This window comes from Lygodium microphyllum, chromosome 8, assembly GCF_053477565.2.
Source record: "Lygodium microphyllum isolate KBCC chromosome 8, Lygodium_microphyllum_v1.1.10, whole genome shotgun sequence".
In the NCBI taxonomy this organism is placed as follows: domain Eukaryota; kingdom Viridiplantae; phylum Streptophyta; class Polypodiopsida; order Schizaeales; family Lygodiaceae; genus Lygodium; species Lygodium microphyllum.
Window position 1 is genome coordinate 23,859,477 of NC_141142.1, and position 72,089 is coordinate 23,931,565.

A 72,089-nucleotide genomic window follows, 5' to 3' on the forward strand; every position below is an offset into this window, starting at 1 on the left:
GCACCACTCTATCACCCTTCTTAAACCTCGTGAAGCGTCTGGGGAGGTCTTGCGACTTCTTTTGCCTCTCTTCTTTTAAGTCTTTAGTTTGCTTCCTGGTCTCCTCCCTTAACCATCTGCGCCTTAGGTGGACTGGCAAGTCCCCTTTGGTGTGTCTGACCATAGAGGGTTGGGGTATTTCAGGATCACTCTCTGTACTGACTTCAGACTCCAAGTTAAACTCGCATCCCTCGCTTGAGAAAGGAGTTTCGCCAGGGGGTCGTAGTTCAGTAGGTGAATCCGTCTTCACTACTAGAGCTACCAGTGACTGCGCCACCCCTGCCTGCTCGTAATCCATGGCTCCCATGTGCTCCAGCCAGGTCCTATCACACTCCATCAGCATGACTTCTTTTTCATTCTATCCTGCCCTTTCCCTTCTAGGCCTAGAGTCTGCCTTGATCTGTTCAATTGCTCTCCCTTCAGTGTCATATTCTATCATGTCTAACTCCTCTTCACTCTCATCCCCCTCAGAGTGACAGTGCTTGTACCTCTCATCATCGGAATCTTGTCCCTCTGACTGCTCGTCATCCCCCAGGTTTTCCTCTCCAATCTCCTCTTTGTCGGTGACTAAAGCCCAATTGTATAATAGGTTAAGATCGTGAGTTTTGGTCCATTTCCACTCAGGCCCAGCCAAGAGATCACTTAGGGGTTTTAGATTAGCAGCCTTGTTGCCCTTCAATTTATCGGTCAGGCACTCTACGATTTCCTGAAGCTCGAGCTTGTTGGTGGGGATATGGAATGAGACTGGTCTCCCTAGGTCACGTGAGTTTTCTGCCATCATGCAGAGTGGCACGGTGGGCTCCTTTGCTGGCATGCTTAGTGATTTAGCAGCTTGCTTATACAACTCATCCTCATCTAAGAACGGTAGGTCAACGGTTGCCATGACATGCATCCAATCCCGCTCGTCCTCACGGCAAGGGATGTACTTGGTCAATGACCCATAGGGTTTGCTTGCCTAGGCATCACCTTTTAGCATGGTCGAGATAGCATTGATCCGGGTTTTTTACAACCCGGATTATTACCACAAAATTTGGCCAAAGCCCCTATCAAGAGCTTACCATATCACTTTAGGTTTACTCTTCAAGCACTAGGTATGCTACTTTGCTTCTCGATTATGATAACTCTAGCAAATGGGGGGAACAAGTTCTTAGAAGGCATGTCAATGTAAAGGGTAAATGGGATGGTTATCTTAGTGAAGATGAAAATGGATTACACCTAGGAGTTGAGTGAATGCATAGATTTTTCAAAGGACTAGCCTCCAACTACACATGGGCTCCGTCTGCATCACTAAGATTTGAAATCTATCACCATCATTAGAGGACACCTCACCCTTGCACAAAAGTCAATATCCACATCATGGTGTCATTTGGATCTTGCACAAAAGCTTACAAGCATGGACCCCTTTTGTCACATGCTTATATGTATTTATATACATATGGGATACTAAAGTCAAAGCAGCTTTTGGAAGCCCTTTTTTATAATCTCAATAACTCCCAAGAAAAAGCGAATTTCAAGAAAATTCTTGCGAAGGCCGATCGGTTTCGATCTGGTCTACAAAGTTGCAGAAGAAACTTTTTCCAAATTCCTCACGGATTTGAAGTTACGAAGGCGCAGACTGCTGGCTATATGCAATTTTCTTCTCTCTTTCACCACACCAACTTTCCACTCTATCCTTCTTGTAAATATATTATAATAATGTGCTTTGGGCACCCACCTCTTGTAATCTAGCTCCATTTCTCTATTTGTTCTACCACCACCCTTGGCTTCTTGCATGATGACCAAGGTGGGGACTTGTCCCATCCACTACTCTCCATATTTTCAAAGATGCCATACATCATCTAGGATTATGTTAATCAAGAAGATTAGCTTAATCTAATCCCTCATGAAGGCTATATAAAGAGCCCATGGAGAATGAAGAAGGGGGGGGGAGGGAGAATGACAAGTCCATGAGAGCACTCTACAATACCCTCATCTCTTTGAGGTAAGCTATGAGTGAGTTCTTTTATTATGTAGTATAATGGCAAGCTTCCTCTACCTCTTCTCCTATTATCTCCATCTCTTCGCATCTTCTCATTCCATGTAGCATAATGGCGAGCTTCTTCTACCTCTTCTCCTCTTGTCTCCCTCTCCTCTCATCTCTCTCTCTTATATTCCAATGTGGTGTCTAGCACATATATTCTCTCTTGTAAATGTGTGTCTTGGCTCTCTTGATTCTCTTTGAGCATAGGGATGTCCTAGCCCATCCTCTCTTTGGCTAGGTGGTGTCCCTCTTTAGTTCTCTTAGTGAGGATTGGAGGTTGGATGGGTAAGAGGCAACCCGTTCATCATTTCAGCCCTCAGCATCAAGGTTGGCTGGGGTAGTCTTCCAGGTGTCCGTCTCAACCCTTACCGCCTCCTTCCTATTCCCCAAGAAGATGAGATTGTTCCCCCAATCTTCAATAACTCGCGCGTTCCTCATCCAGGGTTGGCCTAGCAATATGTTGTAGTCCACACCCTTCATGACAATGAAGTTTACGAAAAACTACACTCATGTGACCTTCACTGGCCAGTTCTTTAAGACCCTGAATGGCCTAACCTTCATTCTGTTGGCCAATGTAACATTGAACCTAGCTGCTTCCAAAAGTGGGTTTCCCCAGGCTTGTAGAACTATGTGGCTCAAGACACTAACCCCAACACCGGTGTCTACGATTCCTTTTCGTGTTGCGTCCCCCAAGGCTAAGATAGGTAGGACTGCATGCATCTTCATGCCTTCCCAGAAAGCCTTGGCGTGCATTGACCTTGGAGCCGAGTGCAGTGTTAGGCTTGGAATTTGCGTGACTGTGTCCTGCTCTTGCAAGTCAGCAGCAGTATACTCCCCCTTTCCCTCCACCCAGTTCCTCAATTCTTGCCATAAGGGAGGGTGTTTCCTAAGCAAATCTCCCAGGCTCACGATTACTGGGGTGGTTACTAAAGTGGTGAGGAGGTTGCTGGGTGGTTGGCTTCCTCCTTGGTCACCATTCTTTGGCCATATGTCCTGGTTAGCTTGTTGACAAGCTTCTCCTTGGTCTTGCCTCTGTGGCATCTCTCGTGGTGTGGGTGCGTTCCCCGATTGAGGTCGCGATGGCGAAATGGGTGTGCTCACACTAGAGAGGTCTTCCATTCGGTCTTCCAGTATGGATTCTACATCTTTAAGGTGTTCTTGGGTGTCCTTGACCCACTCCTTAACTTTGGCTATAGCCTCGAGTTGCCATCTAGGGTGGGGGTATTCCCCTACCTTGGCACTCCCTAGTTCTGCTGTCTTAGGAGCTGAGGTCTCTACCTCGACATCAGTGACCCCCTTTCCTGCCACTAAGGTTGTAGATTCCTCATTCTTAAGGGTGATCTTTGCGTCTGTTCTCTTTCTCCTTCTCCTCTAGCTTTTCTTTCCCAACGAGGCTGCATCCATGTTACTTGGCCCAGACAATGAGATGCATGTTTGTTTTGTCTACGCTCGCGTCATGACATGCAGTGGGATGGGTTTATCCTCCCCGCCAAAGGTCTCCACACTGAATAGTCCCAAGGGCACGGAGGGCACATTGGCAGAACTGGCTGATGGTTTCCATCTAGGACAGTCAGGAAATAGGTGTGTGATCCCACACTCGATGCATTGAAGGTCAGCTTTGTCCTAGTTTTCCTGTTCCTTTTCTGGGCAGCGTGATGAAATATGGCCTGGATGACCGCAAGTCCAGCATGAGATTGGATCTTGACTTGGTCCTCCAAAGCCTCTACCTCTTCCTCTACCCAGCGCCATCACCAGTACCAGTCGATAGTCCATCAGGACTGGATTGCCTTCCTCGTCATAGGAGATGTATGGGTTCACATAACTTTCCTCTTCACTAGGTTCTTCCACATAGTGAATAGGAGCATCACTCGGTGGTTGGGTTACATAGGCCGTGGTGGTTTGGGTATGCCTGTTGGGTTCATCTCTAGCCTAGGAATGGCTGGTCTTGTGTCATTTGGTATTGGAAGCGCCAGCTGGGCTCCCTTGCCAAAGAAGTTAGGTGGTCTGTTGCCTAAGTATGGAGGGTTACATAGGGCCCTGGTGGTCTAGGTATGACTATTGGGTTCATCTCTAGCCTAGGAATGGATGGTCTTGCATCATTTGGTGCTGGAAGCGCCAGCTGGGCTCTCCTGTCAAAGAAGTTAGGTGGCATGTTTCCTAAGTATGGAGGGTTGTATTGCTGTGCATATGGGAACCTCCTGGGCAATCTGCAGTGCAACGCATCATGACCGAACCTACCACAGTTCGAACACGGCCTAGATCTAGGATCTTGACACTCAATTGGGAGGTGGTTTCCACCACAGTGTATACACTACACGTGAGTCCGCGTAAGCTTCCTCATCTGTTCTTGCAATCATGCAAGCTCCATTCTTACCTTGGCCAGCTCCTGGCATTGGTCAACGCCCTTTCCCTTATCCCGTATACTAGAGTTCTCTCTCTCTCCCAATGACGTTGTTCGATCTGAAGCTCTCTCGCTTGTACTGTCCCGACTGGAGTTCCTCATGCTTCGCTCCCTAAGCTGATCGTCCACCATTATTGCCTCTTCAAAAACTCTAGCTAACACGTCTTTGTGTAGGGTGGAGTTGCTAGCCAAGGCCTTGTAGAGCTCCTCGCTTCGGATTCCATTTATAAACACGGTAGACACAACCTTCTCATTAGGTCGCTCATTGGCCAAGATCCTCTTGAAGAGGCTACGCACATGAGTGGCATAGTCTCTTACGTCTTCCTTTTCCCTCTGACTAACATTCATCAATCGGACGATGAGGTTTTTAGAGTATCCTACCTCAGAGAACCTCTTGATAAAATGGTCTTTAAGATGGGCAAAGTTCGTGCGCTCGGCTGCATCTAGACTAGTGTATCTCCCCTTATCACCTAAACACAGCCCAAAGGCTTGAGAGCGTTGTGCAAGGTCCGTGAGACCATTTGCTTCGCAGACTTGTTTGAACTGCTCCACAAAGCTATATGGGTCATTGCTAGGTTCATACTTGTCTAGTTTCTTTGCTACAATAGGGATCTTAGACTGCCCCTTTGCCTCTTGCATGACCCCTAATCCTGAGAGTAATGCGGTGGCTAAGGCTATTGTGCTTTGCTCAGCAGACGTATTGTCCATGAGCCGCTTGGCTACGAGTTCGCTCAACGATAAGTCAGCCTCTGCTGCTCGTTCTGTCTCTGCATTTGGCCATGTTTTGGGTGCACCAGCCAAGGCTAGCACATGCCGGGCCTCGTACATGTCTACATCTTGTTGGAGTTTCCTAGCCTTTTGCTCCTGGTTATGGCAATTATGCTCTCTAGCGCCTTTCTAATCGCCTTTCTTTCCTCTTCTAGGCTTGCTACCACTTCCTCTACTGGTCTACCCCGAACTACCGTCCTAGTCAACAAGTTGTACTCATTGACTAACTCCTGCACTAAGACTGGGAATTCTCCCAAGTCCAGCCGGTCCTCTCCTTGTCCGCCTCGTGATCCTGACATTGCTCCCACTTCCAGCTCCACAAGGTCATCGATCAATTTGAGTAACTCCGGCAGCGTCTGATCCTCTATGTTGTCGCCTTCTGGATCTTCGTGTCCTCTTAGGGTCCTACTTATGGGGCTTTCTAGTAGCCAGCTATGTTTTGGGATCTTCTCCTAGTAGTGGGTTCCTTGATGTTATTATGTTTCCTGATGAGCTCCTTGTTATTGGAAGCACTCGTCAATCTTATCCACAACTTGTGCTTCGTGCTTTCTAGTGCTCAATGCGAAAACAGGCTTTTCCTTTCCTTGTAGTGCACCTTAGGTGATGAAATCAAAAAGTGAGGTGAGGATGCACGAAATGCTCAATGCAGACTCCACTCTATCCCTCACATTCGTAACCTGATGTGGCTCTAAGCACAAGTTCTGGCGAATCTAAAGTTTTACTGAAAGACCCTACTACATTCTCTATTCTGCTTCAGGGTTGGTTGCTGGGCTGGCCATTGAACGTCATGTCAGATTCCAAATTTGTTCTACTCGGTATCTAGCTATTCGGGGTGAATCTTCGATTATCCTGTCTAGCCTCTAGCTTCTAAGGTTAAATGGGTTCCCTGGGGAATTAGAGATGTGACCAAGGTGGCCAGGACTGTGGGATAGGTTTAAAAACCTTCTCTTAAAATTATGGTGAACTGGTTCGATTCTGGGAATCGAACGAATTGGTCCAATTCTGGGAATGAGACAGGCTGGTCCGATCCTGGGACACGAATAGGGCGGTCAAATTTAGTTAGGCCCACGACTTCCCTAGTCAGATGGGGGATGTCTGACTACTGCAATGGGTCGAGTGGTCCAAGTCCGAGACTAGGACAAGTGGTCCGACTTTGACACCAGTCCAATTCTGGAAATCGGATCGAAAAAGTGGTCCGATTTTCGAAGTTGGACAATCCAACTCCAGAAATCGGGCAGTCCTATTCTGGGACTTGGACACACTGGTCTGACGGCGTGGACGACGGCCCACGAGTTGCACACGATGCCTCAAGGTCAACGTCTACTCTATTGAATCGTGTCGTGCCTTCCAAATAGATGCAAAGCAATAGAGGGAACCGCCTAGCATACCTAGAAGCGATGTGGCACTCGAATCGACCAGCACTTCGCAATCTCCCCGCAGCTCTCTCTCTCTCTTGCTCTCTCCCTAGCTTTCAAGCTCACTCTCTTCTCAAAAGGCAGAATGTCAAATGTGGTGTTCCCTGGCTCCCTGGGCCCCTTATTACCCCATCCCAGGATGTTGTAAACTCATGAATTAATCCCGCACACTCTTCTAACCAGAAGTCTTAATCTGTGCCCCTATTTCCCTGTCTCTAGCACCAGTAAAACCCTTCTATTTTCCTTCTTTTCCTATCCTAATCTTAACCTAATGCAACAGAAATCAAAAATAGAGATAGAGATGGATGATCCTACTCTAATATTCAACAACAAATCAAAATACTTACTAAGCACCAGTTCAGGCTGCAAACCCTACTTCTATGCTCGATTCGATGCATGTGGCACTCAAGGCTCGATTCTGTCGATCCCAGCAATGGAACCAAAATGGAGGGGAGCTACGGAGCTCTACCCCGAGACCTACAGACCACTTAGTGATCAAGCGTTTCAAGCCGAGCGGCCATGGCTACCTCTCACATAGCCAATGCGCAATGCCTACCTTACCGGTGTAGTGAGCTTACCTTGATGCTCGATCGAGTTCCCTCCTCTCTCTTGCACTCTCGTAGCTCCACGATCCTTGTGGCAAGCTCAAGCAACCTCAAGTCCCCTCCGTCAAGCTCCATCCTCCATAGCCACGCAAGAGAAGAGAAGAGAAGAGAAGATGAGAAGATGAAGAGAGAAGATGGGGAGCTTCTTCTTCACGATCCCTCACTCTCACACACTCACTCCCTCACACTCCCTCACTCCCTCACTCAAGCACAAGCAAGAAGGAAAGAAACAAGAGAGGAAGAAGAAGAAGCTTTGGCCACACACAAGAATGAACTTCTCATTCACTTTTGAACTTTATATACATGCCTTACTTTTTGGGTGGTCATCCCCACTTTTTACATGGCTGGCCATTAGCCTAGGCCCTCCTTTCCTATTTCCCACCATTCTAACTTATCCCGTTCCCACTAATGCATACAATTTGCACAGGAGTGAGCCCGGCGCTCTTTTTACAAGGATTCGGGAGCGCCTTCATATTTAATGGCGCGCTTTTACTCTTTTCTTTTCTCGAGGCGACGCCATCTTTCAAATTTTCAAGGTCTGACCTCCATCCAGGGCGCCTTTTCCTTCCTTTGTCATGTGCCTTTTTGGTTCTCTCCTTCTTCCATTTTTCCCGCACTTTTGCTCCATTTTCCGTTCCTCTATGCGGCGATAAACAACCATAAGTTGTTGAAGTTTCCTCTTCAAAAACCTCATTGAGATTGCCTTGCACATGCTATCAAATTAAATACCATAGTATATAAACCAAAAGGCTCAAGGCCTTCCTTTGCTTCTACTACCACACAAAATGGACCTTTAATTGGAGGATTGAAGGAGTTACAGAACCTTGTGTAGTGTTGCAAGTTGAGCGAGAAATAGGGTATGAAGTGTAGATACTAAAATAGTTGTTAGTGGGGACAAGCTACAAGCCTCATTTCCCACTGCAAGGTGGAGGCTCAGTGAGGTGCAAGCTATCACTATTATGCCTTCTCATTTTGTATTCTACAGTTCACAAACTACTTCTTTGATCTCATTTGGCTTCAACCAAAAGGCAATAGTGTTCATGTTACATTTTAAAGCATAGAAAATAAGCTAACAAGTGTGGACTGCCCATACTTTCTTTAAGGATTTCGCCCCTCATTATGCTTCAAGACAAACTAAGGATACATTTTGCCTCCTCAAAGTTTAAAACTCTACCATTCTCTTCTACAAAATTGCTAAGTCTATAAATATGTTATTGACTACATTGTAGAATATAGAGCAAAAATGTCATTGAAACCTTCTTGCAATGTGCTATAAATATGTTATTGACTACATTCTAGAACATAGAGCTAAAATGTCCTTGAAACCCTCTTGCAATGTGCTCTTGCCAAAATATTAAAGTTCTTTGTAATTTAACTCCCATTGAAATGTATAGAATTTCATAGGCCTTGGGCAATAGGTTATCTGAATACTATTTTCTCCATGTGCAAAAGAACTAGACTTTTGAATGGCATCATAATCCTTACACCTAATGCCTCTTGAATGCATGGCCACATGGATTCAAATCCATTGTGTCAAATCCCTTTTCACTTACACCATTTGAATCCATGGCCGCAAGGATATTCACTATACACTTTGTTGGTACTTACAAATTTCTCAACTATGTTTCTCAAAAACACTTTGAATTTCCTATCATGTATTATCTCCTTTTTCATTTGGAAGGACAAAAAAGAATTGACTTATTTGCAAGTTTAAGATTAAACTTCATATTCTCCTTATCTAGATGCACCAATCCCTCAAGGGGTGCACTTCAAAATATGTGACTGTGCCTTCTGCAATGAATAGAAGGGTTATTTTATTTGAGAAAACTCCAATAAAGTTACAACATTATATTTAGGAAAGGGGATTTGTAGATGGGAAAAAAAAAGACTTATCAACTCCTTAAGAAATAGTGATCGTTTTATTGCAACATGTAAAAAAATGGGTTTTTAATTCCCTTTGAACGCATGTGATCTAGATTATCTTAATATGTATCCCTCGATCACAAGTCTAAAAACACCAAAGGGATGATCGGGGGATGATCTTAAGATGCATCCCTTGAGCACAACTCTAAAAACACCAAATAGTAAACTAGTTATGTATATCACACTTAAAACAGAGTAGAAAATGTAAAACTCTTGTAATCACCAAATAAATAAATATTGACATTGATCACGAATTAAGCAAAGGAATCTTACAAACGTTAAATGCTAAAATAATTATGTACATCATTGTTTACATAGAGATCAAGGAGCTTCAAAATCATGTAATCAAGTATTACTATTGAACACAATTTGAACAAAGAGCAACCAAATCCATACTTGATTGCATTGATTCATTTCTTTAAGCCTCTAGAACTAGGCTTAAGAGTTCCCACATTTCATAACTTTCCCCTTCATTAGCATCCAAAGATTGTTGGTGTTTTCTTGAAAAAAAGTACTTGCTTGTTTAACTTTGTTGCAAAATTATTCTTCCTCTAGTTTAAGTATTTTTATCCCATGCTCTTCTTGCACATGGAGGAGCTCACTTGCAATGTATTGTGATTACAGACTCTCATTTTCTACCCATGTGAATGTGGAATGTTAGTAACGATGTAGCACATTGACTCCAACAGTAATAAAACATAGGAGGGTTATTAGACTAGACAATGGGGAGGCACTCCAATTCAAGAATCAATAGGATAGCTTGAACCTTCACAATAGATATGTATATCATAGCCTAGTCTATCTCATACTTTCTTTGACATCTACTAGAAGTACCCTCTCATGCTTCAAAATGGGCACATTCTCATTATCTAGATCAATGTGTGGGTGCATTCCTCTTTTGTTCCTTCAAAACTAGCCTCCCCATTAAGCACATTTGTATATTGCTCTTCATGGTTGCAAAGTGGGGGGCTATTTGGAGAACTAAAGGGATTGGTGGAGGTTGTACCATGCCTCTATATAAATTTGCAAAATATTGACTTGGAAGGTTGATTCACTCGGAACTTTCCTATCTTGAACGCAAGCAGTTGTGAAATAACAACTCTAAGACAATATCTATCCTTCATTTTCATTATTAACTTTTTATTGAGAGTGCATACTCCAAAGGACATTATTGTGCCGCTAGGGAGAGGGTCACACTTGTACTCATGGGGATGCAATTTTATATTTTACCTCACCAACATTTCATTTTCTTTTGTACCTCGTATATTTTCCTCTCATTTTTCTAGAGAGAGGAATAGGAAATCGTATACTTTTTACAAGGCCCTCCAAATGACCTCTAAAATATCTTAATGCAAATGATGATATGTTGGCTCTACTTTTCAAGTATAGAAAACCACTACCAAGTACATTTCTTGTTTGTTTTTCTTTGAGGATCAGGTTTGTTTTATTTTTAGCTTGAATTATTGTAGCAAGCTTGAAGCTTGCAATCTATTGACTTAGGGTCTTGATCAATCTTTGGCTACCTTCTTGGTTTGTCTTGTGTTACCTACTCTTAAGGCAAAGTGTGACGTTGTTTAATCTTTTTTGATACTTTACTCTAATGACTATATGACTACGACCACACCCTATGGATTGTGGAGTTTTAGATGGGATATAGCTAAGAAGTTGTTTAATATTTTTTGACACTTGGCTCTAATGACTATATGACTATGATCACATCCTTTGGATTGTGGAGTTTTGGATGGGATATAGCTAAGTCTAAATGGATTTTATGCTTATTGTTTGTCTATGTGACGTAGCTAAGGCAATCTTGAATAAAATAGAGAAGATTTGACCTTGGTGGATTTATGTACCAATAATTTGGTCTATGCAAGGGTGGCACTAGTTGATTATTCCAATCATCCACAATTTTAAATCAATTGGGCTCTTCTAAGTGTGGCTAAAGGTAAGTTTCCACTTGGTTCAATGCAAGCAATGCAAGTGCAACATCAATTCTATCCAAATTAACATGAAAGACAAGTGCAACATCAATTCTATCCAAATTAATTCAATCAATTGCAATGACAAGTGCAACATCTTAGGTTTGGACTAGGTTAGAACTTCCAACCACAATAGGTGCTTTCAAGTGTGTTAAATACTAGAGGAGACACAACAAGTCTATCTTAAGGTGAAACAACGTAAATCCCTAGGCTAAAGGCAATAATCTTTCTTGGAAGTGGGGTAGCCTTGTTGCAAGCTTAAGAAGAATAAGACTTTCTAGTCTAGGGGTAAGGACATAAAGTTTGACTCTTACTCTGGTAAGAGAGATTCTGTTAAGGCATTAGCCTTTGTCAAGTAATTTGAAGTTTCTTTTTCTGATGGTAATTTCTCAGAAAAGTTCAAGCTCAGGCATGTAGGCATGCACTTGAAATAGCCTTAAAATGATATTTGCAAGAACTAGACTTACCCTCAAGGTAACATTACCTCACGCATGAGGTAAATGAACTTTTAATCATCTAGATTAGATCTCTAAGGCATAAAAAAGATCCAACAAGTTCAATATGTACCATTATGAGTTCACAAACAAGAGCCTTGCAAGTTAAGGCCTTCAACATGTCAATGGTGCGCAAGTGAATACCTATGCTTTTAACCTTCGGTATTATTACCTCAAGGGTAAGGTATTTATGCCCATTCTTAAGTATAAGTTCCTAATACCCTAGAACAAGCAAAGTTTTGAAGCCTAGGTTTCTATGATACCCTTCATTAGTAGATGTTCAAGTCTTGTTGGAGTTGCCTTGGTCAGGGGGGAGCAAGAGGTATTTGTGAAGGTATTCAAGCCAAAGATACCCTCAAGGTTGTGATGAATAGAAAATTGAATCATTCTATTAGGCACAATAACGTGCTAAGTTTCAGTTGTTGTTTGGGAAATGTTGCTCTAGTCCAAGTTGTACCTTGGCTTGGGTTGGAGAAAAGTGCTATGGATCAATGTCTTACCCTAAGTACTTTGATCTAGAAAGTGAGTTTTGGGTTGAAGTTGAAGCTTGGAAAGACCTTGAGGATATGCAAATGAAGATCCATTTCAAGATGAGGTCATTGAAAGCACCTCTTATCCTAGAGATTTATGTAAGAATATCAAATGTCATGGCCACAATGGTGTGCATAAGTGAAGCCATAAATTGAACAATCTCAAAACTTGTATGCGTTACTTGTACATATATGGAAACAACAATGGAGGTGGATAATGCACCATTAAAGCCTCAATGGGGCTAAGGAATCAAGTTGATATGGGGGCACATCTTCACATGGATAGGAAGTTCTTCACCTACAAATGTATGGCCATGATGCACATTCTAAGAGTGAAGGCACAACAAAAGCATGTAATGAGTTTGTCCATAAATGACGGATTTTTGTGGCCTTTTGAGCATGACTTTTAGATTTTGCAACAAATTATGTCGCCATAAATGAAGTTCATCGTTTTAAACTTGAATGGTGTGCTAGAACCCTAGAATGATGAAGAAAATGGAATCCTTGCATCTCCATTCGGCCTACATTTGGAAGGTTTATTTCACATTGGCATTTGGAGCTCCATACAAGAGAGCAACCTAAAGCACTTGTTGCACACACTAGAACATGTGCACAATGAAGACTACATGTGTGTCTTTTTAACTCCAAGTACGATAAATCCAAGTGTAAGACCAAAACAATAAATGGACATTACCTAGCACATGCTCATCCCATCCTTTTGTCTCGAGAAAGGGAACATGGTCCTCAAATCAAAATTTCAAAAGATCACAAAACCATTAGAAACATCCTCTTTTGAATCAGAGAGAACCTAAAGCAATGGTTGACTGCACTAAAACAAGGGTGCAAAATGAAGACTAGATGCGCGTCTTTTTACCTCAGAGTATATGATAAATCCAAGAGCAATACCAAAATAATAAATGGATATTATCTTTCACATGCTTGTCCCATCTCTTTGGCTTGAGAAAGGGAATAGGACCCTCAAATCAAAATCTCTATCTTGAGAAAGGGAATAGGCCCCTCAAATCAAAATCTCAAAAGATCACAACACCATTAGAGGCATCCCTTTCTTGAATCAAAGAATCAAAGAATAAGAATAATCAAGTTTACTATATGAAAAATTTACGGAGCAACTCCTTGCAAATACATTCAAAGTGCTAGAATTTACCTCTAGGTGGAGGATATTTAATAAAATTTACAAACAGCTGCAACCAGCTCTCCACATCAAATGATCCCACCCCCCTTTGACATTATTTGCTTCTTGTATGCAAGAGTGGCAAACAACTTCTATCATCACTATGTTTTCAAATTTATACTTAGGTCTTTTCAAATCAAGCATTCTAGTTAACATTTAGGAACTCCAATCAAAATGATCTCACACCCCTTTGACATTATTTGCTTCTTGTAAGAAAGAGTGGCTAACAACTTCTATCATCACTATGTTTTCAAATTTATACTTGGGTCTTTTCAAATCAAGCATTGTAGTTAACATTTAGGCACCCCAATCAAAAGCAAAAATGTAAGCACCTCAAACTTCTCATTATGTGAGGTTAAAAAGAGACGGATCTTTTTCTCATCCAAATGCTACAATTTGCTTTCATGACCCCAATGCTACTTCTAGACTTTTGGCAAACCATCCTAGATAAACAAAAGCTATGCTCTACAAGTTTGGATGCAAGAGGAGTAAAGCAATGCCTACTCAATTTTTAACTATTCAATTGTTTCCAAAACTAACAACCTCTGCCAAGTACTATTCCAAGGATCTAGAGAGCACCATTCTAAAGCAAAACTTTTGCACACTTCTTTTTACAAACAATGATCAAGGAGCATTTGTACCCCTTTTGAGAGGAGCAAGATTAGAGGTGATAATTGTGTGTGTGTGTGTGTGTGTGTGTGTGTGTGTGAGTGAGTGAGAGAGGAGACATGAATTAATCATTAATTACATATTTCACTTTGCTTGTGTACCCTTGTTAAGTAGAGAGAGAGAAGTTAACATAGTCGGAAGATGCTTTGATGGCATATCCCACAAATCTAAGCCATGAGCCACCACAAAAACTTCAAAATTTGGAAACTTTTTGACCAACCATTCTACACCCATACGGTGATATAAACACGTGCACACGCACTCCCCCCACTCTTCTATGCAAGAGAAAACAGGGGTACATATAGCTTTGCCAAAGGCACTCTTTTCTAATATGAATAACTATCCTTGGTTGCACTCTATCAAGAGATCAATAACAATCTTTGCTACTTGTGTGTGTCATTTTGTGCACAAAGAAAATTGTCCATCCCAAAAAATTTCTTCAGAACCGTTATTGAATAATATGAACTTTGTAGACATCTTTTTTCCATTATTTTCAAAAACTGGCTTTAGAAAAGATAAGAAACCCCAAGGATGAGCTAGATAACTTTGCCTACAGGCAGGCCAAAAATAAAAGTCATGACAGCTTCAGAAAATGATTCAATAGGAAGCAAGAATTACAAACCAAAAAAACTTGTTGAAAACTAATATCAAATAATTCTGTTTCGCACTTTTTTGTATGGTCATTACAATATCCGGTTTATCGAAACGGGCATTGTGCACTCTTAGTGTTAACAAGGTGCAAGTTGAATTAAATACATGTGTTACCCCACCTCCAAAACAACACTCCAACCTTATGTGACACGAAATTTAACAAGATCATGGTCATCCAGTGTAGTTCATTGTCCCCCTCACATCTATGCACAAAGCCTATATATATACAACCATGACTGCACAACTAGCATACTTTGTTTCTGAGTCAACACAGTCTCTGGCTAAATACAACTGACAACATACAGCATCCTGCACTATAGCCAATCATGAACCCACTTGTTCACTTTTGCTTGTCAATGGGACATATCGCACAGATGTTGCCGTCCACTTTTTCACAGACCCATCAGCTTGTTTGTCAACAACCTGCAAATCTTGAAAAACATCACCCACTGGGATGACCAGGCGTCCTCCAGGTTTCAACTGTTCAAGCAATGGCTCTGGGATCTCTAGTGCCGCGGCACCTACATGTATAGCATCGTATGGGGCTGCATCCGGCCAACCAAGTCTACCATCTGCCCACCACAGAACATAAACTGCATCACACCAAATACTATGCAACATCAACATAAAGAGTCCATGGAGTTTGTGCAGACCTGCCACATGAAAGAAAAGGCTTCCTGAATCAAGCAAATGTGCAGCCTTGCTTGCCCTCACATTCCGAATGGACTGCTCCACAAGCTCAGGTATATGTTCAACACCCACTGCTCGTCCTTGCTCACCAACCATCAATGCAAAACAAGCAGTCAAGTATCCAGTTCCTGTGCATCCATCACAATATCCAAAAAAATATAGAATCAAGTTACTCTTCCCTGCAAATACCACTTACGACTATTCACAGAAGCCAATCCAGTTTCAGCCACAGAGGGTGTAGGCCACTTGCCTGAGCCAATATCCAGTGCATGCATCCCAGGTTGTAAGTGTTCTTCAAGCAGCTCAAGACAAAATGCATGCATGTGAGGGGCAGAAATAGTAGCATTATAACCAATAGGCATGGGACTGTCCATATATGCTAAACCACCTGCAGGAGCAAACAACCCTCTATCAACCTGCTCCATAACTTCAGCTACCCTCTCAGACTTGATTACTCCATCTTGTTGCAGTGTCTCAACTAAAGATTTGTTGTCATTGCATTGGCCCCTCCAAAAAAACTGGTTCATGAAACATATTAATCAGTGATCCACGCATTCCTCAAATAAGAAGAAGGAAAGAGAGCAGCATTACTCCAGTGAAGTGCTTTCACTTGATATTTCTGAAGCTCAATGGTCTACAGATACATTTCAAAGTTAAAGAAGATACTGTTTTCAGTAAGATAAACCAAGTGATGAAGACAAATATAACACAAGAACAAAGTACCACAAAGATGACGACCATCAACTGATAACTTCAAAAAAACTGCAGAATTATGAATGAAACTGTATATTTCCCATCCCCTAGCTGCAGAAGTATGCCCTAGCCTTTATTTTATCAATTACTTTTAACGGTCCAAATTATCCACGGAAGAACTTAGGAAAATATGAATTTTGACTAGAACCTTGTTTTAGCCTCCTTTTATCAAATTTCAGTAAAATATATTGACCATTTTCAAAAGCCAAATGTCTTCTTCATTTATCTACTTGTTTCTTTTGTTGCTCTTGGGCAGCTTCAATAGTGGCTTAAAGTTGATCCATTGCTATTTTTAATCAAAAGTAAACTCATCAAAAGCAAAAAGCATATTTAGTGTGAATAATTGAAGGAGGAATCACTTTACCCCATATTATCTCATTTGGAGCTTTCCTTGTGGATGTTCTTATTATATTGTTGCAAGCAAACTCTAACAATGAAAGACATTTCTCCCATTGTGACTTATATTCGTCAACATAAGCTTTCAACAAATCCAAATGAGAAGATTCATAACCTCTATTTGGCTATCACTTTGAGGATGAAAAGACCAAGAGAATTATAAAGTGGTTCCCATATTCTCAAATAAAGCATACCAAAAGTAATTTACTTCTAAATGTAGAACCTCTCTCCAATATGATTTCAAATTGTATAACATGTAATCTTAAGATATATTAAATGAAAAGTCTTGCGACTTGGGAAGATTTTAATGTTTTATGATTGGAATAAAATATGATTGCTTGTTGAATCTATCAATTATGACCCAAATCTTATCATGACTAAAAAATGTTCTTAAAACATCTGAGATAAAATCTATTGTGATAGATTCCCACAAAGCATTAGATTCCAAAAGAGATTGCATTAGTTTTGAAGTTTTTTCCTATCATACTTTGATTTTTAACATGCTAGGCAACGTTCAAAGAAGTTGTTATGAGAGTGTACAAAAAAAGAAATCTGCACTAAACAAGGAACAAATACTAAATACAAAAGCAGGACTAATCAGTCACTACACGCAACCCACAACATCATTGGGGGCACTAGATCAAGCTGATGATGACAGCATCACCAGAGACAGAGGAAGATGACAAAGTCGGGAGTCTGCATCTACCAAGGAAAAAGAAAGATGATCTGCCAAGTGAATGGGAAAGGCTATAAATAGCCAAATATCCCCAAAATTGGCCAACCAGCATTGAATGCTAGTCTGGCCACCATTTAACACTAATAAAAATGCTAGATGTGCTCAAAATTTTCCCAAAAATAGTGAACAATGTCTGGCAGGTGAGAAATATTGATGTATGCAAAAACCACTCGAAAAATGCATACAAAATTCCGACTAGAGGAGAAAATGCACTTAAAGGCTATAACCTAACTGCTCCAGAATGAGCTACCTTCTCCATCAAAACAAGTGATAGATAGATCAGAGCTCCTAAAGTCCTCGTTTGACTCAATCCAAGGCTCACGGGCAAAGAGATGACTAGGTATGACAATTATGACTACTAACACTCCCTCTCAAATCTTGGATGCAACAAAAGGCCAAGGGAGAAACCGATCCTAGGATGGCAAGAGGAATACCAATGTCAATGAAAACTACCAACGAAAAAGCTCCTCAATCATAATCCTAAGAAATCCCCTCTGAAACACTGGGGGCCAAGAAATCCACAACCGCATCACCGAGATCGTCCCCATCTAAAAGGGATGGGGGATATGAGGAAACTACTAAAGGAGAGGGTGGGGGATGGGAAGGAACCTAAGGAAATGATAGTGCACAAGCGGAAATGGGTGTAGCAAAATAGACAATCGCCTTAAAGGACCGTGCAAAAGAGAAAGGGAATGGAGTCTATAAAGTCTGCTCTCCTGTCAACCGTCATGATAATAGTCCTTGTAAAAAAATCCTCAATACAAACCGCCTACTCAATAAAGACAACCCGGATACCAAGCCTAGTAAGGCCATAGACTAAGAGAAGTGAAAAGCCTCCTAAGTCCAGAACATAAAGGACCTCTAAAAGGAAGCTCGATATGCTGTCAAGAAACAAAGGCAAAATGCCAACACCACTAATGGGCACTGATACAATGTCACCAACAAGACTAAACCCTTAGAACGATATAGATCTTGCAACAAATCACCTCCGGGAGTCGTATGAGTAGAAGCTCCACTATGAACCAGCCAAGGTTTCTCAAAAAACAAGGCATCAATTGAAAAAAGCTCCTCCAAGTCAACAATACGAAGGAGCACTAACTCATGAGTAACTGCTAGAGTAGCGATAGAAGGCTCGGATGTGTTAGCGCTATTCTTCGCTCCCGGACGAAGGTGAGGGTATTTCTTCTAGCATTTCTCCTTTGGATGTATCCCCTTTCCATAGTATGGGCATTTAGGCCTCTCCAAGTCAAGAGTCAAAGCTTGAAGGACCCTCCTATCTTTAGCCTTAACTTCCCTTTCTTCTTCTTTCCCCCTTTCAAACCTGCAACAAAAGCTTTGGTGCAAGTGGATCCACTGGTAACCTCTTTGGCGCGTTTGTCATACTACAAAACAAGCGAAGCAAGCTCCTCCCATAGAAGCTTTTCACAGGTCCTCAATGTAAGAAGGCTAGTATAGAAGATATCAAACCGGGGAGATGGCAGTTGAGTCAAAAGAATCATAGCTATATCCTCTAAAAGGATCATTCTGCCAAGGGATACAATCTCATTCCTCGTGTCCTCCAACCTATTAATATGATCCTTTATGGACAAAGAATCATCAACAATAAACATCTGTAATTTCTTCTCAGAGTAATCCGGTGGGCAAATGTCTTCTAATGGTACAAAGAAGCAAGTTTTGTCCACACTTCCACTGCTTTTTGTAGCCTGGCCATGCACGAGGACAGAATCCTATAAGCTTATAAAGAGGAAAGATCGAGCTCTAGAGTTGAGATGATCCCATAGAGCCACACAATCCATCAATGATTCAATAGTGGGATTCTCCCCTGGACGGGGAATAGGATGTGTAACAAACTTCCAAAGATCAAAAGTATCAAGGATACACTCCACCTTACTTCATCAAAGCAAGTGGTTTGAACCATCAAGCTGGTCTTACTTCGATAAAGAAAGAAGTACAGGCACATGTCTAGAGGGTGTTATGCATGGCATACGGAGACCAACAGAATGGACCTTCTACGAAACATAGAGAGAACTAGGAGGACAGAGTTCCCAAACAAACAGGCTAGGTGACCTCCATTCTTTACAATCCACACAATAGTCTGCCTAATAATTCCAGTGCCATTCGGAGTAATGAAAATGCTCCTCATCTATATCATCAAAGCCGCAAATTTGGTTATAAGACATCTTCGATATCCTGCAAGACACCCAAAAGGTCCAACATCTCCAATAGACGGGAGAAATCAGCTACAAGCATTGAGTAGATACCCCCGCCTAGCCAAGATAGTCCATCGCTTGCCTAGAAACCTATTCACCTAGGAAAGAAGAACTATCACCAACACCTAGAAGGGATCTCTTGATGCAAAGGAGACTATGTTTACAGCAAATGTAAAGGTTAATGATTGTGATTTCAGCCTAGGGTAGTCATATCTGCAACAATCTCCACTCTGTTCTCTCAATTGACGATGATACCATATGAGTGTGCAATGAAAGAAGGAACACGCATAGAGAGAGAGAGAGAGAGAATCTACAAGAAAAAAAGAAAAAAAATATGCAATGAACAAAGAACGAATGCTGAATATAGAAGGAGAATTGATCAATCCATGTACGCAACCCACAACATCAATGAGGGCACCAAATCAGGCTAATGATGACAACAACATCAGAGACGGAGGAAGATGATGGAGTCGAAGTGTGCGCCTACTAAGTAAAAGAAAGATGGTCTACCAAGTGAGTGGGAAAGGCTATAAATAGCCAAATATCCCAAAAACTAGTCAACCAACAATCTGGGCCAAAAATATGGCTCAAAAGTATTTAATACTGGTAAGAATGTGAGATGTGCTCAAGAAAATCCCAAAAATAGTTAAAAATGTCTAGCATGTGAGACAGATACATAAGGAGGTTCATAACTTTCTTTAAACACCTTCTGTCAAACAAGAAGAGTAACACAAAGGCAATAATTCATGAGAAGAAAATAGTCTTTGATAGAATAATTTAGATGAGAATCTCCTTGCTATAAATTTACCCAAACTGCTAGAAAATTAGCATCTTAGTCATAAGTACTCATCATTGTTTGGAAATCATCTTGTTGCGCCACTATAATAGTTGCAATACAAGGCAATCTAAAAAGCACATCAACAACTACATTTTGTTTCCTTGGAAGCATACATAATTTGAAAATGAAACATAGACAAGAATATCTCTCAACTTGCATATTTTTCCTACAAATGCTTTTGAGTCTCGAAATATTTTAAGCTCTGATGATCAGTTCTTAAAAGGAAACATTACCTAAAAGATAATGTTTCCATATCTTAAAAGCATAAACCACAACTACATCATATCTTTTCTCCACATCATTTAGATAACAGCTCTCAAAGGCTACAGCATATTGACCACTACACCAATACAATCGTCACAAGCATCCACTTCCACCGCATATAGATTTACCTACTCTAGAATCATAAGCACATGTTCGAATGTAAGGGTTGTTTTCAACTTTGTGAAAGTTGCCTTTTTTTTCTATTTCTATTAAAAGAAGGTCATTATCTTTATAAGGTCATGAAGAGGAGAAGCCATATGTACAAAATGTTACAACCATAAGCCAATAAAGAATTAAACCTCATATACATCGCGAAGATCGGGTCATTCTTAAATTATCTTAATCTTTTTAGAATACACTTGAATCCATTTAAAAGGGATAACCTGGCCACCAAGATAATTGCTAACATGGTATATGTTGGGTAGATCACAATCATCTAAGATTGCATTCCCCTTGAAGGAGCAAGGAAAAGTGGTTGCCTATGTAGTATGAGCACACCTAACATTGGCCAAAAAAAAAAAAATGTATAAATGAAGAGAGAGACCTCCAATATGTAGGTGTGGCGCTTGGGTGCTCAAAAGTGAAAAGTAGAGGCTACAAATGACAAGTGTTTGCTAAAAATGACGACACTTGTCTTGCAGGTGTAAGTGTTCAAGACCCAAGTATAAATGCATTCTTTTATTCTTTTGTGTGTACCACACTGGTACACACCCATCTCTTGACTCTCCACTCTCTCTGCAATGTACTGCTGAATACACCTCAATTGATATGCACACTACCTGAGTTCTTTCTCTCACGCCCTTCAAATTGGTATCAGAGCATTGGCAAGAGAGCGCACATTTCCCGAGGACAGAGACAGGCAGTCATGATCAATCAGTGGTCAGTTTGACCAGCAAGCATCAGGCGACAGGAAGGCATGACAGTTTGCAGCAGGTGTCAATTTCTGTCCAGGCGGCAACGTTTTGCAATCAGGCACAATCATGATAGACTGGCAGGCGACAAACAGGCTTGCAGGGCACAAACAGGTCAGTGGTGACTAGACACAGCATCCCGGGCCAATGTTTCAGCTGGTGACAGCTCGCAAGCAGCCAATAGGTCAATAGCCTAGCTCTTCAACACTTTTTCAGTCTTTTTTTGACATTTTTAATTATTTTCAGAAAGCAGGCCCCCTGCCCACTAACAAGTATTCGCGTGCGTAAGCATAGTGCCCAGATCTGTGCAGATTTATGTCTGAAAATTTGGGGCTTTTCCCAGATTTGATGCTGGTCATGCAAAAGAACAGTGATATCTAACCAAAAAATTGCAGACATTGTGTGCATTTGCTTCAAAATTTTGGGGCTTTTCTTATACAAGTGAAATTTTGATCAGTTGAGCCAATTCCAAAGTGATTTGTGCACATTTGGACCCTAAATTTTGGGGATTTTGCAGAATTTGTGAAATTTCTGCAACATTTGCCCGTATAAGACACTCGGGATAATTACTGCGATTGGGGCAGATCTATTACAAAAATTTTAAGGCTTTTTGCATCACTGATGCATTTTGAGTCGATTTGTGCTACGGTAATTTCATGGGGCAGATCTATTACAAAAATTTTAGGGCTTTTTGCATCGCTGATGCATTTTGAGTCGATTTGTGCTACGACAATGAAATTACCGTAGATTCAATGTTGAGTGGGAGAATTTTGGACTTGGGATGTATTAAATTTGTAAAAGGGCAGCTTCTCTTGGTACATGTATTGCTGAATGCTCACTATGCAATGAAATAGTGATACATGCAGTACTTGGGTTATTACATTTGGGTGTTACGGTGATGTATTATTGAAGTGGGAGCTGTTATTTATGCATATGTATCAGATTTGATTCATGTACATACTGTAGTCAGCTCTTGGGACTGAAATTGCAGCAAAATATCTACTTCTTGGACACCTTTTGAAGTACAAGTGTGTGTACTTGCTGTTACATTCAGCAACCTTGCCATTGCCATTGGCTGAAAGTATTCAGCATTTTATTGCAGTCTTTTATTGCTAAAGATGATTGGCAGTGCATCTAAATCTGACACACAGAATCTTTTTGAGATTTGTAAATTTGATGCCAATGGCTTTGATTTTTGGAAAGATCGTATGCAAGGTATACTTTTTCTGAAGAAATGTGATGATGCTTTGGCTAACATAAGTCTATTGCTTTGCCAAATGAGGATTGGGTTAAAATGAATAAGAAAGCTATTACTTACATTAAAATGGTTGTCACAAATGATATCTTGGTTGATACCAAGGACCACTGCTTATGCAGCTTGGGAGAAACTCAAGGCCATGTATGAGAATACAACTCCTGTCAATTTGTTATCTTCACTGCAAGGCACTTCCTAGAAAGTTTGTTGCAGTTGCAGAAGTGCAATCACACATGGAGTTATGGCACAAGCATCTTGGACACATGAGCCCAAAGGGTTTACATGCACTTTCTTCACTTCGAAGAGTTGATGTGAAAAACTCAAAGCTTGACTTTTGTGATGACTATGTTTTGGGAAAACATGTAAAGAGTTCATATTCTCATGAAGCCTCTAGAAAGGTATGTATCTTGGATATAGTCCATTCCAATGTATGTACCATGTCAATAAAAACTCATAGTGGTTTCCATTATTTTGTGCATTTTATTGATGACCATTCTAAAAATTTATGGGTTTATTTGCTTAAGCAGAAAAGCAAGACATTGGACGCCTTTAAAGAGTTTTATGCATTTGTTAGTACTCAAAAGGGCTTAACATTAAAATGCATAAGAACAGACAACGGGGGAGAGTATGTATCTAAAGAATTCACTAAGTTTTGTAATGTCAATAAAATTAAGCGAGAGCTTACAGCTCCTTATAATCCATCATCTAATGGTGTGGGTAAGTGAATGAATCACACTTTATGTGAGAAGATTCAGTGCATGTTGTCCACAACTAATCTCCCCCACTCGTTTTGGGAAGAAGCACTTAAATCTGCGATACATATTTGCAAGTGATCTCCACATCATACACTTGAAAGTGGCATCCCTGAAGAGGTTTAGTCTGACAAACCTAGTTCATATGACCACTTAAGGGTCTTTGGCTGTGAATGCTATGTGCATGTACATGTTGATAGTAGAACCAAACTTGACATGAAATCCCATCGAGGCATCTTCATGGGTTATGGAGATGAAGGTGAAATGGGCTACAAAGTTTGGGTCCAAGCATGAAAAAGGTGTTACGCGGCCGAGATATGGTATTCAATGAGTCAAAGCTGCTGAAAAATGCCACATCTAGTGATTTGGACCAAAAGAAAGTGAAATTTCAGCATGAACAGCCATCGGCCATCAGCCATCAACCACTAAAAATTCAGCTCCATTTGATGCTAGTTATGATAATCACCATATCATCATTGAGCCACATGAAAATGGGCAGCAAAGAGATGCTGAAAATCAGCTTCGGCAACAAAATCAGCATGCTGAAAATAAATTACAGCAGTCTAAGCATATATTATAGCAACCTGAAAATTCAGTTCAATAACCAAATAATGAGGTCATTGACATTCCTTTGGATGTGGATTCGTTGCATGATAACATAGATCATTGGGTGAGAAGGTCTGCATGAGTCAGGAGACCTATACAGAGGTTTGATCCCTCTTTGGACTGCATTTTATGTTGGGTGTAAAGCCCCTTCAAGTGTAAACTCCCATGTGTATAAACTTACGGGTGTAAACACACAAGTGCAACAAACTAGTATCAGAGCTCGACGGTGCAAGGCAACAGTCACTGTAGACACTGATCTCTCATCATCATTGGGACAAATAGGCGACAACTGAGGTAACACCTCCAACAGGTGTAACAATCTGGCGGGCTGTTGAAAAGCACGCAGACAGTCGATTGCAACATGAGATAGGCGACAAGCGAAGCTAGTAGACAACACGACTAACCAAAGCGCGACTGTACAATGGACCAATGCCCAGGATCTACATGCAACAAGAAGGGTCAACAGTGCTCGTGACAAACATATGACTAAGTCCAAAACGCGGCGACTATCCAAAGCGGGTTGGTCGACGTCACCAGGCAGCAGATGGGACATGGTCAAGTCAACATTTTTTTTCTCTGGATTTTTTTTTGGTTTCCTCTTTTCTTCTTTACCGGGTTTCACCAGTGAACAAGCACAGAATACAAATCTGTGCAAGTATGTTCCTTAAAATTTGGGGCTTTTCCTAGATTTGGTGCCAAACACAAGTTTCAGTGATTTTTGATCCACAAATTGCAGACATTGAGTGCACGGGTCTCAAAATTTATGGGGATTTTTAGATGCAAGTGAAATTTTCGCTTGAATAAGCCAATTTCTTGGAAATTTGTGTACTCTTGCACCCTAAATTTTGGGGCTTTTGTAGAAATCGTGTAATTTCTGCAACATTTGCTTGCACTTGATGCTTGTGCTAATGCAATCAGTTCAAATTTTTTAGTAAAATTTTGGGTGAAAATTTTGGCAAAAATAATGTCTGAAATGTACATGGAAAACATTGTTGATGCAATCTTGGTGCTGTAAGTAGTGAGATTCATTCCCCACTTATGAAACATTGAAGAAATTGCATAGAATCTTGGTTTCTTTTGTGTATCAAAAGTACTTGGTTACATATGTATGCAGTACATATGTTGGGCAACTTCCATTGAGTTGATGTATTGCTGAACAGTCATTGTGCAGCAATCTTGGTGATCATTTGCAGATTTGGGATTACTGCAAATGTACTTTTGGTGATATTGCTGAAGTGGGAGTCACCTGGCACTGATGTATGCTTTGAGTATGTCCTAAAATTGAAATGCTTTGAGTATGTCCTAAAGTTTCAATTATACTACTAAAAGTCATCAGTCCTGTTGTACATGTACTTGGATTAAACCTTGCACTCATTATCTGAAAATTTGGGCTGATATTAACTGAACAGTCAGCTCATTGATTGCTGTTATAAATTGCAGGTTTTTTTTGGGTACATTGCTGAACAATGGCTGCATATGCTTCAAGCAGCAGTGACACAAAATCCCATCTTGAAATCAAGAGATTTGATGGCACTAGTTTTGATTTGTGGAAGGACAGGATGCAAGGTATTTTGTTTCTCAAAGATTGTGATGATGCTCTTTTGGAAGTCAAGCCTGTAGCTATGACAAATGAGGTTTGGGATAGACTCAACAAGAAGGCCATTGCATACATTAAAATGGTTGTATCTGATGATGTACTTACGGACATTAAGTGTCTTGATACAACTTATGCAATATGGAAAAAGTTGGACACTTACAAAAATACAACTCCAATAAATCAAGTTCACCTTATGCGCAAGCTTGTAAACATGGAGTTGGATGAGTCTAAGCCCGCATCGGAGCATCTGAGTGCTTTCACAGGGATTTTGAGCCAGTTACAAGACTCTGGTTTGCAACCCTTCAATGATAAATTGAAGGCCATTTTCTTGTTGATGACTCTGCCTGATAGCTAGAAGTCTAGTTGTTTCATTGAGCAACAATCCTGCTTTAACCTTCAATGGTGTTAGGGGCTCTATTCTCAATGAGGAGATTAGAAGAAAGTCCAGTGGAGAAAGCAGTGATTCATCTTATCATCTGAGAGGTGGGTCAGAAAAGAGGGGTAATGCAAGAAATAAAGGCAAAAGCAAGAGTAAAAGCAAGGGCAAACAACAGGATGTCACTTGCTATCAATGTGGACGTAAAGGGCATAAAAAGCCCAATTGTCGCTACTACAAGAAAGAGCAAGAAAGAAAGAAACAGCAAGAAAAAAAAGAAGGCTGACAAGAAAGATGATGGCAGCTCTCCCTCCAAAGAAGTTGCAAAAGCAAATGTTGCATCTAGTGTGGTTATTGAATAACTCTCTAACACTGGAGAGATACTTGTTGCAGTCTCATGTAATAATGGAGATATTATGGCAGCACCAGGTGATATGCACATCACTAAAAAGAAGGTGATTGATGCCTTACTTTCAACTCATGAAGGGCTGTCTTAATTATGGATAGTGGACAATGGTGCCTCTTTTCATGTCACTCCCTCTTTGGAGTCATTTTCCGAATACACTTCAGGTTGTCTAGGCAAGGTTTACTTGGGCAACAATTATACATGTGAAATAGAGGGTGTAGATACCATTCACTTGGCCCTTGAAAATGGTCAAGAGCTGATTTTGCATAATGTCATATGTACCTTGCATAAAGAAAAGTCTACTATCAATTGGGTAGCTTGATGCAAGAGGGTATTTTACTACCTTTGGTGGTGGATCTTGGAAGGTCCACAGGGGCTCTATGCTGATTGTTAAAGACAGCGAAAAGGGGACTTTGTACTATTTGCATTGTAAAGCATTACCTCGCAAGTTTTTGGCTATGGCTGAAGTTCATTCACAAATGAAACTTTGGCACAAAAGACTTGGTCATATGAGCCAGAAAGGCCTTCAAGTTCTCTCCTCTTCAAGGAGATTTGATGTAAAAGGCTCTCGACTTGACTTTTGTAATGATATATATTACTTTGGTGTTGTTAAGAAGTCCAATGCTCTTAACTTAGTACATTCAAATGAAAGTCATGGATGTATGTACTAAAGAGCAAAAAGGAAGTGTTTGATGCTTTTAAAAGGTTTCATGCCTTTGTTACCACACAGAAAGGGATTAAGTTAAAAGCTATAAGAATGGATAATGGGGGGGAGTATATCTCTAATGAGTTTTAAAGATTTCGTGAGATGCATGGCATTAAGAGGGAGTTGACAACCCCTTACAACCCTACATCAAATGGCGTGGCTAAAAGATATAATTGCACACTTTGTGAGAGAGTCAAATGCATGTTGTCCACAGCTAATCTCCTGCAGCAATTTTGGGGAGAGAGACTTAAAACTACAGTTCATGTGTGCAATCGCTCTCCCAATTATGCATTGAAAAATGGCATTCCTGAAGAGGTTTGGTCTGACAAACCTGCTTCATATGGCCATTTGTGTGTCTTTAGTTGTGATGCTTTTTTGCATATTCCTGTAAATCAGAGGACTAAACTAGACATGAAATCCATCAAGGGCATCTTCATGGGATATGGAGATGAGGGAGAGATGGGATATAGAGTTTGACTTCCTCAGGATAGGAAGATAGTATGCAACCAAGACTTAGTATTCAATGAGGCAAAGTTGCTAAAAAATACTACAGATGGTGACCTTGACAAAAAGAAGGTCAAGTTTCAACATGAACAGCCAACCATTCAGCAACCATTAGCTGAAGATACTGTCCCTTTTGAAGCTGAAAATGAGCAGTAACCTATTGTGCTACAGCCAGAAGAAAATGGACAGTAAATTGATGTGCATGATGGATTAGAACAGCAAGAAGAACATGCTGAAAACAGGTTACAGTAGCAAGAAAATGCTGAAAATTAGCCACCAATTGATAGTGTGCACATACCTGAGGATGTAGGCCCATTGCCTATCAACACAGATCATTGGGTAAGAAGGTCTACACACGGGTCAAAAGGCAGCCACAAAGGTTTCAGCCATCTTCCGATTGCATTTTATTGACTGATGAAGGTGAGCCTTTGACATTTAAAGAGGCACAGACATGTGAAAACAAGAAAAAGTGGGAGCTTGCTATGCAAGAATAGATGAAATCTCTATGCAAACAACACATGGGAGCTTGTACCTTTGCCCAAGGATAGGAAGGCTATTCCTAACAAATGGGTTTATAAGGTGAAATGTATTGATGGGAAGCCCAAATACAAGGCACATCAGGTTGCTAAGGGCTATACACAAAAGGAAGGCATAGACTTCCAAGAGGTTTTCTCACCAGTGATGAAGATGACTACACTCCGTGTTTTGTTTGCTCTCATTGCATCCTTGGATTTAGAGTTGGATCAGATGGATATGAAGACTGCTTTTCTTCATGTTGACCTGGATGAAGAGCTATACATGAAACAACCCAAAGGTTTTGTTATTCTAGGGAAAGAGCATTTAGTCTGTAAGCTGAAACGCAACTTATATGGGCTGAAACAGGCTCCTAGACAGTGGTATGAAAAATTTGATACCTTTATGCTTAGCCATGGATTCAAACGCAGTCATGCAGATCACTGATTATACACTAAAAAAGCTGATGATGGAAGCCTTGTGCTGGTTTTATATGTGGATGACATGCTGATTGCTGGAAAGCATAAGAGTACTTTACATACACTTAAAAGACAACTGAGTTCAGCCTTCTCAATGAAAGATTTGGAACAAGCTGAACACATTTTGGACATGCACATTAAAAGAGATAGAGAACAACACTTGTTTCTCTCACAAAACAAGTACATCAGTAAAGTACTTAACAGATTTAATATGGCTAATGCTAAGTCTCTTGGTGTACCTTTACGACCATATACAAAGCTTAGCAAAGCTGATTGCCCAAAAGACGATGTAGTTGCTACTGCGATGAAAGGCATACCTTATGCATCAGCTTATGGTTCTTTGATGTATGCCATGGTTGCAACTTGTCCAAACATTGCCCATGCAGTGGGAGTTGTTAGTAGATTCATGTCTAACCCTAGCAAACCACATTGGGAAGCAGTGAAATGTATCATTAGATACTTAAAAGGTACACAAGACAAATGAATATGCTATGGAAAGGGTACACTAGAGCTGCAAGGGTTTTGTGATTCGGACATGGAAGAAGATCTTGACACTAGAAAGTCTACTAGTGGATATGTATTTACTTTAGTTGGTAGAGCTATTTCTTGGTGTTCAAGGTTGTAGAAAATTGTAGCACTGAATGCTACAGAGGTTGAATATATTTTAGCCACAAAAGCTTCCAAGGAAGCTATTTGGCTTGGCATTTTGGTCAAGGATTTTGGTATTTCTTCTCATACTCCAATGCTTGGTTATGATAGCCAAAGTGCAGTATGTCTAGCTAAAAATATTGGATATAAAGTCCCTTCATCTCCATGTATAAAGATATATGGGTGTGAACACACCCTTATTGTACCCTAACATATAAATACATTCTTTTATTCTTTGTGTACCATCATAATCTGGTACACTTATCTCTGTGTTCACTCTCTCTTACTCTCAACGCTACTGCTCTCGCTTCTATCTTGCACTCTCATTGCGCACTCTCCCCTTCAATCTGGTATCCGAGTACAAAGTGCATGCTTCCCGAGATCAAAGGCAGCTCGCGAACAGCTCGAGGCAAAAGGGCGGTCGAGCGGGGCGACTAGCAACTGCTGAGGCAGAAGAAGGTCAGTCGAGCACCAATCGAAGCAACTAGCAGCTGCTAAGTATGTGACTGTCAGGCAACAGGCGCTGAGCGTGTCAAGCGACAGGCAGGCGCAACAACGTGGACTAGTCGGGTGTTCAGTGGCGGGCAGCACAACGTGTGGCATGCAAGTCAGACGAGCAGCTGGGCGACCAGGTGACATGACGAAAGCGACCAGGCGTGCAAGGTGTCAAGCGGGAAGCGTAGCGGACGACTAACCAGCGCAGATGTCAATCGCATTAGTCACACAGCGTTGGCAAGTCAACGGATCTCCCCCTCCCTCCCCGGTCCCGTCTTTTTTTTTTTTTTAAGAAAATCAAAGCTTCCTTAATTTCACATCTTTTCTTTTTCCTTGACGGGGGTTCACACATGAAAGCACAATTTCCAAATCTGTGCAAATCTGGCCCGAAAAATTTGGGGCTTTCCCAGATTTGATGTTGTTCATGCATAACGGTGACATTTGACCCAGAAATTGCAAAAATTTGTCACACTAGCTCTAAAATTTTTTGGGGTTTTTCATGTATCAGTGAAATTTTGCTCAGCTGAGCTAGATTTATCGACATTGGTGCACATTTAGACTCGAGAAATTTGGGGCTCTTGCAATATTTTTTGCTAATTTTGCTCATTTTATGCTTTTGAGAATATGTATTAATGCAATCGGGGCAAATCGGTCAATGAAATTTTGGGGCCTTTCCCGAAATTTGTGGATCTTGGCAAAATTGATATGACAAATGCACTTTGGGAACATTGCTGAAGCAATCTTGGTGTTGTAAGCAATGAGACTTATCTCCCACTTGTGAGATTTTGGAGAAATTGCAGAGAATTTTGGTGTTTTTTGTATATCAAAAGTTGACTTGGTCACATATGTATGCAATACACTTTTTGGGCAACTCCCATTGAATTGATGTATTGCTGAATATTCATGTTGCAGCAATCTTAGTGATCATTTACAGATCTGGGATTGCTATAGATGTATTTTTTGGTGATATTGCTGAAGTGGGAGTCACCTGGCAATGATGTATGCATGTAATGTATGCTGAAATTTCAGCTATACTGCTGAAAGTCATCTGTTCTACTATTGTACATGTACTTGGACTGAATTTTGCTCTTATTTTCTGAAAATCTGGGCTGAAATTAGCTGAATATTCAGCTCATTGTTTGCTGTCATAAATTGCAGTATTGATTTTTGGTGCATTGCTGAAAAATGGCTGCAAATGCTTCTAGCAGCAGTGACACTAAATCCCTCTTTGAAATCAAGAGGTTTGATGGCACTCTCTTTGATTTGTGGAAGGACAGGATGTAGGGCATTTTGTTTTTCAAGGACTGTGAAGAGCTCTCTTGGAAACTAAGCCTGCAACTATGACAGATGCGGATTGGGCTAGACTCAAAAAGAAGGCCATTGCATACATTAAGATGGCCGTGTCTAATGATGTACTTATAGACATTAAGCGTATTGATACAGGTTATGCTATATGGAAAAAGTTAGAGGACACTTATGAAAATACAACTCTAGTGAATCAAGTGCATCTTATGCGCAAGCTTGTGAACATGGAGTTGGATGAGTCTAAGCCAACAACTGAGCATTTGAGTACTTTCACAGGGATTTTGAGTCAGTTACATGACTCTAGTTTGCCGGCCTTCGATGATAAATTAAAGGTTATTTTCTTGTTGATAACTTTGCCTAATAGCTAGGTGTAGCGTGTTACGATGGGCGATTCAATGTGATAACTGATATGATGGACACAGATGAATACAAACTCCGAGCGATTCGAGACAGAGGCACGAGATACGTTTCTCCTCCCAACCTTGCCTAGATAATTGCTGGCAACTCCCATCATGATCCGATTGCCAGCCGTCAACTCTTGGTGAGTCCTACTATTCTTGGACTCTCTTTAATTCTAGGCTCCCTTAAATCCCATTCGGGTGCCCAAGGCTCCCGGACGGTCATCCCTCGCGCCTGTTTCCCGTAATTTACCTTATTAATGTAACATTTCCTTCCCCTTAAGAATCGGTTTTGTCCTCGAAAACGATACTTGGAAGGTCTAACTATAAATTGGGAAACCTTTTCCTTAAGGTACTTACTCGCTCCCATGTTGAGCTTTCTTCTGAACAATCTTTCCATTTGACCAAACATTCTTGATAAATAGTATTCCTTGTTCGTCTGTTACAAACATTTAATATTCTTTCTGGTTCATGTGGATTAGATTGGTCGTCTAATAACTCCTCAATGTTATCATTTAAGATTAGATTATCCAAATCACCCAGCTTCTTCCTTGACTTACATGAAAAACTGGATGTATTTTACTACCAGCAGGTAGTTGGAGCTTATAAGCCTGTTCTCCCACCTTTTTAAGTATTGTGAAAGGACCACAATACCTAGGTGAAAGCTTTAAACATTGTCCTGTTTTCATGGTTTTAGTTTGTTCAGGCACTTTCAGATAGGCCAATTCTCCTTCTTCAAAGGAGATGTCTCTTCGGTGAGGATTTACATAAGCTCTAGCTTGATTTTGAGCTTTCTTAATATTTTCTTAAGCAAATTTTAGCATACTATTCATATCCTCCAAAAAATCCTTGGCTGCCTAAACCTTTTCCTTATGCAGTCCTACTGCATGAGGAGCTCTGGGCTGAAACCCATAAATTAACAAAAATGGACTATATCCAGTGGAAGGGTGCTTGGCACTATTATATGCAAACTCTACTATCGGTAAATACTCTTCCCAATTAGTTTACCTTTTACTTACATATGCCCTGAGCATATCTTCAAGGATTTGGTTAACCCTTTCAGTTTGCCCATCAGTTTACGGGTGGTCCGCCGTACTCATGCTAAGTTTAGTATCCAACTTCCTAAATACCGCACGCCAAAATTGACTATCAAATTTTCTATCCCGATCAGAAACTATATTTGCCGGAAGCCCATACAATCGGTATATGTTCTCTACAAACAATCTAGCTAATTCAGGTGTTTTAACATCTGTTGAAGTTGGAATAAACCTAGCCATTTTGGTTAACCTATCCACAATCACCCACACAGAGTCATGTCCCCCTCTGTGTTCTGGGTAATGCAACAATAAAATCCATGGAGATACTCTCCCATTTTCCCAAAGGAATCTCTAATGGATGGATAAGTCCTCCCATTTTCAAACTTTCAACTTTATTAACCTGGCATTTATTACATTTAACCACATAGTCAAGGACGTCCTTATTCATTCCAGGCCAATAGAACTGCCTTTTAATAAGACTATAAGTCTTATTAACTCCTGGATGTCCCACGCTAGGGGTATCAGGACACTCAAAGAGTATCTGGCGCCTTATTTCTTTATCTTTCGGGACACATTCCCTACCCTTGTAGAGTAAATAACCATTATCAATGGTAAAATTCTTCCACTTGAATCCGGTTTGAGCAACCCCTGATGCTCCATTTCCTTGTTGAACATCCTCTGATATTCCTTCCTCAGTGGAGGCCCTTCCATTTGGATCCCCATTTTCTATTGCTTCCCATATGTTGGAATATGCCGGATCAACCTGGCATTTCCCTTTTAAGGATTCAAGCAAATCAGAAGTGAACTGAGTAAAACTCAATTCATTTATGATAGGCATTCTGCTGAGTGCATCAGCCACTATATTATACTTCCCTTTTCTATACCTTATCTCATAGTCAAACTCTTGGAGGAGTTCGGCCCATCTGGCTTTACGCCCTTGTAGATCCGATTAGTCATTAAGCCACTTAATGCTTTCATGATCCGACAAGATCAAAAGTTTGACACCGTACAGATAGTGCCTCCATTTCTTCATTGCATGTACTATTGCATACAGCTCCCTCTCATAAACAGAATCATTCTGTTTTGCACGGTCTAATTTCTTGCTTTCAAAAGCAACGGGTCGACCTTCTTGTAATAAGACCGCACCTATCGCCTTATCACTAGCATCGGCTTCAACCACAAATGGTTTATTGGGATCCACAATTAATAGTACTGGAGCTGTAGCAATAGCTACCTTAAGTTTTTGAAAACTTTCATTTTGGTTTGTTCCCCAATTAAAGCTCTTCCCTTTCCCTTTAAGTTGGTTTGTCATTGGAACAGCTATTTTGGCATAATCTCAAATGAATCTACAATAAAATCTAGATAAACCTAGGAAGATCTGCAGCTCTTCCAGGTTCCTTGGAGATGGCCATTCAATAATTGCCCTTACTTTTTCTAGATCCATCTTGATTCCCTCTTTCGAGATAATATGCCCCAAATATTTGACCTCTTGTGCGAAGAATTCACATTTAGTTTTCTTTGCATAAAGGGAATGTGTTCTTAATAGTTTTAATACCAATTGTAAGTGTTCCAAATGTTCTTTTCTTGATTTACTAAAGATCAAGATATCATCCAAGAAGACTACTACAAAATGTCCCAGATAGGGCCGTAACACACTTCATCAGCTTCATAAAGGTAGCCGGTGCATTAGTGAGGCCAAAAGGCATCACCAAAAAATCATAATGCCCGTATCTAGTACGAAATGCTGTCTTAGGAATATCTTGTGCCTTAATTCTTACTTGGTGATAGCCTGATCTTAAATCTATCTTTGTGAAGAATTTTGCCTCTTGTAAGTGATCAAAAAGATCTTCCATTCTGGGCATAAAAATTTTATTCTTCACCGTTATCTTATTAAATGCTCTATAATCAACACAAAGTCGCATAGAACCATCGTTTTTCTTTACCAATAAAATTGGTGAAGCCTAAGGTGAATTACTCGGTTGTATAAACCCTTTATCAAGCTAATCCTTAATTTGTCTTTCAAATTCTTGGTGCTGTGTTTCACTTAACTTATAAGGTGGTTTAGAAATAGGGTGTGTATACTTATTTGTGTCAATTGGGTGATTTAAATCACCCCTATCTGGTGAAAGGCCACTTGGTAAATCAGAAGTAAACACATCTTTAAATTCATCTAACAAACCACTTAATTCATTATTTACATTCAACTCACAAACATAAGAAAATTGTTGCTTTATATTACAGAAAGTAAAAGTGTTTTGTACAGGAAGAGACCATAACATATATATCTCACAAGCTTCCTTCTTTATCAGCTTCTAAACCTCAGTGGAACACAACAAAGGATTATCAGATACTTCCATGTTCACCTTGAATCACAAAAGTCTTACTATCCCTTTCAAATTCCAGTGTATTATGATGATAACTACGTTTTAAGGATGATTCCAATCTCCATAGCCACTCCCTCCCTAAAGCAATATCGGCTCTTTCCATATTCATAATTTGGAAATCAAGTTTATCTTTATATCCTTGGATCTCAATTTCCAAATTGGATACCATTGTATCCCATATTTTATTATCTTAACCTTGCATCATACGAACAACATATTGATGCCCACTCTTTTGTTGGGGAAGTTTCAATTTTTTGACAAGTGCATAATTTATGAAATTGTGGGTAGCACATTCATCAATCATGACTCTAACCCTCTTTCCAGCTATCAATCCATGCACTCTAACTAAATCATGTGGCCCAAAGGTAGGCTGCCACATAGAAGTTGACATACAATACCAGTGTTGTACATCCTTGTGCAAAACCTCTAAAGATTTATACCTTTCATGCCCCTTTAATTCTAGAGTCTGCACTACATGGATTTGTTTTTCTTTTCCCTTGCCCTTGTCCTTATCCTTTCCTTTATCTTCCCCCTTTTTTCTTTGAGGGCAATTCCACGCAGCATGGTTAGAGAATAGGCAATTGAAACACAACTTTTCTTTTTTGGCCTTATCAAAGTCATCTGGACTTAACTTTGGCCTTACATATTGTTTCTTTTCAAAAGGTTGTTTCTTGCTCTTAAAAAATAGCATTTTCTTGGATGGGTACTATCTTCATTGATTAATGCAAATTTAATTGCCTCTTCAAGCGTCTTAGGTGAACTCCTTTTTACTTCTTTTTACAGGCCTTATCTAGTCCCCTAATGAATCCTCTTGTCTTTTGAAATTCATCTATTCCTTCCAATTTGAGGATTATCTCACGATATTCCTCCACATATGTCAACAGGGGTCTTCCCTTTTGTCTGACATAATCCCAATCTTCCCAATTTCTTTCCATTTCATTTTCAGGAAGGAATTCTTTCAAAAAGACCGATTCAAATTGAGCCCAAGTTTCAGGTATTTTATTTGCCTCCTTTAAAGTTCACCACCATTTATATGCCTTCGGCCCCAAAGTTAAAATGGCCTCCAATGCTTGGAGATGTGGTGGAGTATTTTTAAGTTTGTGCAAATCTTCCCATTTTTGGAGAAAACTAAAGATAGTGTCTTTATTTCTATCTTTTTCCTCCCTGTGAAACTGAGGGGGTTTCATATTTTTTAAAATTGGATTATCCCTCAACTTGTGGTAGGGTTCCTTAGGACCTCGCATAGTCACATCCAAATCTTTCGATGAAAATGGAATATCCGAGGTTTCTATCTTATTTTTATCCCTTTCTAGTAATAAAGTTAATTGAGATTTTATTTCGGTGAGTGTTTGAGTTAAAAATTCCATTTGAACCCCCTGTGCTTGCACACGAGCAGTTAGATCATCAAATTGTTCTCGTGTGGCAAAAAATTCTTCCCACTGTTCTTCTTGTATCTCTGTTTCATGGGAATCTACCATAGGGTGGTCCCCAGAACTAGAATCCTCAATTACTCCCTCTTTCCCTTTCTCTTCCATTAATATACTGGATTGGAAAGCAAATATAAGAAATTTGCGTACAAAGTAAAGTACTTCCTTGGTTATAGTGACAGGGCAATTGTTGCTGGCTTATAATAATAACCCCGAAGAGTGAGGGATAATTTGTCTTTCCCAAACTGAGCCAGTCAAGCTGGAAATGAAGCTTATTGGCAGAAACACCTAGTAAGGAGAGGATTAAATATACCCCTTCTTAATGGTCACGTGAACCATCTATACTGCTTCCCTGAATTCGTTCTCTGCCCAAACTGTACTTGTCATACGACTATTCTGCAGTCGCTCGACAGTAACCTGCAGCCGGAGCTGGTCACAGAGACGCTAGATAGTATAGTGCCGTTTTTTTTATTTGTTGCGCCTCACGAAGTCAATCGTGTCCAGAATACGGGCGTAAAGCGTATGGGACACCGTCTTCACGCTGGATAACGGGTGATGTGTCGGGTAACGACTTCACGCCAAATTTCGTATGATGTATCGTGTGGGTGCCAGAAAGAAAGCTTCACGCGTAAACGGAAGCAGGACATGGCGGCTCTGAAGAAAGGAGGACCCGATGGCTCTGAAGAAGGAGGATCCAACGCCTACTCTGATGGAAGGAGGATCCAACACCTGCTCTGATACCAGTGTAGCGTGTTACAATGGGCGATTCAGTATGATAACTGATACAATGGACAAAGATGAATACAAACTCAAAGCGATTCGAGACAGAGGCACGAGATACGTTTCTCCTCCCAACCTTGCCTAGATAATTGCTGGCAACTCCCATCGAGATCCGATTGCCAACCGTCAACTCTTGGTGAGTCCTACTATTCTTGGACTCTCTTTAATTCTAGGCTCCCCTAAACCCCATTCGGATGCCCAAGGCCCCCGGACGGTCATCCCTCGCGCCTGTTTCCCGTAATTTACCTTATTAATGTAACACTGGGAGTCTTTGGTTGTTTCACTTAGCAACAACCATGCTTTAACCTTTGATGGTGTTAGGGGCTCTATTCTCAATGAGGAGATCAAAAGAAAATCCAATGGTGAAAGCAGTGGCTCAACCTATCACCTTAGAGGCACGTCAGAAAAGAGGGATAATGCAGCAAATAAAGGAAAAAGTAGGAGTAAAAGTAAGGGCAAACAGCAAGATGTTACTTGCTATCAATGTGGGAGTAAAGGGCATAAAAAGCCCGATTGCCGATACTTAAAGAGAAAGCAAGAAGGAAAGAAACAACACGGTAAGAAAAAGAAGGATGACAAGAAAGATGATGACAGCTCTTCCTCAAAAGAAGTAGCAAAGGCAAATGTTGCGTCAAGTGTGATCATTGAAGAGCTTCGTGACACTGAAGAGATACTTGTAGTAGACTCATGTAATGATGCAGATATTATGAAAGCAACGGGTGATATGCATATCACCAAAAAAGAGGTAATTGATGCCTTACTTTCAGCTCATGATGGGCTGTCACAATCATGGATAGTGGACAGCAATGCCACCTTTCATGTTACTCCCTCTTTGGAGTCATTTTTTGAATACACTGTAGGTTGCCTAGGCAAGGTTTACTTGGGCAACAACTATGCATATGAGACAGAGGATGTAGATACCATTCACTTGGCTCTTGAAAATGGCCAAGAGCTGATTTTGCATAATGTTAGATATGTACCTAGCATAAAGAAAAGTCTATTGTCAGTTGGACAGCTTGATGCAAGAGGGTATTTCACTACCTTTGGTGTTGGATCTCGGAAGGTCCACAAAGGACCATGCCGATTGTTAAAGGCAGCAAAAGGGGGACTTTGTATTATTTGCATTGTAAAGAATTACCTTGCAAGTTCTTGGCTGTGGCTGAAGTCCACTCACAGATGGAACTTTGCCACAAAAGACTTGGCTATATAAGCCAAAAGGCCTTCAGGTTCTCTCCTCTTTAGGGAGATTTGATGTAAAAGACTCTAGTCTCGAATTTTGTAATAATTACATATATGGAAAACATGTAAATTCTCCTTATTACTCTGGTGTCATAAAAGAAGTCCAATGCTCTTGATTTAGTACACTCTGATGTGTGCACTATGCCTGTTAATTCATATGGGGGTACACGGTACTTTGTTACTTTTATTGATCATTTCAGTAGAAAGTCATGGATGTATGTGTTAAAGAGCAAAAAGGAAGCGTTGGATGCTTTTAAAAGGTTTCATGCTTTTGTTACCACACGGAAAGGGCTAAGTTGAAAGCTATAAGAACGGATAATAGGAGTGAGTATGTCTCTAATGAGTTCAAAAGGTTTTGTGAGATGCATGGTATTAAAAGGGAGTTAACAGCCCCTTATAATTCTGCATCAAATGGCATGGCTGAAAGACTTAATCGCACACTTTGTGAGAGAGTTAGATGCATGTTGTCCACAACTAATCTCCCACAACAGTTCTGGGGAGAAGCTCTTAAAACTGCAGTTCATGTATGCAATCGCTCTCCCAATCATGCATTGGAAAATGGCATTCCTGAAGAGGTTTGGTCTGGCAAATCCGCTTCATATGATCATTTGTGTGTCTTTGGTTGTGATGCCTTTGTGCATGTACCTGTAGATCAGAGGACCAAACTAGACATGAAATCCATCAAGGGCATCTTCATGGGATATGGAGATGAGGGAGAGATGGGTTATAGAGTTTGGCTTCCTTAGGGCAAGAAGATGGTACGCAGCCAAGACGTAGTATTTAATGAGGAACAGTTGCTGAAAATTGCTACGCATGGTGACCTTGACAAAAAGAAGGCCAAATTTCAGCATGAACAGCCAGCCATTCAGCAGCCATTAGCTGAAGATTTTGTGCCTTTTGATGCTGAAAATGAGCAACAACCTATTGTGCTACAGCCAAAAGATAATGGACAGCAAATAGATGCACAGGATGGAATAGGACAGCAAGAAGAACATGCTGAAAACAGGTTACAGCAGCAAGGAAATGCTGAAAATCAATCACCAGGTGATGGTATGCACATACCTGAGGATGTAGACCCAGTGCTTGACAATACAGATCATTGGGTAAGAAGGTCTACATGTGTCAAAAGGCAGCCACAAAGGTTTCAACCATCTTTGGACTGCATTTTGTTGACTGATGAAGGTGAGCCTCTGACATTTAGAGAGGGGCACAGTCATGTGAAAACAAGAGAATGTGGGAGCTTGCTATGCAAGAAGAGATGAACTCTCTGTATGCAAATAACACATGGGAGCTTGTATCTTTGCCCAAGGATAGGAAAGCTATCCCTAATAAATGGGTTTACAAGGTGAAATGTATTGATGGAAAGCCCAAGGACAAGGCACGGTTGGTTGCGAAGGGTTATACACAGAAGGAAGGCATAGACTTCCAGGAGGCCTTTTCATTAGTGGTGAAGATGACTACACTCCGTGTTTTGTTTGCTCTCACTGCATTCTTGGATTTAGAGTTGAATCAGATGGATCTGAAGACTACTTTTCTTCATGGTGACCTGGATGAAGAGCTGTACATGAAATAGCCCGAAGGCTTTGAAATTCTAGGCAAAGAGCATTTGGTTTGTGAGCTCAAACACAGCTTATATGGGCTGAAACAAGCCCCTAGACAGTGGTACAAAAAGTTTGATACCTTCATGCTCAGCCATGGATTTAAACACAGTCATGCAAATCACTGCTTATACACTAAAAAGAATAATGATGGAAACCTTATTATGCTGGTCTTATATGTGGATGGCATGCTGATTGCAAGAAAGCATGCTGATTGCAAGAAAGCATAAGAGTACTTTGAATGCTCTTAAAAAGCAACTAGGTTCAGCCTTCTCAATGAAAGATTTGGGGGCAACTGAACACATTTTGGGCATGCGCATTAAAAGTGAGAGGGCAGCACTTGTTGTTTCTCTCATAGGACAAGTACATTAGCAAAGTACTTGACAGGTTTCATATGGCTGACGCTAAACCTCTTGGTGTGCCTTTACCGCCACATATAAAACTTAGCAAAGCCGATTGCCCAAAGGATGATGCAGTTACTAGTGCTATGAAGGGCATACCTTATGCATCAGCTTGTGGATCTTTGATGTATGCCATGGTTGCAACTCGCCCTGACATTGCTCATGCAGTGGGAGTTGTTAGTAGATTCATGTCTAACCTTGGCAAGCCACATTGGGAAGCAGTGAAATGTATCTTTAGATACTTAAAAGGTACACAAGAAAAGTGCATATGTTATGGAAAGGGTACACTAGAGTTACAGGGATTCTGTGATTCGGATATGGTAGGAGATCTTAACACTAGGAAATATACTAGTGGGTATATATGTACATTGCCTGGTGAGGCTATCTCTTGGTATTCAAGGTTATAGAAAATTGTGGCACTGAGTACTACAGAGGCTGAATATATTTCAGCCACAAAAGCTTCTAAAAAAGCTATTTGGCTTGGCTGTTTGGTCAAGGATTTTGGTCTTTCTTCACGTGCTCCAATGCTTGGTTGTGATAGCCAGAGTGCAATATGCCTGGCTAAGAATGCCATGTTCCATGCACGTACAAAACACACAGATGTTAGGTACCACTTTATTCGACAGGTCTTGGATGATGGTCTAGTCACACTGACTAAGATCAAAACCTAAGATAACCCTGTAGATGTTCTCACTAAGGCAAAGCCTCAACATGAGTATCGCATCCGTTTAGTGGGAGTTGGTTAGCTTAAAGGTACCACTTCGGGCCTTTAAGTAGGAGGTTGTTGGATGTAAAGTCCCTTCGTCTCCGAAGTAGGAGGTTGTTGGATGTAAAGTCCCTTCGTCTCCGTGTATAAAGATATATGGGTGTGAACACACCCTTATTGTACCCTAACATATAAATACATTCTTTTATTCTTTGTGTACCATCACAATCTGGTAAACTTATCTCTGCATTCACTCTCTCTTACTCTCAACACTGCTGCTCTCACTTCTATCTCGCACTCTCGTTGTGCACTCTCCACTTAAAAAAATGCCATGTTTCATGCCTGTACCAAACACACAGATGTTCGGCATCATTTCATTCCACAAGTCTTGGATGATGGCCTTGTCACACTGACTAAGGTCAAAACCCAAGATAATCTTGCACATATTCTCACTAAAAGTCTAGCAAAGGCTCAACATGAGCATTGCATTTGATTAGTGGGAGTTGGATAATTTACAGGCACCACTTTGGGCCTTTAAGTGGGAGGTTGTTGGGTGTAAAGCCCCTTCGGGTGTAAACTCCTGCGTGTATAAACTTACAGGTGTGAATACACCCTTTACTTGTACCCTAACATATAAATACATTTTTATTCTTTGTGCACCGTGCAACACACTGGTACGCTCTAACACGATTCTCTAAGCTCTCTGCTCTATCTCTGCTCACTCCAAACTCGCATTTTGGTCAGCACTTAACTGCAACATTTTACTCACAGATGAGGGTAAGCCTCTCACATTTAAAGAGGCATTATCATGCGAGTTCTTTAAAGAAAAGGTGGGAGTTAGCTATGCAAGAAGAAATGAAGTCATTGTATCAGAATGATACATGGGATTTGGTTCCATTGCCCAAAATAGAAAAGCTATTTCTAACAAATGGGTCTACAAAATCAAGTGTGTGGATAGTAAACCCAAATACAAAGCCAGGCTTGTGGCTAAGGGCTATACGCAGAAAGAGGGGGTTGACTTTCGGAAAGTCTTTTCAACTGTTGTCAAAATGACCACTCTTAGTGCACCAAAAGGAGATGGTATCCCAAGGCCGACACATAAAGCGCCGTAAATGTATAGGCACCACCTCGCCCATCTGGAATAAGATGTGTGTGGACCCATCCCTAAACAGCAATAGACAAACTATCAACAATGAGAATCTAGCCATGCAAAGGCCACAAATGAGCAACACCTGTTGTTGAAGAAGGAATCATGTGTCGTGAGCTACCACTGTCAACAATCCACTCCCAAGTGAATGGGGCTGTCAACGCAGCATCAAAAGTCGTCAGGGTCGATTCCTTAACCACCTCCAAGTGGAGGCCAAGTGGAGGAAAGCAACTCATGAGGGAGCAACCACCGCTCCGAAATCCTTTGAAGATTTCTCCTCCTCCTCCTTGTCCTTCTTCTCCTTGTCGGGGCAATCCTTCTGCTAGTGACCTGTCTTGCCACAAATGTGACAAGTGGACTTCTTTTCCTTGTCCTTAGATTTGTCCTCCTCCTTTTGGTCCTTCCCCTTCATCTGAGAGGACAGAGCAACCAAGGCCTCAAATTTAGAAGCATTAGTCCCTTTTAACTGCTCCTCTTGGCCCAAGACCATAGAAACTAACTCTTCCCACCAAAGAGTTTCAAACAGCCCTGAAGCAATCAAGGCAGAATAAAAACCACTCGAATGGGGCGGTAACTGTGAAAGAAGAGTTATCGCCGTGTCTTCAAAAGTGATCATCTTCCCTACGTTTTGCACCTGCATCTGAAGGTGCCTCAGCTTGTTAATATACTCCCACATAGAAGATGACTTGTTGGCACTCGTAGTCCTCATCTGCACTTCCAAAGAAACTCATTTTATGACAGTCATACGATGGTACATCTGATCAAGCTCCAGCCATATCCCCCAGGCCACCATCAAATGCTTAATATGAGAGAGAACAGCTATAGTGCATGAGAGAAATAAAAACGAGTAGATGTGAGCGTTGAGTTTGTCCCAATATGCCTGACCCTTTGCCAACTCCACCTAATCACTGGAAGAGAGTCGGCACTCGTCTCACGAAGAAGCACGATGAATAGCTTTCGTAACAAGCTCGGCCAAATCATAGGACTCCAAAATGGCAACCATCATGACCCACCAGATGCGGTAATTCTTGCCATCAAGCTTTTGATCTAATGGAAGAGCCGGTACCACGGGCACCTTCCGGTCCATGATCGCTTGAAACTCTATCTTGGCCTCAGAAGACATCTTCACCTACAATGCCCACACAAAACACAAAAAGCAGCCCCCTCTGACTGTGTGAATGCAACCTGCTAGGGCTCTTTGCTGCTTGTCCCATTCCTTCTTCACGTATCGGAGGCGATGAAAAGGTAAAATCTGCACTTGGAAGGCCCAAAACACAGCCTTCTTCCTTCTCTAACAGTAAAAACCAGTATCAACTTCAGCAAATCTTCTTTCTCACATGCCCACACTCGCCTCAACCTTGTTCTAATCTGTAGCCCTCTTGCTCGAGCGCCCTTGAATGCTGAAAACGCAGCCTTGTGTCACGCTGAAATCTCCTCTTCAAGTGGGGTCTAATCCTTCAAAGCTCTGATACCATGTCAAAGTGAAGTAGTGCGGAAGCATATGACCACGACAAAGAGTGAAATAAGAGGAGAGAGAGAGAGAGAGAGATGCAGAAAATCTACAATAAAGAATGCTATATAAGGATGCAAATATATACACAGGTGCAAAGAGAATGTTTGCATATGTCTCCACCTCGAAGATCTCGCTCTCCAAGAACCCCAAGGACAGTCTCCACGGTCTAAGCCTGAAAACTGAGAGCACAACCGTAAAAGAATGTGAAATCCAAAGCCAATAAATAGGCCACAAAAAATACACCAGAAAATGCACGTCAGCTGCATTAAATGCAGTTGATTGGACAAAAGAACTGTCCGACTGCACAGTACAGCCTGCTGACCGACCTGACATGTGACTCCACCCTGTTGCCTGGTGACGCCAGCTGCCATGTGGACTGCCAACTATACCTGCTGCACCGCCTGTCCAAGGAATATCAAGCTCTAATAGAAGCTACGATAACTTTCGGTCGTAGATTTCCCTATGATGAGGGATCACATCCACATGAAGGAGGAGCTTCGCATTCCTTCGTAGAGACATTTCTTCAGAGGATATTGCTATGACACTTCTCTCACATCTTTTGTCTCATTGACATATGATGTGTTCTAGACCAGTTTTCTCACTTCTCATAGCCAAGAGACTCTTACTTGGGAGCAGCTAGTCCCATTGGTGCTTGAGCAGGATGCTCATCACAGTGAGACGGATTCTTGTGGAAGTTGGGGTCGTCTTTCAACTCTAATACAAATTTTGTGGGGAAGCATAGGGGATATCCCACGTGTCCTCAATTGTGGGAGGATCTCACACCTCAAGGAGAAGTCCTAGAGAATATACCCTCACCTTCATCCAAGAGTGAAGGGTGGATCTACATCAAAGCCTTCATCTACCTCGTCTTTGTCACCCACTATTACCACTAAGTCCGTGTTTCTACACATTTATCAAGTGGAGGATCCTTCTTCTCCTATCTCGTCCTTTGAGCAGTCTTGGCTCATTTACAATGGCGCATCGAGTCATATAACTCCCCAAGGTGATTTGTTATAGGACCTTTGTCAATCAAAGGGAATAATAACTACTAGTGACATCTCTTCGGTGCCTACTAGTGGTATTGGCAACTTGTCTCTATTATCGTCTCCTCTCAGTTTATGGCCTTCCTAGACTCGGGACCCACGTTGTCTTTACCAAGCTAGCCATTTTTGTTAAGGATTCTTCTACAGGAGCCACTTTTGTGATAGGTTGGCGAGAGGGGGGGCTATCTATGCTCCATTCCCCTTTCATTGTGCAGGACCCTCCGAGGCAACTTTCTATTGCCGCACTTGTTCCTGATTGTGCATCATTTATCCCACAAGTTCCATCCCATCATCCACCATCTTCTCTGGTGTTTCCCCTTGTACCTCCTATCCCTTTCAAAGGAAGACAATATTGGTGATGCAACTATGGATTTCCCAACTCCTTATGTTTCAAAGGGGACTCTCCACAATCGTGAGGAATTTCTTCAAGGTTTCCAATCTACTTTGGGCCCTTCCATTATGTAGCAACCTCTTTTCTTCATCATCGATCCACCATCCCCTGCCACTTATCCCTTGGTCTTTGTTGTTTCTATGTTAGCTTATGGCACCTTTGATAGTTTCTCGCTATCGTCTCATAGTTGGGTTACCGCCTTGGCTCACCCATTCCCGACTGGAATTTCAAAGAGTGATCCATTCAAGGCCTCTCCATTTCCCTTGCCCTTTGGTGGCCTTTCATTTGATCAGGATTTTTATCTGGAGAGGGGGTTTTGCTCCTTGGCTAGCTTTCTTCATCGATGGTCTTTATCGATATTGGCACTATTCCTACCACCCTCGGAGCCGCATCTTCTTTGGCCTTCTGCCACATCGAGATCTAAGGGGGGGTGTTAGCAGTCGGGTTTCTTGTGTGTGTGAAGAAAACTACTAGGGTTTGTATTGAGGAAACACAGAATCTATGACCGTGACAAAAACACAAAAGAGATAGGCACAGACATAGAAAGAAAAACTCACACCCTAAACACAAAACTCAAAACTCAAACTCAGAAACTCAAACACAAACAAAGGAAGGGAGAGAAGAACGCAACTCTAAAGTGAATGAATACTGTAAATGAATGTAAGTGTACAGATACTCAAGGACAGAGGAAAGTGTCGAAGAGTGACATCCATCGGAGACAGATCCCAAGTCTATGACCACCAGTTTGAGTGTAGGATGATGGAGAGGATGCAACAAACACAAGTGTCAGGACTTGGAGCACCAAACGCAAGTTGGACAGGTGTGGAAGAGGGCCGGCAGCTGTCGCCTAATAAGGAGCTGTCACGCCTGAGGAAGTTGTCGCCTAGAGAGAAGACACTAAATGCAAGCTGTAGATACAGTCGCCAGCTGCCACCAGGTGATAAAGAGATCCAAACGCAGCAGCAAAAAGTCGCCTAATGAGGGAGATGGGCTGCCAGTTGTCACCTACACACTAGAGGTGCAAACACAGCAAAGGAAAGGTGTGGCAACAATCGCTTGGACTAGACAGCCACATGTGTGTGGGCTAATGGCTGAAATCTGCGCTCGAGGGTGAGAAACCTGCACAGACGGGATGGGCTGAATGGGGGCAACTTGTCTATTTATAGATGTTGAAGGGTGGCCCAAAGAATTAGGGTTTTTGGGAGACCACTGAAACTCTATCGAACCACTCCCCTTTTTAGGATTTTTCATTAATGAAGTGTATTTTGGGGTTGTTTAAGAATGCTAATCAATTGAAAAGCGTGTTTTAGCTCAACACGTAGTCATCTCTTGCATATGAGTCTCAGTCTGACTCAAACAAGGACATTACAAGCTTTGACAATGTATTTGTCTATCATTTTATGTGTTTTAGACACTTTACATGGAGGAACTTTAGTGCATTTCTATTTGGGCACTTTTGGCCATTTTTAGGGTTTTGCCACTTCTTTGCCTATATATAGATGGCCTACCCTCCCACTCTAATTATCCATCATTGATCCTTCGTGATCAACCAAACCTCATCATTCTCTCATCCCCCTGTTACCATCTAGCACCCACACTAATGCATAGAGATACGTGTTGGGACTAACTATTGCAACCTTGCACCTTGCAATCACATTGTTCCTTCTCTCTCCTACATTCTCTCTTTTGTCTCCCCTCCATGTTCTCTTCTCTCTTTCCATTGTGCACTCTCACATGGACTTGCTCCTCCTCCTCTGGTATTGGCACAATGTTGCAAGGGGGTTGCTTCACTTTGTGTATAAAAGTCTCTCTTCTTTTTTTTTTTGAGTTCTTTGGCAAGGACTCCCTTATCTTTTGTCCTTGCGATTCTACCTTTACATTCTTAAAAAACACACACTAAGTGAAAGCCCCAATACTCTAGTGATGACATAGCATGCCACAATTGCATCACCCTTGCATTGTATTGTGTTTTGTAACTTGGGTGCTTGGTTGGTTGAAAATGCAATTGGGAGGCCTTTGTGCGAGCATTCATTTGTTATTCGATAAGTTGGCACTTTATAAGCTCTCATCTTCACAGAGCTCACTAAATTATCTCATTATCGGGCTCCCAAAAACTCTCACAACATATCTCATGTCTTCCTCGTATTTGGTGTGGGCTTTTGAGACTCAATAAGCTTGCTCCAATAATCCACATACTTGAGCATTGTGGCCGATTAGTAGCCAAGGAAAACCCACGTGAGTTCCTCAAGGTAAGGTTTTATCACCTCCATGTCCGAGACAACAGGAGAAAAGTTTGTTGATACAAGTGCAAGGCAGCGAGGGCAAAAGTTTGTTGTTGTGCACTAGCTTCCTATAAGTCAGGTTTTGATTGTCTCAAAGCTCTAGAGTCTATACACCTTCTATTCCCTCTGTTCTCAGAAGGAGTTTAATTATTATCCATGTAAAACTGTGGCATTGGCAGAGAGCTACATAGTTACAAAACTCATTTCTGGAACAGAGAGGTTGTATGTCTTCAGAAGAGAAGTAGACCACCTTATTTCAGAAAAGACGTACACACTCCTAGGAAAGGGGGCTGAGATAATGAATGAATTATAAAACGGGGAGAACAAGAGAAAGCGTACTTTGATGCAAAGAATGCTCAATTAATTAAATGTGCTGTATTCAGACAACCGCCATCGATGAGTCAAATTAATCCTTCTTAATTGGAATGAGCAAGGGTTTCATTCAGTAAACACAATCTTCTCTGTGTTCAGCATTTGTAAGTCTGGCCTGTATTAGAAAAGACAAAAGCGATATAGAAAACAACCATACCTGCATTTTCGGGAAGAAGAAAGGTCGGGGCAAGCAGGGTCGATGATGGTACACGAGAGAAGGCGCAGCGATGGGAGGAGGCAGGCGAGTTTTGCAGAAATGAGGCGAGGTCGGGAGATGGTGATGCTGACAACGAGGAAGAGGACACACAAGACTTGATGCCAACCTTGAATAAAGGCGACCCTGCATAGTATAGCATGTGCGTGTGTGGGCGTGTGCGTGTGTGAGAGGAGAGAGCTGGAAAGAGAGAAACCGACAGATCATAGATATTACGACCAAAGAGGGAATATTTGGGTTTGACACACGTCCTTCTTTTGTAGATCATGATAATACCACTTCGGGCAGGTTCCATTGCGGGCTCTCCGGGGTGGGGGAATGACTTCTAGACACGAGTAGATTGGTGGCACCGATCTTGTAATACTCAACCCACACTCAAATCCAACTAGGTGGCTAGAAATTGAACCCAAGGTTTTACTCTCCAAGGCTATTGAAATCATAAATGGCCAAGTTGCACCAAGTGCAAGTGGATGGAGTGGAGTTAAACCTCACTTCTCATACATAAATGTTGGAGACAATACTATGATGAATGTTGTTATCTCTACCTACTCCCTTCTCCACCCCTCCCCCCGCCTCCCAGACCCTCACTACTCATACATAGATGTCGAAGACTACTATGGTGAATGTTGTTATCTCTACCTACTCCCTTCTCCACCCCTCCCCCCCCCCCCCCCTTGGACCCTCCCCGACTTACCTTGTTAAAAGTTGTCTAGTCACATCTAGCTATAGTGGAGGAGGGGTAATAGGATAGCCCTACTCGCATTCAATTGCACGAAGGAGTCGAGAGAGTGGGTTTCCCTACCTTTCAGATATCCCTCTTCACCTCCATGAAAAAGTAAGGGGCTATTGAATCTGAAAACATCATCATTTGCCCTCATGAAAAAGTACGTGTTATCTTCATCTTAAAAGGGCTATTAAATCCGAAAACATCGTCATGTTTAACCATCCTAAGCATGCCATTTATAGCCATCTAAAATGTTGGGGTTTCAATTGGCATTTTCTCATGCTAGGGCAACCCCTATGCAACATTTGCATCGCTAAATCATATGATATCCCTCCTCATCCTAGCATGGCACAACTCAAAACCCTTCATCAAGGGGAATAACAAGGTTATAGAAGTGCTAATGAATGGAAAATAGACCTTTTTGTCTCTACATGCTAAAAAGTCAATCAAAAATGGTTGTGTAACACCAAGCCTGATGAAATTTATCCTCCCTCCCATAGCCCCTCCCTATGCGACCAATGATGTATGTTGGCTTTCTTGATCTTCCATTTACCCCCACAACCCCTATGCAACACAATTACAATTTTTGTGAAGAGATCTAAAGGTAATAACGCTAGTTATTTTTAAAAGGGAAAGGATATACCCCTCGTTGACTTGTAGTGCAAAGTTTACATTCAAGCTTTAGTTCTACACTCTCTTTGTAGCACATCCTCATCACCTTTAAAGGAACACGATCACCCTTCAAGAAGGTTTCAAACTCTTTTTCACTTGCCTTGAGAAGGCATTTGTGTTTACCCACAATTTGTGTTAGGAACTTTTGACACTTAAGATGATTTTCCCTAATTATCTCTATTTCAAATGTCCAAAAAACTTGTGCATTTAATTCCTACATGTTCTTTGACTTTTAGTTAATAGATCTTCTTCACATGCCAACCATATTGAAATGACAATTAATTGCAAACTTATTGTGGCATGTCTTTATACATTGAATTTGGGATATTGGATGGGGTATTGTTAGGATAACAATCAATCTTTAGCCCAAGTCCCATAATCACCACCATCAATAGAAGCACTTTAGAGGCTTCTATGTGTTGGAAATTATTTTAGATAGCCATCTCTCTCTCTCTCTCTCTCTCTCTCTCTCTCTCTCTCTCTCTCTCTCTCTCTCTCTCTCTCTCTCTCTCTCTCTCTCTCTCTCTCTCTCTCTCTCTCTCTCTCTCTCTCTCTCTCTCTCTCTCTCTCTCTAATGATGATGGAGCCAATGTCATTAGACATCATCGGGCTTTGGGACCTTAGGTGCGATGTAGTGATGGCATGTTCTTTTTCTTTATTCTTTATTCTTTAGGTAAAGATGTTGGTGGGGGGGAGGTAGAGGGGAACCACTCATTGATCCACTATAAATAGCCCCATATTCATAATGCATTGGAGGAGTAAAGACAAGGAGGTGGTGCTAGGCATCGCAAATAAAGGGGAAGGTAGAGTTGAAGTCGCCAGACAATTGAGTGTGTTGTGTAGTACTGATTTCTACAAGGAGTGAGAGAAGAGATGGCAGTGGGGTGAGGGATGAGGAAATTAAGATTAGGGCTTTAGTGAAGAGGTAGGAGTAGCTCAAAAAATCGCAAATGGACAAGGTAGTGGGTGTACCTTAGGATATCTAGATAGTTATCAAGCTAAAATGGGCCAACTATTCCTCACTTGTGTGGTGAGGCATGCTGGAGAAGTTTTTCCACAAGATTTGTTTGTTAGGGATCACAAGGGCAATGTTGAGAATGAATTGAACCTCATGAGACCACAATGACTAAGCTTCCAAAGATGAGTAGGGCCTTAGGCACTACATCATATTGTTGAAAGAGGTGACTAATTGCTACCACTTGTCACTAAAATAGTGCATTGTGTTTTTAGCCTTGGACAAGAATCCCCTTACATCTTCTAGAGCCATGTTATTAGATGGAGCTGCATAGATTGGAGTTGGGGACGCCAATTGATTCAATAAAAGCTACTGAAGATAGGCACTAAAGGCAAAGGGATGTCTATTGGGTGGTAAGTTGAGAGCTTAGGTATTGTTTGAGGGAGGTTGATGCCTCTATGGATATGGTTTGACTCCAAATAATATGGTTGATGTTCTAAGAAGTTTTGAGAAGTTGTTGAGTTGAAATACATTGGTTATTGTTGTAGAGATATTATTGTTGTCGCTATAGGACTGAAAATGTCTTATTTGGCAAGCTACATGCTTATGCTACTTGAATAAAATTTTGGGGACTCTAACTAAAGTACTAATGTATGTTATTTGGTTGAATTGAGCTAAATTGAACCAGATGCAAAGTAGATGGTTCATGCACAAGTGTTATTTGAATGTTATGCAAGCATTTTGTTAGTGAAAAGTCATCTTGGTGTGCAAGGAGTCATGCATTGAGAGCTCAAATAACTTGGATATTGTAGTAAATACTTGTAAATGCAAACATGGCAAGTGTAGGAGGGTCATACAACATCACTCAGATTGTCTATGGGGACAACAACAACTATGCAATATGGAAATTTTGCATGGACAACTTCTTGATTGGGAAAGGATACTAGGATCTTGTTACAAGTGATGCAATGAACTAAAGCTTCCACAAAAAAATTCAATTACACTGAGCAGCAAAGAACACATCGTGCTTGGCTTAAACAAGCTCACTGAATCTTGCATTGGCTCTCACTATGTATTTCAGATACAACAATCATGCAAATCATGAATCGCAAGTCATGAAAGATGCATGGGACATCTTGATGTGTTATTATGGCACTTCTATTAGTGCGTGAAAAATTTAGTTGAAACAAAAGTTTAATACTATGGATAGAAGAGAACATCAATACATGACTATGTCATGGAAATCAAGACCATTGCTAATCAGTTAGCTTCTCTTGAAGCTGAAGTAGAGGATGAAGACTTGGTTGTAGTTACTTTGAATGATCTTGAACATGAGCATAAGTTGTTTGCTACATATATATCAATGCGGCAAGAGATGCTTGATTTCAATGAGTTGGTGTCATTACTTGTTCATGAAGAGGTTAAGTTTGGGTTAGCTACTAGCTCGAGTAGCTGAAAGGGTAGAGATGAAATCAAAGAGGCCATGGTAGTAGTGGTAGAGGGTCCTCTCATGGTAGAGGGACTAACCATAATGCATATTAGAATGTGAATAATCAACATGTATAGAATACTAGAGGTGGTGGATACTTCCAAGAAAGGGGGAGATCCAACTCTAGAGGGAGAGGTTCATGGCAATCTCAAAATACGAATGAGTAGTCCAATAAGGACAAGGACAGTCACTACTGTGGTAAATATGGGCATATTGCTAAGGATTGGTGGAAGAAACAAGCAAATCAGAAAACAAGAGGCAAGCAACAAGGTCATTATGCTTTATCTAGCCATGTTAATGATGATAGTGTTGACAGATTGTTTACTATGACCTATGTTCACAACAATGCCACTAAGGACCATAAGTCAGATGACGTATGGTACATTGACTCAAGGGCCTCCAATCACATGACTCTACATGGAGAATGGTTTACTGAGATGATTCCTGATAGACATGGTTATGTCTATACAGGTGATGATACACAGCATAACATGAGCATAAGGGTGTAGTTCCTTTGGTTATACATGATGGTCAAAAGAAGAATTCGTATGATGTCCTACATGTTCCTTTGCTACTCGGTTGGGCAAATGGCAGAGTAGAATTTGCAAGTTTAGTTCAATAAACATGGTTGTTTTAATGAGGATTTTGGAAATGGTTGTAAGCTTATAGCTAGAGGCAGAAGACATGGTCGTATGATTACCCTAGATGCTAGTATTCCACAACTAAAACCAACTATTTTTGCACATGGATAGGGTATATTTAGCATAAGTGCATTGGACATGTCAATGTCTGAAGGCTACATACTATGTAAAAGAAGCAGCTAGCTTGCCAAAGTTTGCTTACTTAGATTTAGGTCATATTTGTGATACATGTTAGTTTGGCAAGTTGATGCCAGGAGGCATATTTCACGGTGGATTCCGTGCCACAGTAGATTCCGTGAGGTTTTACGGTGGATTCCATAAACTTTGATGACCGGGGCTCATACACAAAGTGGATTCTTTGTGCGAGAAGTTGATGGGGACGCCTATCCTTTTCGGGCGTTTCATTAATTTAGTGTGTACATGGGTTATTCCATAGCGGGTGATTCCGCAAAATGCATATTAAATTAATAAACGTTTATGAGTTTAGAGTGCGCACTCGTAATAAATTAAGGTTAGGATTGATTTCTAACCAATTGATTTATTTATGTAGCTGAAGACTGCTAGGTATTTACTTTTGTCGGTTTAATTATATTATTTTACTAACGATTGTGAATGCTTCAGTTGATGTGTAGAGATAGCAGCAGTGGCAGAGGAAGGCATTGAAGGATAGCGAATATTCGATTTATCACTTATATTTTGATGGGTGCATATCTTAGGCATGGTGCCTATATTTTGTCGCGCCTATTTATTGAGGCGTTGGATATTTATTTATTATTTTGTATGCGCATGGGCGCACGATTATGTTATTTGTACTTGGACATTGTATTGGGTATGCCTGACTATTTGGGCACTGCCCACTAGCTTTATTTCTATTTTGTGCTAAAGTAAACTCAAAAGCTAAAAGCTTGCTATTTTGTAATTTGGGCTATTATTTGAGCTTGAAGATGATTAATATATAAAATACATGCTTTGTGGAGCGCTCACACAAGGCATGGGGGGAGATTGCACCCAATTGGTCTCTTGTTCATGTTGTGCATGCTTTTTACCTTGAGTTTTGTGCAAAAAGTAGAGTTCTTTTGTTCTTGGGGACCTTCCGGCATTCACTACGTGAGCGTACAACATCCGATCTGCGCACCAGTGGTATCAGAGCGAAGCTGAGATCAAGAGCTTCCAATCGCTACCCATCTTGTGCGAAGGCGGAGCTTCTGGAACGATCGAGCTCTATGGTCAATCTCATCGCGAACGGTCGATACGGGTGGATTCTTGGTGATCAAGAACCTCTATTTCCATCATCAGATCACGAAGGACCGGCCTGCAACGACGGAGGACCACTCCTACATCCTCTCATACAAGTCATGGAGTTACAGAGATAAGTTTCAAAAATTTCATAATTTTCAAAGCTTAATACAAAGCTTACAAAGCTTAAAGAAGCTTTAAAGCTTCACGATTTTTATTCGGCGTATCAAAGGATGTTCGTTGAATTTTCGGGGCTGAAAAAATGTCCCCCCCCCCAAAATTCGTCGTTTTCATCCATCTAGGCTATAAGTTAAGTCTCCTAAGCTTCCAATCACACAAGCTACAAAAGTTTTGCAAGTCTTCAAAGTTCTCCAAGTTCAAATTCTGCAAGTCTGCTAAATCAACCAAGTTCTGCAAGTTCTGGTACTCTGCAAGTCACATAAGTCTGCAACTCTGCAAGTCAGACAAGTCACCTGAAGTCAAAACTGACTTCTGTTCAAAACTCATAGAAGGGTTGTTCCTGCGCAGAAACTCCGAACTGCAAAGTTGTTCATTGGAAGGTATTGTTCGCATATGCAGGTTTGCTGAACCATTTTCAACACGTGCAAAAGATTAAAACGTAGATTTTCAAAGCTTACAAATCCCGCAATAGCCAAAGACGAAGATTGAGAAAGCCACACACAAAAATATATAAGCCTTGTACACCCGATCTTGAGCTACGCTCATCCCGCTAATTGGATTTTGAGAGTGTGAGGTCTTTTGAAGTTTTGCAGGATGGCGAAATCACATATGGATGATTTAATGGCTGAAGGCGATCTTCCTAAACCTACGATGGAGCAAAAGCTGGACTTAATTATGATGTAGTTGGATGAAGAACGACGAGCTAGGCAAGCATTACAAGTTCAATTGGCTAATTTATAGAGATCGACTATCGACAAAGAGGAACCACAATCTAAAGACCTTATTCGACATACCATCGACGTGACTCTCGAAGCTCAATCCATCCGCAAGGAAACAAAGATAAGTAAAAGAAATTTCAAACTTCGTACTTTCAATGGCACTTGAGAGGGAAAAACAGTTCTTGCATTCATCAATCAGTTTGATGATTACTTTCATGAGGAAACATACGCAGAAAAAGACAAAATCAAGTGTGTCACTAATCACTTAGTAGATAGAGCATCTCTTTTGTGAATCATGGTTCGTAAGAGTATAGATTGTCCCACTACATGGGAGAATTTCAAGAAGAAGTTTATGCAGAATTTCCTTCCTCCACAATTCCATGAAAAGCCATAAAGCAATGGGACCTTCTTCAGCAAAGAGATCGTGAGCCTATTCCTCAGTATACCGAACGCTTTTGGAATGCATTACTCCAGTTACGCATGCTTGAAGACGTATCTGAAGCGACACACAAGCGCAAGTATATGTCTGGATTACTTGGGCATTACTACGCTGAAATCAATATGTTCAGATCGGGGCTTATACACAAAGTGGATTCTTTGTGCGAGAAGTTGATAGGGACGCCTATCCTTTTCGGGCGTTTCATTAATTTAGTGTGTACATGGGTGATTCCATAGCGGGTGATTCCGCAAAATGCATATTAAATTAATAAACGTTTATGAGTTTAGAGTGCGCACTCGTAATAAATTAAGGTTAGGATTGATTTCTAACCAGCTGATTTATTTATGTAGCTGAAGACTGCTAGGTATTCACTTTTGTCGATTTAATTGTATTATTTTACTAACGATTGTGAATGCTTCAGTTGATGTGTAGAGATAGCAGCGTTGGCGGAGGAAAGCATTGAATGATAGCGAATATTCGATTTATCACTTATATTTTGATGGGCGCATATCTTAGGCATGGCGCCTATATTTTGTCATGCCTATTTATTGAGGTGTTGGATATTTATTTATTATTTTGTATGTGCATGGGCGCACGATTATGTTATTTGTACTTGGACATTGTATTGGGTATGCCTGACTCTTTGGGCACCACCCACTAGCTTTATTTCTATTTTGTGCTAAAGCAAACTCAAAAGCTAAAAGCTTGCTATTTTGTAATTTGGGCTATTATTTGAGCTTGAAGATGATTAATATATAAAATACATGCTTTGTGGAGCGCTCACACAAGGCATGGGGGGAGATTGCACCCAATTGGTCTCTTGTTCATGTCGTGCGTGCTTTTTACCTTGAGTTTTGTGCAAAAAGTAGAGTTCTTTTGTTCTTGGGGACCTTCCGGTATTCACTACGTGAGCGTACATCATCCAATCTGCTCACCACAAGTAGTCTCGGTTTCCATTCATGAAGCATGTTCAGAATAGCTCTAGACCATTGCAATGGGTTCATTTAGATGTCTAGGGAGACCAACCCATAATGGTTCTCTTGGTAGAGCCCAATATTATGTCACATTCATTGATGATTTCAGCAAATATACATGGGTGTATATCTTGAAGTAGCAAGGATGAAGTACTTGCTATTTTTAAAGATTTTCAATTGTAGGTTGAGAAGGAATTTGACAATTCTATCTCTTATTTGAGATTTGATAGTGGAGGCGAGTATGTCTCCAATGAGTTTGATAGATTCTTGGGAAAGAATGGAATTTATAGATAGCTTACTTGCCATTACAATCCACAGCAAAATAGAATGGTAGAAAGGAAAAATTGGGTTCTTATGGACATTGCTAGAGTGATGTGAAATGAGAAGCACAAGCCACTTTATTATTGGGCTAAAGCTATAATGACAGTTATGTATGTGCTGAACTGCACTCCTATAGTAGGGATTCATGACATGACAACTTATCAAAAATTGTATGGACATAAACCAGATATCAGTCATCTTAAAGTCCTTGGTTGCATTGCATATGTACAGATTCTAGATGAGAAGAGGAAAAAGTTGGATCCCAAGGCACAAAAATGTGTGTTTATTGGCTATGCTTAGGAGTGAAAAGCTTACAAATGCTTTGATCCATCTATATGGGAAACTGTAATTGGGAGAGATGTCATCTATGATTAGTTGGCTTTGTGGTATGGTTCCTCTATTGTCATTCCCAATCATCAGTCTTCAAATCATATATCTACTGCTATTCCGCAACATGGTACTACTATGTTTGTACCTATAAGTGATGTATCTTTGAGTGTTTCTTCTTGGACTGGTAGGTTATGTAGTCATGCATCACCATCCACTGAAATGAAGCAAAAGGCAAAGGCAAAGAGAAAGTTCTTGATGATGCTCCTGGGATGTTGGCTTCAGGATATGACTCAGTTGACAACGTGGATAGTGAATTTAGGATTCCATTCGGTTATCCTCCTAGAGTTAAAAGAAGAATAGATATGTATTGGCTCATGAGAGAGGGGAGTCAAGCAACCCACCTTAGTTCAAAAGGTCATAGAGGGTGAGATACCCTATTGACAAGCTTACATATAGTGAATTTTCGACAAAGAATTATACATATATGACAAAAGTAACGGAATACAGAGAGCTTGCTACATTTAGTGAAGTTCTCATGGACAAAAATTGGTATAAGACAATGGATGAGGAGATGAATGCACTAGTTGAAAATTAGAATTGGGAATTAATAGCACTACTTGATTGTAAGTCAATAGGCTATAAATGGGTTTGTAAGGTTAAGTGTAAGTCAGATGGCACCATTGAAAGATATAAAGCCAAGTTAGCCCCATTGCTAAAATGGCGACCATCAAGATAGTTATTGCATTGGCTACAATAAAGGGCTAGAAATTATAACAAATGAATGTTAAGAATGCATTTTTGAATGGAGACTTGGTAGAAAAAGTATTTTATGGATCAATCGAAAGGGGTATGTGCACGTCACTATATCACAACTATGTATGCAAACTGAAAATGGCAGTTTATGGGTTGAAATAGGCTTTGAGCACCTGGCATGTACATATTAGTACTTACATGCAAAGCCTTGGAGAGTCGAAGTTCTTTCTAAGCATTGAGGTTGTGAATTGAGCTCATGGACTTTGTCTGATGCAAAGATAGTATGCACTTGAGATGTTGCAAAAATATGGTATGACAAATTGCAAACCTTTGGATACTCCGCTAGATCATAATACTAAGCTAGATGTTAACATTAGAACTAAAATTTTTGATATTACTATGTATAGATAGATGGTAAGAAGTCTCATCTATCTTACCATTACTAGGCTTGATCTCAACTACTCAATTGGACTTATTAGTCAATTCATGTAGAAGCCTAGAAAACCTTACTTGGATGCAATGAGAAGAATCATGTGCTATGACAAGGCTACAATAGACTATGTGCTCTACTATGAGAGTACTAAGAACTTAAAGCTCATGGGGTATACTGATGTAGATTGGGCAGGTTGTCCATATGATAGAAGGTCTACTAGCGGATATGCTTTCAACCTTGGTAGTGTTATGATAAGCTAGAGTAGCAAGAAGTAACCAACAGTTGTTGGGGTAAAAGGCCCTTGGGCCTGCCCGTGTACAGTGATTGCCCAAATTCTTTATTCATATATATATGAAAGTGCAATAAGGGTGTCATAACATTGTTGACAGCACCTACATTGTGTGTGCTCTTCTCTCCCACGTCTCCTGCATCCCTTTCAACTGGTATTAGAGCAAGTCCTTCGCAAGCGCTTCCCAGCCTTCCCCGGCATCTACACGAGGTATGAGAGCTTGCTTCTCACTCAATTCTCAGCCATTCTTTGACATGAACAACAGGGTTTCATGAAGAGGCAGCCATAGCTTCCATCATTGAAGCTTGAACTCTTCACCTCTTGCTTGGAATTGTCCTAGGCTTGTGTAGGCCTTCATTGGGCTCTTTGTTATCCCCTACCCACCCTAATTTGGCCCCTCAAGTACAGCAGCATGCTCACGTTTTATTTGCACCTGTTTGCAAAAATGGCTCAAAAATCACTCTTTTTGTCATATCTCGGGCATTCGGAACCCGATTCGGCAAGGTAAGAGCTAAGTTGGGGTTTTGGCACTCTCCGGATGCGATGGTGATGTTGGATCTGCCAAATTCTAATGACAGAATATTCTGCAATAGATTTCAGGTCTGAGACGGCATGTATTTGTATGCCTATGGCTTATGTGATGCTTCTACTGATGTCTATTGATACCGAATCACTTATGGATGTTATGCCTCTTATGTGAGACACATTTGGAACTCAGTCATTGACTGTTTTGAATAGTCCAAGACCTATCCAAAACAGGGCAGCCACCTGTTACTTCAATTTATGCTTACAGGTCTTGGCATTTGATGCCCGGTTATGCTCGATTGGTGCCTATACATATGGGAATGTATGCCTATGGATTTGAGCTTGGATTGAGCACTAATTTGCTCAATTTATAGAGGTTATATGCTGCTGGAAACTTCAGGGGCTGAAGCTATTTAATGATTTGCTAGGTTATGCCTATTGCGTACGGGGTGCTCTTGGCTACTTGGGTTGATGTATTCACGCATTTGGATGATGCCACATGGTTCTTCTATGTTCTGAAATTTTTTTGAGCTGAGATTAGAGCTCAATTTTATGGTTGACTGTCACTTCCTTGCAAGCAACAGGCGTTTCATTGTCATGACATGGTTTATGCCTAGGCTACCCAATGCGGGTTATGATGTCTTGGTGAATGCTTTTGGTTGGTTGTGGATGGCAATTCCCTTGAGCACTTGGACATTGACTTGGATTTTTCCGTTACGACTTGGCTTTTTTCGTTACGACCTTGGATGCTATATAGGATTTGATGCTTTGATTATGGATCTTGGCTATTACTTGGATGCACTTACAGGTATTGAGTAGTGAACTGCTCCCTTATTTTGGCAATTGCCTGTTGAGCTGTGATTGCTCATTTGCATTTGATATGTGGGATACTTACTGATCAGTGGACTTGGATAGTGCTTGGGATTTATAGTTATGGCTGTCCTGCTTCTCTGTTGTATGGCATCTATGCTATTTGGGATGGTATTGCCTGTGTATGTTAGGGAGCAGTTGATCTTTATGGCCACCCGTGTATGCACATGGTCTGCTGCTATGTATTTTATAGAGCCTCTTACATTGATGCTTTTACACAGATATTTGGGCTTTTATTGGAGCTTGATTCTTGTAGGTTTATTTGCCACCTGCCGTTCTTGGCTAGACATGTATGTTAGTACATGGTATGAGACACTACAAAGTTATGTATACTCCTATGTTTCAGGGATGCTTATGCATTTATGGCTCTGAGGCATGCTTATGCTTTTATGGCTGCGAGCTACAGTGGGTGGATATGTCATGCTTTTGTCTGCTAGGCTTATCCGTATGGGAGCTTTTGCATCCGTGGTTGATGCCTTTGTGTTCTCCCCTTCTGGTTTGGATGAGTCCCCTTTGCAGTATGCTATGACAACTTCCAACTTCTAGTCATGCAGACAGTCCTCTTGATGAGCCTGTTCTCTCTGATGAGAGTTCCCCTGATTCTTTGAGCTCTTGGATGTATTGGATAGGCCTACTCATGCTATTACAGAGCAGTTGTCCTCTTTTACAGGTTTTACAGGTTCTGTTTGCTTTCATTATGGAAAGACAGGGCATGTGAAGCGTAAATGCTTCAAGTGGATTAGAGAGCAGAAAAGATTATGCCGCACTAGATATGAGAGCATAGTCAGTGATACAGTAGGTGAGACCACTGTTGATAGTGGTATGGTGCATGTAGTTACCCATGATGATGCAGCTAAGTCTAGACTCCTGGCATCGTGTTACCCTGCAGATTACTTGCTCAGTGATACGGCCTATACCTTTGATTGGCTTTTAGACAGTATGGCATATTGTAATGTTACTCCGCATAGAGCTTGGTTCTCTTCTTACAGGGAGGTTGACAGATGTATTTCTTTGGGCCTTGAGCAGGATTGTCATGTTATTGGTACAAGGGATATACACTTGGCTTTGCCAAATGGGTCTTCTCTTATGCTCCATGATGTCTTGCATATACCTATGCTCAGTAAGAGCCTGATCTCAGTCAATCAGTTGCATGGTGCAAGATATTATGTCTCTCTTGGGGATACTTCATGGAAAATCTATCGTGGTTGCTTGGTATTGGCCAGAGGTGCTACATATGGCAGTGATTATGTAGTGCATGTCTCTCATGTGGGAGATTCTATGGTTGCAGTTACGCAGATACCACATGCATTGTTATGGCGTTGTCGCCTAGGCCATGTACGACACACTGAGATGGATGCTTTATGTGATATGGGTTTATTGCCTGCTCTTCCCCATGGTACTTGCCCTCATTGCACTCATGGTCCGTGCAAACTCTCTTTGGCTTACGGCAATCATGTGAGGCATGCTCCTCTAGATCTAGTCTATGTTGTAGTATATGGACCTATGCCTTCCCAGTCACTTGGTGGAGCGTTGTATTTTCATGCTACCCTCCGTGTTTGGGCTTACCCTTTGGTACAGATTGAGGATGCTGTTACTATGCTTGACAAGTTTATGGATTCTGCTAGTAGCAGGCCTAGATGCTTGCATATGGATTATGAGAGTCATGCTATCTCTCCCAGCTTACAGATCTCTTGTCAGCAATATGGCATTGATTTCTTATGCCCATGGTATTATGGGATTGCTCATGGCATGTGCCTGACTTCACATGCAAAGGTTGCTTCTATGCTTACCATAGCTAGGCTGTCTTATGGATTTTGGGCTGAGGCCCTTATGATGGCAATCTACTTGGTTAATCGGACATCGTGTTTCTATTTGGATGTTATTACTCCGCATGAGGCATGGAGTGGCATGAGACCCTCCTATGATCATTGAGGATGTTTGGCTGCTAGGCATCTGTCAGTATGCTACATGAGCCTATGTCACACAGATACATACTCCTTGGTTATGGAGATGGTGACTTTATGGCTTACAGGTTTTGGGATTTAGATGCCCAACAGGTTCTACGCAGTCGTCATGCTGTCTTTTATGAGACACAGACACCTCTCTGGCCTCTTGATGAGTGTTTAGTGTGTTTTATGGCTGATTCTACAGCCGTATGTCAGTCTTCCGATTTGCTGAGGCTGCATACTGTGTTGCGACCCTATTTGACTTGTGTCCGCGATGCTGGCCCTCTTTCAATGATTGACCTTGGAGAGTATGTATGCTCTCCGCTGTCTTTTATGCGCTGTTGTGATGTTATGCGCCACTCTGATGCTTTACAGCCTTGCACTCATGAGTTGTGCTGGATTGCTCCGTTGTATGGAGCTGCGGGATCACTTGCCTCCTGGATGTCTTGGACTCGGAGATTCCTAACACTTATTGCATAGCTCACTTTTTGATTGGGAGTTGGGTGAGTATATATATATATATATATATGTATGTATGTATATATATATGTATATGAAAGTGCAATAAGGCTGTCATAACATTGTTGACAGCACCTACATTGTGTGCTCTTCTCTCCCGTGTCTCCTGCATCCCTTTCAATAGTTGCACTCTCTAGTACTGAGGCAGAGTATAGAGGCGTTGCATTAGCAGCTTGTGAGATTGCTTGTTTGTTTAAGTTATTGACAAATTTGGGTATGCAAATAGATGCTCTAGTCACATTGCATTGTGACAATATGAGCAGTGTAGTTCTAGGTACAAATCATGCATATCATGCTAGAACAAAACACATCGAGGTACACTAGCATTTCATATGGGAGATGGTACTTGTAGGGAAGTTAGATCTTATGCATGTCAAAACCGAAGACCAAGTAGTTGATATCTTTACCAAGTAATTAGGTAAAGTTAAGTTCAATTGATTTAGAGAGATCCTTGGAGTACAATGTCCTTCTTGAGCTTGGGGGGGGGGGGGGGAGGGGAGTGTTAAGAATCAAGCTCTATCGACTCTTTAGTACAGCTGTAGCTGTTTAGCCAAGTGCACCAACAGTCAGGACTTTGGATAGACTTCTATTATTTCAAAAGCTGCAACTCATTTCAATGACAATCTCTCACCTTGTCTCTCAACACTCCACTATAACTAACCAAGCATCCTCCTCTCCAACCCAAGAAAGCAAGAACACAAGACTAGCTTGAGTTGTAGTGAACTCATCTAACTTACCTTCTTGCATTTGACGACTCAAAGGCTCAAAGATGGTTCCACGATCACGATCAACATGATCCAATGCCGGCACTCCTTTGCATCCACTAACACACCAACGAGTTGAAGAACTTGTAGAGAAGACGAGAAAAGCAAGATAATGGCAAAAAGCTTCACCTTCATCCCTCACTCAATACACACCTCTCACTCTCTCCCTCTCAGTCACTCTTAACACAATGGAAGCAAGATGATAGACTAGAAAGATTGAATAGAAAGCTTAACTAGTCACATTGATAGAGCTTCAGAAGCATGGATGTGCCAAAAAGGGTGAATACAACTGAGACCTCCTACCGTTATATAGACCAAGAATTAGGGTTAGGTTGGGGTTTGTGCCCCTTTTGCATTTAGGGTTTGCGTCCCTTTTTTTGTGTTTAGGGTTTGTGCCCCTTTTGCATTCAGGGTTTGTATCCTCCCTTGGGCATCCTACCCATTTAGTGGGTTCTAGGCCGAGCTCATCATTGCATGCTTCAACCTTAACCTAATTATACCAAGTCTAGGATATTCTAATTACAAATACATGTGTGCAACCCACACAATAGGTGAGGTGCGATAAATACAACTACGGGTGGTGAATACAATGTGGACAGTGGCTCTCACATCCATGATAATCTGATGATGTCCATGAAGTAAAAATATAATCCAGGTGCCAAAAAATAATGCACTAAAGCTCCACAAAAATAATATCCACCAAAAAATAGTAGCTAGCACTTTCGCTTATTCCCAGCTTATGGGTACCAGTGGAGCACAAATTGTTTTTAGAAGATTCTTTTCCAACTTGAATGGGGCAATTGATGTAGTTGGAGGAGGATCAAATTATGGCTTCATATCTTTCAAGGGTCTTTTATAATAGGAGGATGGCTAGGATGCAGAGGCACATTGAGAAGAAGGTGTTCAAGAAAAAATATTTGGTGGTGATATACAACTCCAAGATGTGTATTCACCCAACCAATTTGAAACTCAAGTATGCAAGTCCATATGGTATCGCATAGGATGTTGGATAGGAAGCTTTCTGTTGGATGATCTATAGGGATCCCTTTAAAGACATTAGTAAATGGGTTTAGGCTAAAGAAGGTACCGGTGAGTCCATTGATGACAACTAGCTTGGTCATGGTACCAAGTGCATCAAGGAAGCAACAAAGAAAAGGAGGGTGTGAAAGGTATTTTTAAAGGACTATACATGGTAGAAAGTAGCTCTCATTTTCACCATTTCTTCTTACTTGAAAGGTTGAACCATATCAAGCAACTTTCAACTGCCATGAACAATGCGCATAGCACTACACTACATGTAAGGTGGTTGTAAAGGTATGATGCCATTGAAGAAAGCAGAACCTCATTGTTGATGGTTCTTGAAGTTCTGTGTTTCTTTAGTGAGGCTCCAAGATAAATTTTTTTTCTTGATTGGCCTTTGATGTCGTGATGTGATACCTCTCGAGCTTGAGATCTTCAGGAAGATTATGATGCTAGTGTCAGCTTCAAGTCTTTAATGTTGTTGGAGCATAGGATATTCATGGAAAGCTTCTATTGCCAATGATATTGCCTTCAAGTGCCTTCAGGTTCATTGCATTGCTTTGTCACCTATTATTTTCACTTGGTGAAACTTTGAGAGTACCATGCATTGGATTCAAGGGAAAAAGATAGAAATAATTATGAACAACTTTCTTCTTCCTTGAATTTCACCATCACATGAGGAGTGGAAGGGTTTGAGCTTGTAACCCTTGTTTTTATTTTTTTCCCTCACACAAGATGTAGCATTGTTTCTAAAGCTAGAGGGACTTTTGCTCTTGTTAGTGCAACAAATTGAGCTAAAGAAAAATATGTACAATGAAACTAAGACTAAAAAGGAAAAAAGAGTTAGTATTCTATAATTTTTGGATCCACTAGTCATAAAAATTCGTATTGTACTCCAAATTGGCAAAAGCATCCAAGTTAGATGGTTTGGTATCTAGTCCACAATGGTAAGTAACCAAAGCGCTAAGCAAAGAAGGTCCTACAAAGCGACTAGCAATGCGTAGTTCCTCTTCTATCAGAATCTCGTCAAGTAATTGGTGATACATCAACGTTTGTGGCAAGGCGAGATTTCGAGATAGGATGCTAGAGTGCAGTGAAGTGGTCTCACAGTAAGTTGGGTCAGCTTGAAGTGTACTAATTGTACGATGTTCCTCAATTGTGGTCATAAGACAACTGCCATCACAAGCAATCTCAAGTTGATGAGAAAACCACTTTTGCAAGCATCCCCATGGGGTAATGAATGTTGTTTTCTTTTGATCTTCTTTTGCTACTCTGATGTGGAAATATCCAGAGTATCCATCGCACACAGTGTAAAATTCATAACCAGCCACTTGATCCAAGATCTCATCTTGAAATGGAAGAGGATAGTAGTCCCTCTTAGTAGCTACATTAAGAGGCTTAAAATCAACACATACTCTCCACTTTCCATTCTTCTTTGGTTTGATTAAAACATGAGACACCCACTTTGCATCATCAACATGATAGATAAATTTAGCATAAAGCAACTTCTGAATTTCAGCTTTAAGTACATTTTTCTGAATTGTACCAAGTCTTCTAAGTTTTTGAGCCATTGGTTTACACCCTTCTTTCAATTTGATATGGTGCATAATGTTGTTAGTACACCTCAGTTGGTGATATTCTGTAGCAAACAATTTTGGGTATCTCTGAAAAATGGCTGAATATTCATCTCTTTCATCATTAGTCAAGTCATTTCCCAGCATATTCATAAGCTTAGATAGTCCAACCTTCATTTCAGGTTGCTGATCATATGTTAGAGAAGCATCGCTTAATTCCTATTTCCTACACTGGGAAGCACACAACAAGTTGGAAAGATGTTGCAATATTGGCCAAGAAAGTAAAAGGACAAAGTGGGTTTGAAGGGAAATGGTATTCTAGTTGAAGGTTAGTTGCACGATATGGTAGCCACCTAATGACTATTTCCGAGAAAAGAAAGGCACTTTGGACTTCAATACATGATCCTACATATGTTGCTCCTACATCTCTCTAAGTGCTTGCACTTGTCTATGGTGTCAACATTTTTAAATTGGCTAAACTTGATCCCTTGTGTGGCAAACTTCTTTCACAAGAAGAGCTACACATTGCAAGTTGATTAGGACAACAAGACATGATGACTGATGTCACTAGATATATCTTTTGTCTCACCCATGACCCACAACTTCTTGATGACCATGCTTCATTAGAGTACAATCCTAATTTCTATGAATGGTTTATTCCAAGGCTGAGTGACACAACACCAAATCTTACATGTGCTTCTAGTACTATAATGATTGAATCTTCATCAAATGATGTGAAGCAGAGTGATGTACATAAACCTTCTACTAACCCAGACACAGTGGCTGGAAGAGGTATACTTGCAACTCCAGATCCTAGGCACAATGCCACTGATGTCCCTACTAACTCACCCCACCAATTGGTCCCAATTGAGCTGGTTGAACCCTGAGATGCTCCAGAGGAGATTGCTGAGACAAATCTACAGATTAGCCCTACTCAACTTGACCCTCCTTTTGGAATCAAACCTTTACTAGTATATCGACCATTGAGTACCATGGCTGCTCATTTGGCAAAGAAATTCAATTCCTCTAAAACAAAATGCCTACTCCAATTTGAGGCCATATACACTACTTATGCCAAGTTGTTTGCAATGATTGATCTAGGTCTTGCTAATGATGAGGCAATTCAGGTTGCTTCTAAATGGCATTCCATTTGGGAGGACAACAAACATCTTTTCAACAAAAGTCTCTTGATTCAGAAGGAATATGTTAGGACTCTCCCTGAGGAGCATTTGCTATCATGCTGATTTATTCCTTCTTATGCTTATGTGACCAAAATCCAAGACCAATCAATACTTGATGAGCTTGAGCAAAATTGCCATTCCTTGAGTTTCGTTTCAGCTTGAGTAGCCTCACATGGATTCTTTGGCTCTAACTTTTCCTCCTTGCTTGACTTTGTAGACACTATTAGTTCCTTGTGTAGATTAGCAACAACTTAAGTGGTTGCTTTTGGAATTCTAGGCTCAAGTGTCATAGGAACTAGCTCGTCAGTCACTAGCTTATCTAGTGTTGTCTCCTCAAGTATCTTGGTCCATGACCTAAATCTGTGTGTGGATCTCTTTTCCTTTCTCTTAGATTTGGATGGACCTTGGTCTGTGGTCATTAGAGGTGGCTTTGTGGGTGGTCTTGGTAACCAAATCCAACAATTTTCCCCATGAAACCCTTGAACATGGAGCAACGCTTTGGGCACCCATTGCACCCTTGTGCTAGCTCTCCATCGATGGTTTCGATTACTTGCTCTAAATATTTTTCCCCTTATAGATGCAGTTCTATTCCCAATAGCTTGAGAAGCTATGGTAGTGTTTCTAGTAGATGTGGTCCTTCCTTTGGTTCCTAGAGGGTTCCTACTGAGTAGTTCTCTCTTGTTCTTGTGTGCCTTGAGTAGTTCATTAAGAACTCTCTAGTTTTCCTCTCTAGGCGTTTGATCAAACTCTGAGACAAGCTTCTTCCCCTTCTCTAGAGAAGAGACAATGTCCCCTTTGCTGAAAGTAGTGACTATCTCCAAGTCTAGTAAGCTTAGTGTATACGGTGTGCTTTGTAGTCCACAATGCGCATGGTTGCACACTTGAAAGGTCTTCCAGGCAGCAAGACTTCCTTTCCCATATCTTCTCGATTTGGAAGCACATAAAACACTATGGGCATGCTTTCAATCTCAATAGTCAAGAGAATTTTGCATCGCTTCAAGAGGGAATAGGTTGATCCTCCATACGGCTTAGCTACATTGGTCAGAATGAGTGCAGGTTTTCTGATCTCAGTTCTCCATACCTCATAGGTGGATATTGTAATCTAGACCTTTGTCTATGTAGGAGTGTCAATGATGAGCTCTCATTTGTTAGTTTGACCCTAAGATATGCATGAGGGATTAGCTCTTCATCTTTTGGGTCAGTGTTTGTGGCTTGGACCTTTCAGATATTAGGCATGGTAGACCTAGTTAGGGTACTACATGAAACTTTATGTGTTGGACAACCATGATACATGTGAGTGATGTTGCACTCAAATGCAGCTAAGGTCAGCCATTGGAAATTTATCTATCACTATCTAGTCTGCTAGCTATGGCCTAGGCTCTTGTGTTGCTAGCTTTGGCAATATGTGAATGGATGGATGGATGGGAATGTTCACTTGTTTGCGTTGACTCATCATGTTTTAGGGCTTCAAGACCTAAAGTCCACTATGAGGCATGTCAACACAATGTAAGGCTCTTTATAGCCAGATGACAAACTCTATAACTCTTCTTGCAATGTGATTGTGTGGTTCTTGGTGTGGGTGTTCTCATTCATCTCTCTAGGCTTGTCACTTCTTCTTGGATTTTGCAATTTTGTTTCTTGGAGTTCCTATCCTTCAAATTTGTCTCTCGTTGGCAATTGGTCTTGTGAACTTGCAATAAGTGCAAGTGGTGAAATTATGGGTTCAATGGTTGGCTTCTCTTCTCAATTTCTACAGAATTGGCACTTTCTTTGAATGGGGTTCAAAATGATTCAAAGGGGTCTTAGGACTTATGGCAGGTTGGTCGACAATATTTTACTCATCATGCCCTTGTAATGATTGAAATGGAGCACATGATGATGGTGGGTTGGCTGGACATTTCCCCCCTAATGACTTGTAGTGTGTCCCATATGTAGATGTGAAAGTGATTGTTCTGGTTGTGCACTATGATCCTAAATGACCTAAGGTAATGTCATCCCATTGTGTGTTGCCAAGGTTGCCTAGGTGCTATGTGCAATGTGTGCCAAGTCCTTGCAATATGATGAGGTGGTTCCTTAGTTTAACAAGCTCCTTGTTGAGTTCTTAAGTCATTAAGATATTTACTTAAAATGACTTAAAAACCTATAAGTTATCAAGGCACTTTGCAACACTTTGATTCAGAAACTCCAAGAGTGAGGTGTGCAAAATTAGGCTTTCTTCCTTTCCAATGCAATGTGCATGAGTGCAAGCGATTCCTCAAAGTATCATAACCATGTCATGCTAGCAATATGGCAAGTAAGGACAACACTTTGATGCAAATACATAAAGTAAGAGGTTCAAATTTAGAATGTGAGTAAGACAAATATGAATGAGCCTTGAGGAATAGTGTGTGTGTAAGTGGGAGTGTGAGTGTGTGTGTGAGTGATTGGTTAGTGTGAGTGGTTATGAGTGATGAGGGATGAGTATGAGAGAATGAGTGGGTATGAGTGAGCAATGAGTGATGAGAAATGAGTTTGAGAGAATGAGTAAGTGTGAGTTAGGGATGAGTGACTGGGTATGAATGAGGGATAAGTGATGATGGATGAGTATGAGAGAATGAGTGTGAGTGGGTATGAGTGAGGGATGAGTATGAGAGAGTGAGCAAGTGTGAGCAAGTGAGTGTGAGTGAGGGATGAGTGGGTAGGGATGAGAGTGTGATAGTATGAGTGAGGTAGGTATGAGTGAGTGAGGGATGATTGAGTATTGGGTGTGTGTTAATTAAAAGTGCATGTTTACAAGTGAGATGGTGCGAATGAGTGGTGCTAGTGAGAGGATGTGATGGATGTGTGTGAGCGAGTGTGAGTTTTTGGGTTTGAGTATGTGTGGGAGTGAAAGAAAATAATGTGTGGGAGCAAAAGAAGTTGATGTATGTGTGGGAGTGAGAGAATGAGGTATGTTTGGGAGTGGGTGTTATGTGTGGTGTAGGGGGTGTGGTAGTGAATGTGAACATATATAAATAGGTATGGAGGGGGGGTGCATGAGTTCTAGTGTGGGTTAGGTATGGAAAGTTGGGCGTGTTAGTTTAGGTATAGGTGTGGATATATACAACTAAGACCTCCCACCCTTATATAGACCAAGAATTAGGGTTAGGGTTAGGGTTTGCACCCCTTTTGCATTTAGGGTTTGCGCACCCTTTGCATTTAGGGTTTGCTCCCCTTTTACGTTTAGGGTTTGCACCCTCTCTTGGGCTGCTCTAGGCTAACCAATCATCATTGCATGCTTCAACCTTAGCCTAATTAGACCAAGTCTAAGATATTCTAATTACAAATACATGTGCTAACCCATGCAACAGTTGCGGGTGCAACAAACATAATTGCAAGTGATAGATACAATTTGCATGGGACTGAGCTAGACTCTCACAAAGTAATACATCCATGATAATGTGGTGATGTCCATAGCCCCGCAAAAAATAGTACCTGGCACTTCTGCTTTTGTAGTCTTCTCAAAACACCATTAACATGTTAAGCCTAAGGCACCAACAATAAGGACTTTGGATGGACTTCTATTGTTTTAGAAGTTGTAAGTCACTTTGGTGACAATCTCTTACCTTGTCTCTTAATACTCCACTCTAACTAACCAAGCATCCTCCTCTCCAACCCAAGAAAGTAAGAATACAAGACTAGCTTGAGTTTAGTGAACTCACCTAACTTACCTTTTCGCGTTTGATGACTCGAAGGCTCAAAGATGGTTCCATGACCACAATCAATAGATCCAATGCTGTCACTCCTTTGCATCCACCACTAAGCACACCAATGAGTTGAAGTGCTAGTAGAGAAGACGAGAAAAGCAAGATGATGGCAAAGAGCTTCACCTTTCCTTAGTCCCTTTCTCAACACACCTCTCACTCTCTCCCTCTCAGTCACTCTCAACACAATGGAAGCACGATGATAGACTAGAAAGATTGAATAGAAATCTTGAGTAGTCACACTAATGGAGCTTCTGCCGCATGTCGAAAATGGCGAATACAATTGAGACCTCCGACCCTTATATAGACCAAGAATTAGGGTTAGGATTAGGGTTTGCGGCCCCTTTGCATTTAGGGTTTGTGCCCCTTTTCAGTTCAGGGTTTACACCCTCTCTTGGACATCCTACCCACTTTGTGGACTCTAAATCGGTCAATCATCATTGCATGCTTCAACCTTAGCCTAATTATACCAAGTCTAAGATATTCTAATTACAAATGCATGTGTGCAACCGACGCATTAGTTGCGGGTGCGACAAACACAATTGTGAGTGATAGATATAATCTGCACAGGAGTGAGCCTGGCTCTCACAAAGTAATACATCCATGATAATGTGGCGATGCCAATAATACTCCCAAAAATAGTAGCCAATACTTATGCTTTTTGCAGCCTTCTGAGCCTAATGCACAAAAAATCAGAACATTGGATGGACTTCTATTGTTTTAGAGGTTGCAACTCACTTTGGCAACAATCTCTCACATTGTCTCTCAATACTCCACTCTATCTAACTAATCATCCTCCTTTCCAATCCAAGAAAGCAAGAACGCAAGCCTAGCTTAAGTTATAGTGAACTCAACTAACTTACCTTCTTGCATTTTATGACTCAAAGACTCGAAGATGGTTCTATGACCACAATCACCACGATCCAATGTCATCACTCCGTAGTAGTATCCACTAGCAGGCACACCAACAAGTCAAAGAGCTAGTAGAGAAGACGAGAAAAGTAAGATGATGGAAAAAAGCTTCACCTTCCCTCAGTCCCTTGCTCAACTCAACGCACCTCTCCCTCTCTCCCTCTCAGACACTCTCAACACAGTGGAAGCAAGATGATAGACAAGAAAGATTAAATAAAAAGCTTGAGTATTCACATTGATAGAGCCTCTGTAGCATGGATGTTCCAAAAAGGGTGAATACAACTGAGACCTCCCACCCTTATATAGACCAAGATTTAGGATTTAGGTTGGGGTTTGTGCCTCTTTTGCATTTAGGGTTTGTGCTCCCTTTGTGTTTAGGGTCTACACCCCTTTTGTGTTCAAGGTTTGGGCCCCTTTTGCGTTTAGGGTTTGCATCCTCCCTTAGGTATCCTACCCATTTAGTGGGATCTAGGTCGGTCAATCATCATTGTATGCTTCAACCTTAGCCTAATTAGACAAAGCCTAAGATATTCTAATTACAAATACATGTGTGCAACCCACACAACAATTGTGGGTGCGACAAATACAACTACGGGTGGTGAATACAATGTGCACGGGAGTGAGCTCGACTCTCACAAAGTAATACATCCATGATAATCTGATGATGTCCATGAAGTAAAAATATAATCCAAGTGCCAACAAATAATGCACTGAAGCTCCATAAAAATATATCCACAAAAAAGTGGTAGCCAACACTTCCACTTTTGCAGTCTTCTAAAGACACCGTTAACAATAGCTTAGCTATAGAGTTTACAATAAGTGAGTTGATGACTTAACCATAGT

At 41.0% G+C, this 72,089-nt stretch overlaps 1 protein-coding gene across 1 annotated transcript; it reads right to left on the reverse strand.

Annotated features, from left to right (window-relative positions):
• Nucleotides 1-14,649: 14,649 nt before the first annotated feature.
• Nucleotides 14,650-48,285, reverse strand: LOC148032063 (protein-L-isoaspartate O-methyltransferase-like). The gene is made up of 4 exons (XM_087682690.1): nucleotides 48,002-48,285; nucleotides 15,627-15,894; nucleotides 15,340-15,504; nucleotides 14,650-15,258 (listed from the first exon to the last, which is right to left on the reverse strand). The coding sequence occupies exons 1-4, from the start codon at nucleotides 48,263-48,265 to the stop codon at nucleotides 15,011-15,013; spliced, it is 945 nt and encodes a 314-aa protein (XP_087538816.1). The 5' UTR covers nucleotides 48,266-48,285; the 3' UTR covers nucleotides 14,650-15,010.
• Between the last annotated feature and the right edge of the window lie 23,804 nt (nucleotides 48,286-72,089).

Bases quoted from the DNA above. Each gene is read 5' to 3' on its own strand.
- LOC148032063 (XM_087682690.1), bottom strand. From the start codon at position 48,265: ATGATCTGTCGGTTTCTCTCTTTCCAGCTCTCTCCTCTCACACACGCA. The intron at 15,895-48,001 runs GTATGGTTGTTT...TTCATGAACCAG, and splicing joins TCTTCTTCCCGAAAATGCAG to TTTTTTTGGAGGGGCCAATG. The intron at 15,259-15,339 runs GTCTGCACAAAC...TGTGGTGGGCAG, and splicing joins CCTTTTCTTTCATGTGGCAG to ATGGTAGACTTGGTTGGCCG.